Source organism: Coregonus lavaretus (genome assembly GCF_964263955.1).
Source record: "Coregonus lavaretus genome assembly, chromosome: 9".
NCBI classification, from domain to species: domain Eukaryota; kingdom Metazoa; phylum Chordata; class Actinopteri; order Salmoniformes; family Salmonidae; genus Coregonus; species Coregonus lavaretus.
The window spans coordinates 27,167,070-27,239,158 of record NC_139996.1 but is presented as its reverse complement, the minus strand read 5'-3'; the positions used below and the strand labels follow the sequence as shown (position 1 = coordinate 27,239,158).

Genomic DNA, 72,089 nt, shown 5'->3' with positions numbered 1-72,089 from the left:
CTAAGAGTATTAGTATATTAGTGATTGACTGACCAGGTCTCTCCAAATTTCCTAGCAATGCTATTCCTAGGCTCAAGTTTAGATTAATGTCATGCTTTTTCAGTCATTCTTCAACCTGAGACCAGAAACAGGCTACCTGAGGGCAATACCAGATCAAATGGCCTATTGAGTCTGTATCCTCGCAACAACATCTGCAGAGCTGCAATGGTTGTATGCTCCAAATATTCAACATTTTGTTGGTGACAAGAATTGTGTACATTAATTTTAGCTGAAAAGCACAAATTGTTGAATCTTGTGTTGTTTTATATATCAACTCATACACCCTGTGCCATGGAATTGGTACATTTTGCAATCTGTATGGCGCAGCTGTCAACATCCTGGTCCTGAAATGAAACTGGCATACTTTCCTATTTATGCTATTTTGTTCCTCCGCCAGTTTTGATCCTTTATATTGCGAGACAGACCAGTACCCTACCTCCTCCTGCTGCCACCTGCCACCTCCATTTTTGGTGTAGTGCTGTAATCAATTGGTTTTAATCTTGGATTGAGCAGACCTTCCCATACATTTCCGATAGCTCCATGATAAACATAACTCTACCATTCCAATTTACAATATAATTTAAAAACAAAATACCCTTCTCAAACATCTTTTCCATAAATCAACCAGTACATTTGAGTTCAACCATAATATTTGTTGTAATATTTGTTCTATCTTTTCTGAGGGATGAAGTTGAAATTGTAACCAGATATGCATTGCTTGTTTGAAAAAGAGAGATACTTTGAACAAGGTTTCATTTTCAATTCATTGAAAATGAGAAATGGCAATCTGTACAAAGACAAAAAGGCAATTTTTAAACAAGGGATGAGCTTTTCTTAGTAATCTACTTGAGAACCATTTTGGGTTCAAGTAAAACTTTTGTATAAGTGAAGCTTTTAGGGAGTGGTTTAGTGCTTTGATATTTAACTTTTTACTGCAGTGGGCTGAATCAGGGTGCGTGTGTGTGTGTTTGTGTGTGTGTGTGAGTGAGTAGCACGGGATGCTACAGGTAAGCATGTGAGAATGATGTCTGATGGTTGCTTTGGTTGTCCAATACAGTAGAACAGTGGTTTTCAAACTTCTCCACGGGGACCCCAGATGTTTCACAATTTTGTTGTAGTCCTCAATTAGCTCACCGGATTCACCTATTCAAGGGTTTGATGATTAGTTGACAAGTTGAATCAGGTGTGCTAGCTGTGGAAGACCTAGGAAAACAGATGAGTTTACTCTCAGAGAAATGTGTGCCATTAATGGATCAATGAAGAGCCAGTGTAATGACTACATAGGCTTTGCCATTTTCTAGTATGCCAGAGACCCGAGTTCAAACCCTGTTGGTCACACCTGAGGGAGTAGAGCAAACAACCAGACACTGTAGCTCCAGACGACCAGTTGCCCACTCCTGGACCTGATCTGGCCAATATCTGTCTAACACCTGTGCTGAGGGCTTCAACAACTCTGGTCTAGTCCAGTAGATGGCAGCAAAACATCTGTTTTAGAACGTGAACTAATTCTACATGTTGGGAAACAGTCAGTGCAGCTCTGTCAAATAAATGTATGTGAGTGTGTGTGTCAGGGTTGTTGTGTTTATGAGGAGAGGTATACACTTTCATTTGATTGATTGGTGAGATCACTGTAACCCTGTAACCCTTCCCCAACCAGTCAGCTGTGTTGTACTATACTGGATAGGGTTCTACCAAGAACTGTTTTCATCTGAAGAACCCTTTTTGGAAGATGAGGGTTCTTTCTAAGGCAAAGGGTTCTACCTAGGCCCCTTTTCATCCTAAGAACCGTTTTTTAAAGAAAGGCTTCTTTGATGATTCTTTGGAAGGCAAGAAGGATTCTTTGGAAGGCAAGAATTAGTGTTTACCAGTGTTTAAACTTTAACATCAGGAGTTTAAGTAATCTGATACATTTAAAAAGATAGGAGTGAGAATGTTTTAAACTGTACTTACAGTATATGTATTTGTGCATGTATGTGGTATTCCCTTAATTATTTTAAATGTACAGTACAGACATACTCTTATCTTTGCCGTGATGTCTGTCTTTCAGACGAGGCTGAGTGAACCAGCAGTGTATTGTATGGTACGCGATAAATTGGCCAGTGTTACCTAGTGATTTTCAGTGTAACATTTCTAGTGTTGATTCAAGAGTTAAATTGACTCAGTGGTGCTCTTAGATGTTAAGTCAACTATTTAGGGTACTTTGAGTGGTTCTGGACTGATTCCGACTGACATTGTGGTGTACAAAGAGCTCTGTGAATGTCGTAGGGTCCAGTGCCTTATAGTGCCAGAAAGCCTCATCTGTCTGCTCTCTGCTTCCACTCTCTCAGCGGAGCTGACTTGAAGTGTCAGGTTTCAGACTCCACATTTACATAGGGAGTGACGTGGCCTATCAAGAAAAATAATCGGTTTGCTCTCCCTTTGAGCGACAGAGCCCAGCCTTGGAGACAGCATGTGAAAGGGGACCATCTAGAGAATCTAGCATGTGTGGTTTCATCTTGCTGTGATATTCTCAGATGGATTTAGAGGTCTCAACATTTAAAAAAATACTAAATAATTTTGGTTGATTTTCAGAATAGTTTGTTTCAATATCTGTGTTACACAAAGATAAGTAAGATACTAAACTAATCCAATCTGTTAGTAGTTACAGTGCATTCAGAAAGTATTCAGACCCCTTGACTTTTTCCATATTTTGTTACGTTACAGCCTTATTCTAAAATTGATTAAATTAATTGTTTTCCTCATCAATTTACACACAATACTCCATTATGACAAAGCGAAAACAGGTTTTTAGAAATTTTTGCAAACTTATTTAAAATTAAAACAATAAATACCTTATAAGTATTCAGACCCTTTGTTATGAGACTCGAAATTGAGCTCAGGTGCATCCTCTTTCCATTGATCATCCTTGAGATGTTTCTACAACTTGATTGGAGTCCACCTGTGGTTAATGCAATTGATTGGACATGATTTGGAAAAGCAGACACCTGTCTATATAAGGTCCCACAGTTGACAGTGCATGTCACAGCAAAAACCAAGCCATGAGGTCGAAGGATTGTCCATAGAACTCTGAGACAGGATTGTGTCGAGGCACAGCTCTGGGGAAGGGTACCAAAAAATGTCTGCAGCATTTAAGGTCCCCAAGAACACATTGGCCTCCTTCATTCTTAAATGGAAGAAGTTAGGAACCATCAAGACTCTTCCAAGAGCTGACCGCCAGGCCAAACCGAGCAATCGGTGGAGAAAGGCCTTGGTCACTGCGCCTCCCGAGTGGTTCGAATCCAGGCTCTGTCGTAGCCGGCCGCGACCGGGAGACCCATGGGGCGGCGCACAATTGGTCCAGGGTAGGGGAGGGAATGGCCGGCAAGGATGTAGCTCAGTTGGTAGAGCTTGGCGTTTGCAATGCCAGGGTTGTGGGTTCGATTCCCATGGGGGGCCAGTATGAAATTTAAAATAAATAAATAATAATAATAATAATGTATGCACTCACTAACTGTAAGTCGCTCTGGATAAGAGCGTCTGCTAAATGACTAAAATGTAAATGTAGGTGACCAAGAACACGATGGTCACTCTAACAGAGCTCCAGAGTTCCTCTGTGGAGATGGGAGAATCTTCCAGAAGGACAACCATCTTTGCAGCACTCCACCAATCAGGCCTTTATGGTAGAGTGGCCAGACAAAGCAAAAACAGGTAAAAGGCACATGACAGCCTGCTTGGAGTTCGCCAAAAGGCACCTAAAGGACTCTCAGACCATGAGAAACAAGATTCTCTGGTCTGATGAAACCAAGATTGAACTCTTTGGCCTGAATGCCAAGCGTCACGTCTGGAGGAAACCTGGCACCATCCCTACATGTTTTTCAGCGGCAGGGACTGGGACACTAGTCAGGATCGAGGGAAAGATGAATGGAGCAAAGTACAGAGAGATCCTTGATGAAAACCTGCTCCAGATCGCTCAGGACCTCAGACTGGGGGTGAAGGTTCACCTTCCAACGGGACAACCACCCTAAGTACACAGCCAAGACAACGCAAGAGTGGCTTCGGGACAAGTATCTGAATGTCCTTGAGTGGCCCAGCCAGAGCCCGGACTTGAACCTGATCGAACATCTCTGGAGAAACCTGAAAATAGCTGTGCAGCGATGCTCCCCATCCAACCTGACAGAGCATGAGAGGATCTGCAGAGAAGAATGGGAGAAACTCCCCAATTACAGGGGTGCCAAGCTTGTAGCGTCATACCCAAGAAGACTCAAGGTTGCAATCACTGCCAAAGGTGCTTCAACAATGTACTGAGTAAAGGGTCTGAGTACTTATGTAAATGTAATATGCTTTGTCATTATGTGGCATTGTGTGTAGATTGATGAGGGGATAAAACGATTTAATCCATTTTAGAATAAGGCTGTAACGTAACAATGCACTGTAGATTTATTGCACCCGTTACTGAGATGGTTGTTCCAGTTTATAAGATTTAGGGGAAGGGATGAGCAACAGGCAGCCCGCGGGACCAGCAAATCAATTTACCAAAAAAAAAAAAAACTAAAAAATAGTCAATAGTAGAATGAATACTATTGGTGCAACTTAGACATTTGGTTGTGCATCAGCATTTTTTCTCTTGTTATGTCAGTCACTGACAGTCACTCAATAATTAACCCATGTCAATATATTTTTTTGGGATTGGTAAGTGAGTCTAGCCAGCTATCTAAACTTTTAGTAATCATGGACAAATTACTGACCAGTGGGCCCCCATTGATTTTGTTAGTCACTATCATTCAGATACAGTATCATATTAAAAACTGCAAACATTTCTATCCACCCGATGGCAAAATGTGTAGAATTGCAGGAAATTTGCTGTAAAACTGCACATTTTTCTCTACCCCCAAAAGGCTAGGATCGGCTCTGACTGCATGTGTGGGTATGGATGTGGGTATGCAGACCTATGAGCCACTGCGGTCCCTCATGATGAGTTCAGATTTTTTGTGGCCCCCACCCCCATCAAAGTTTTCCATCCCTGATTTAGGTAGTCTCTGTAATCAATCTTCCCTACCCTGACAGTCATTCTGAATGTAGGTTGCGGGTGATTCAAAATTCCAAGTGTTGGATATCCTCACTTTGGCTAGATTCCAATAGGAATTACACATCACTTTGCAAGCCAGCATAATGTGACTTGCAGGCCTGATTTGGCCTGTAAACCAGGAGTTTCAGACCACTATGTTAGGGTATAAATAGGCCCTCAAACAAAGGCCTTATGGTATACAGTATGTAACCTATTGTTGTAAAGTGTTTCATTTTGAAGATATCATAAGATAAAAGGGTTCTTGGAAGAACCGTTCATAGAGGGTTCAAGGTAGAACCCTTCAAAGATAAAAGGGCTCTCAGTAGAACCCTTCATAGAGGGTTCTAGGAATAATCTTTAGATAATAAAAGGGTTCTTGGTAGAACCATTTATAGAGGGTTCTAGGAAGAAACTGTCATAGAGGGTTCTAGGTTGAACCATTTACAGAGGGTTCTATAAAGAACCCTTCATAGAGGGTTCTCAGTAGAACCCTCTGTAAAGGGTTCTACCTCGTACCAAAAAGGGTTCCCCTATGGGGACAAGCCAAAGAACTCTATATCTTTTTTTTATCACTCTTAGAAAAAAAGTTCCAAAAGGGTGCTTCGGCTGTCCCCATAGGAGAACCCATTTTGGTTCCAGGTAGAAAGAAGCCTTTTAGGTTCCATGTAGAACCCTCTGTGGAAAGGGTGCTACATGGAACCCGAAAGGGTTCTACCTGAACAAAAAAGGGTTCTTTAAAGGATTCTCCTATGGGACCTTTTTTTCTATGAGTGTACCACAGTGTTGCGTGCGTGCGTGCGTGCGTGCGTGCGTGCGTGCGTGACATTACCATCATGCTTTATGCATGAGGACCAGCAGTCCTCCGGTCAGGATAGGAGAGTGTCCCAACCCAGGTCTGGCCAACACTGATCTTCTTCTTCCAGCACACCATTTACACTCCGGTTCAACTCATTCTGGTCTAAATGGAAGATTATGGTTAGTTTGTTTAGTTGAATCAGGTGTGTTAGAGCTGGGCTGAAAGGAAAACCTGCACCATCACACCATCTTACTTGCACAACTTGCGCTCATGTCCAGCTCCGTGCAATCAAACTTGTGATGTTTTTTATGGTTTCCGTGCAGTGACAGACTGGTTCTCTGCTGAGTCCTTCTCTGAGGAGTTGTAAAACAACAGGAGAGCAGGCTGAGCAACAGTGGGCAACGCAACCAGTCAATTCGTCATCCCTTTTCCCCATCATGATGGTAGGAACACTGCCTTGGACGTCAATAGCTAGGTCTATGCCAGGGGGTGTTACCCAACCCTGTTTTTATGTTATTGTCCAGCGCTGCCTGACACTATCCTTACTGAGAAAGCAGGGGCACTTCCTGAATCAACAGTAGCAGCAGCCAATCACAACATTCCATTTCCAACATGAAGTTAAACTGTGTGGGACCGCAGCCCTGGTTAGATGCCCATGGCTGTATCTCATTCCAGAGAGTTGGTCCCTTCATTTATCCTAGCTCCTTTACAGATCTGACACACTGGAGAGGTGGAAACAATAGTGGAAGGGGTATTTGAAGGGGGGCATGAGGCAGTCATAGCACCATCATAGCGCTAGCATCTGTTGAAGACCCTTGTCTGCCTAAGATATATATATATATTTGTTTTTCCATAAGACTACATTACGTGAAATAAACATGAATATATATTTATATATGATTGTTCCAGTTATCATGTCATATATGTTTGTGCCAGTCATTATGTAATGTTATTTTCAATGTCAAGTTGACATCATTATTGAGTTTAGTTGACATGACCTGTACCATGTTAGGATACCTTTAGGGTCAGAGCTACATGATAACCTACATTGATTGACATACTGATACTTACTTGCATTATGTGAAAATTGGATTATAAACTGCAAGATTTATATCAAGTGACAGATGGGGATTTAAATGCGGTGAAGTTAGAAGCTATTGCCTACACAATCCAGTTCTGATTCCTGTTATTTTTTAACAGTGGAAGTAAAAAACTTTTTCGTAATGAGATGCAGCCCAGAGTCTGTAATTTCTAGTCGAAGAGAGAAGTTGCTGATTTTCCATGCTTTGTTTTTATTTAAAAAACAATAACTTTATTATTTGTGATGATATCATGTTCCTGATAAAAATACAGTCACTGGGCCTCAGCTTATTACCTTTCCCAGAACTATTTGACGTATAAGATAAATGCTTTGAAGATATCCAGCACATTTCTTTCATTCTGTCATTATCCCAGCTGGAATGGGTTAAACCTGTTAAACTCTGAGAGGTTGTTTTGGACCAGATGCTTCATTTGAACGCTACAGCCCTTGTCTTTTTGGAAATCAAACTATCTTACTGCTGGGAATGTCATAAGAATCTGGAACAGTGACTCACTACCCAAACCAGATGCAGCTGGTTTCAAGTGTCCAAGAGATGTCATGTGATCACTTACTGCTCTCTAGTGTATGAACTGGGAATCAGTTAGGGGGTATATTTACATCAATGGATAGGTAGAGACTTCAGCTTTCTCCTCATATGTATATCATTCCTGTAAGACGAAAATTACGTTGCACAAGCCCTGTGCTTTTAAAATGGCTGTGTTCCTATGGGAATTTGCACATGATTAGAACATACCATTAGGTAAAAGATCTGACTTATTATTATACATTATTTTTGGAACAGTAATTGGTGACATATTTTATGTAAAACTTAGACTTTCAAATCTCTTATCCCCCCACCCATGTTAACATTACCTAAACATGACCTAAAACAGGTTCATTATAAAGAGCACCTTTCCAGGTGACAGTATCTGAGGCGTGTGCATTGCATACCTCTGCTACATTGCTAACACATTGGGTTAATCTGTGTTGATTGTCAAAATAGTATAATAGTGCATAACTCTGATTTGAACTTGGCCTGTAAATTACAACATTACAATTTCTGTTTTTTACTCCTCCCGGATTCCCAATTTCTCGACCAATAACATTTAGAGTATGTGTGTGAGGTATGTGTGTGACGTGTGTCTGAGGTGTGTGTGGAGTTACAGTAAGTGTTTGAGGCCAGGGGACACATTCCTGCCCAGATTTCTGTGTGATTAGATCCCCCCTTTTACGCACGGAGAGCAACCCTTCCTCCCTCTCTCCCTTCCTCCTTCCTCCCCACCCCATGTTAGTGTCCCAAGAGACACAGAGAAAACAGAGAACTGGAAATGATGGAGATAATTTCTCCTCTCTCTTGCTCTCTCTCTCACTCTCTCAACCCTCCCTCTAAACCCACTCTTTCCCTCTCTCTCCCTCTTGCTCATTAAACTTTATTTTACTCTCTCTCTCTCTCCCTCTCTCTCAAACCCTCTCTAGATCTTTCTTTCTCTCTATGTCTCGCTCTCTCTCATCTCTCTTTTACTCTCTCTCTCTTCACTTCCTGTGTTCCAAACACAGACCTGTGTCTAAACAAAACATTGCCCCTGAACATCAAATATATAACTATTTCACAAAAGTGTTCCCAGAACATATACAGCCATAACAAGCTAAATGAATGGGAGGTAATGATGTTGTTAAGGGGTGGAGAAGTGTATGTTTGATTGTGCTTGCGTGCATCCGTGCGTATGTGCTTGCGTGCATACCTGCGTGCATGTGTTTGTGCATACGTTTTGGCATCTCTGGTGAAATTATATCAGAGTGATCACTCCACTTTCTCAGATTGGGATTCTAGACTGTTTCCTCAGACTGTGACCAGAAAGGCTGTGACCAGTAGGGCTGTGACCAGAAAGGCTGTGACCAGCAGGGCTGTGACCAGAAAGGCTGTGACCAGTAGGGCTGTGACCAGAAAGGCTGTGACCAGAAAGGCTGTGACCAGTAGGGCTGTGACCAGAAAGACTGTGACCAGTAGGGCTGTGACCAGAAAGGCTGTGACCAGTAGGGCTGTGACCAGAAAGGCTGTGACCAGTAGGGCTGTGACCATTAGGGCTGTGACCAGTGCTGCTGTATTAGTGTCCCTGGGACCACCAGAGCTGTATGACCAGAGTTCTGGCACCATGTTATTGTCCCTCCAGCGGTTCTGTAATCAGACACTGATCTGATCCCTCCAGTCCCCGTGTTCTGGGAGTCGCAGTACTCAATTATCCTGTAATGACATTAACCGTTTCTCTCATACGAGTCAATGAGACATGCATCGATGAGATAGGGACTAGCCTAATGGTGACAGACACTCATGTATTGTAGTCACACACACGCACACACACACACACACACACACACACACACACACACACACACACACACACACACACACACACACACACACACACACACACACACACACACAGAAGTATGGATATGAGCTAGTGGGCCAGGGAACACCCTACTTTTCAAAATGTTTCACACACAGAGAGATGAGACAGAGAACAGGGAGGCAGTGACAACCTCTGACAGATTACCACACAATCAGCAAATACACAAAGTATCTGTGTGTGTGTGTGTGTGTGTGTGTGTGTGTGTGTGTGTGTGTGTGTGTGTGTGTGTGTGTGTGTGTGTGTGTGTGTGTGTGTGTGTGTGTGTGTGTGTGTGTGTGTGTGTGTGTGTGTGTGTGTGTGTGTGTGTGTGTGTGTGTGTGTGTGTGTGTGTGTGTGTGTGTGTGTGTGTGTGTGTGTGCGTGCGTGCGTGTGTGTGTTATGTTTTCAACCTGTAGTCTCCTGCCCTGCTACCCTACCAGGGGACTCTTCGGTAGAGGGATGGATGTTGAGTAAGGGGGGGATGCAGGAGAGGTGAGGGTGAGTAAGAGATGAGTCAACTGCCCTCCGCTATAAAGAAGCCCTTATGGAGCCTGGGAGTGACACACACACAGACCCTAAGAGGTAAGAGACACTCTCCAATCTCCTCTGCACTTTCTTTTATCACTCTCTCCATCTTACCACTATCATTCTCTATAACACTTTCACTCTTTCTCTGTCTATTATGCTTTCTCTCTCTCTCTCTCTCTCTCTCTCTCTCTCTCTCTCTCTCTCTCTGATGTAGTTAAACTTTATCTTGTCTGCAATGCATGGTTTGGTTTGATTGTCTTTCATGAAGTGACGTGCCAGTTATTTTAAATTAACTTTTTACTTTAAAAATGTTTCTTTAAACTTAAGAGAGAACCTTTGAAAGGAAGCATGTGGAATATTCAGCAAGCCAAGTAGATCAGGTAGACTTGATCGACTGGTTTCTGGCTGTTTTCAGTAGGATGGGTGTAGTACAGTGAGTCTTATCTGTAGTCTATTTATCAGAGGGCAGGCTGTTCTCTCTAAGTGGGGATTTCACCGCTGACCCTCTGCCAATATTGATCTGTCTAAAACAAACATGAATCTCCAACCAAAACATGACATTGAAGTTTAGACTTTAAATATTATCAGATTTATATGTGAACATTTTTCAAGTGGATAAGTGTACGTGTGCTCCACTACAGACCACAACAGAACAACCTGCTTATGTATATATTCTCTCTTACAGGAGTACCCGTGCTATTCTTTATGCAAACACAGAGGAACCACCAGGTTCTAGACACAAACCTACACACATATTGACACAGGTACACACGTTCAGGCACATACGCCCGTTCATCCAGACAACAAATATGGACTGCTCCATGGCCCTCCTGGTGTCCTCTCTGCTGGCACTGTTCAGCGTGGGGGCGGGAGCTTCACTCTCATTGCATGTAGTGAGGACCAAGGTCAAAGACCTGGCTCAAACCATGGTGATCAGGATCAAAAAGGTAATATATCTATCTATCTATCTATCTATCTATCTATCTATCTATCTATCTATCTATCTATCTATCTATCTATCTATCTATCTATCTATCTATCTATCTATCTATCTATCTATCTATCTATCTATCTATCTATCTATCTATCTATCTATCTATCTATCAGTCATCCAGTCAGTCAATCATTAGTGTACTGATTTATGCAGTCTTTAGCTTGTTGATAATTAAACTATAAAAAACAGTGTGTACATGAATCGTATTTAATCACATTTCTCTCTTCCTCCAGCTGGATATATCTCCTAACCTAATCGAGGGTGTGGACTCATTTCTCCCTGCGGCTGCAGTAGATCAGCCTATAGAAGGCCTGCCTTCCATAGTGGAGACCATGGGGTTCTACCAGGACCTACTGCTCTTCCTAGACTCGGCAGACCTCAAACAGCTGGTGGAAGATGCCTCCACTATGAGGGGTCTGCTGGAGAACTGGATGATGTCACACTGCTCAGGCCGCCAGCAGAAACAGACAGGAGAGGGAGGGCTGTCGGAGGCTCTGAAAGACACTACCAGGAAGTATGGTCTGAGCGTGGGTCCAGTGGCGCTAAACAGACTCAAGGGCTACCTCGGTCGGTTACTGCTGAACCTGGATCAGCTGAATTACTGTTACTAAGGTTGATCATCACTGAGCAACTGAACTCAGATCAGTTTGTGCCATGCTGAACAACTGTTACTGACAATGACTGTCACTGAGTAACTGAACTATGATCAACTCGTGATCTGCTGAAAACCTAGAATGAGTTGAAGCAAGACTGGACAGTGGGGTCATGGTGTCTGAAGATTCTCCAAGATTTAGATAATCCTTTCTGACCACTGTCAACTAAGTTATTAAGACATTTTATATTGTATTATTTAGACAAGGACTGTAGCTTTATTTATATTTATTTCTATGAAGAGAAAAATAAGCAGCTTTATTTTGTAGCATTATACACCCGTCAGTCAATGGCACAGGAGGAAGTTTTTACTTAGCATTAAATCAGCTGTAATGAAGAATGTACACACACACACATGTTGAAAAATGCTGCCTGCTCCAGTGAGGACTAGACTGCCTGTGTGTAGTGATGTCATCATACTCACAGAGAGGTTTTCCTGAAAGCTAAGACAGCCTCTGCCAGGAAACCAGATGTTTTGATGTTAGAGCAGTGACAGAGAGTGAAGGTGTGGGAGAGAGGGGGTGCAAGATGGGTTCTCAATGACATTCCAAGATGGGTTCTCAATGACAACGTTACAGTGCATTCAGATAGAAATGCATTGTATAGAACACATATGATTGTCTGTCCGGAAGAGCAGGGAGTCATGTCAGCTCTATTTCATTACATTTCTATCTACAACGTTCTGAATATGATGCCTCACTGAACACATCCCAACTCATTATCTTCTTGACAGTATTAGCATTTATGTCAGCAGCATACCACCATGCATCTCACTGCTGGCTTGCCAATTAAGCTAAGCAGGGTTGGTTCTGGTAGGTCCCTGGATGAGAGACCAGATGCAGCTGGAAGTGGTGTTGGAGGGCCAGTAGGAGGTACTCTTTCCTCTGGTCTGAAAAAAGATCCCAATGCCCCAGGGCAGTGATTGGGGACATTGCCATGTATAGGGTGCTGTCTATTGGATGGGATGTTAAATGGGTGTCCTGACTCTCTGTGGTCAGTAAAAGATCCTCATAGCACTTATTGTAAGAGTAGGGGTGTTAACCCTGGGGTCCTGGCTAAATTCCCAATCTGGCCATCTAATCATCCCCAGCTTCCAATTGGCTCATTCCTCTCCCCTATAATTATTCCCCAGGTCGTTGCTGTAAATGAGAATGTGTGCTGAGTCAACTCACCTGGTAAAAAATGTATACTGTACTATATTTTTGGTACATTGGAGTAACATTTTATGTAACTATTTAATGTTGGATGATATGCAAAACTCTATTTAATAAAATGGTTTCCTTTTCTATTATTCTGTCTTTATCAGTCTTTCTTCATCAAGGGAATCCTTTGATACACATAGGGCCCAACATAGGACCCAAACCTACACGCTTCTCAGTAGTTGGTATTCAGACTTACCTTATGCAGCTGAGTAACTGGCTTTGCAGGCGTGTTCCCTTGAGCGCGCTAAATACATTTTATTCAACAGCTGAAAAACATCATGTAGTTTTCAGTCAATAGGGTTTTCAGTACATTTATCTAAAGTCATCCCTTTAAATTTGGTGTACCTTTAATTAGAATTTTGTCTACAAACTCACTAGAATATATGGAGAGAATTATCCAGAATATTAAGGATCAATGAAAGAAAGCCATGTAAATTCACATATTTTCTTCTCCTTTTCAGCACCAATTGGTAGATTTAAAAATACTGTGATCTTGTATATTATTTAGGGTAAGGAAAGTATTTATGAATAATAATTTTAAAAAAGGTTTGGAGAGCCTTTATGCACAAAATATATTGGTGAATGAAAAAATCCATCCTGAAAGTTGCCATATTCCATGAAATATTGGAAGGTGAGAAAAGTGTACAATAGGGGTTGAACAGTAGTCCTATAAATGTACCCTAATAATCCTCACTAATCATGGAACTGTGATGACAACGGTCCAGACTAAAGTGAACTGTGCGCCAGGCTCCAGGTTTAAACTGCTAGGTATGGGCCCTTATCCACAAAGCGTCTCAGAGTAGAAAATTGGTCGTAAGTACTGAGAATAGGGACATTTCACTCCTACTCTTATGGGTAAAAATAAAAAGCTTTGCATGAAGCCTCTTCAGTCATAAGTGTCCCACCTAGTCGACAGATGCAGTATTTAGGAGACCTCATGAGCTATCCTAACCAGTTAAGAGTTATCAGTAGGTATCTTGATAATAGAAAAATGCAGGGAGTAAGTGGTTCCCTTATTGATGTCACTTGTTAAATCCACTTCAATCAGTGTAGATGAAGGGGAGGAGACAGGGTAAAGAAGGATATTTAAGCTTTGAGACAATTGAGACATGGATTGTGTATGTGTGCAATTAATAAGGTGAATGGGCAAGACAAAATATTTAAGTGCCTTTGAACAGGGTATGGTAGTAGGTGTCAGGCGCACCAGTTTGAGTGTGTCAAGAATTGCAATGCTGCTGGGTTTTTCACGCTCAACAGTTTTCCGTGTGTATCAAGAATAGTCCACCACCCAAAGGACATTCAGCCAACTTGACACAACTGTGAAAAGCATTGCAGTCAACATGGGCCAGCATCCCTGTGGAACGCTTTCGACACCTGGTAGAGTCCATGCCCCAACGGATTTAGGCTGTTCTGAGAGAAATGGGCGTGCAACTAAATATTAGGAAGGTGTTCCTATTGTTTTGTACACTCAGTGTATTAGGCAATAATTAAGACTAGGCAAAGTGATCTTGTAATGTGAAAATTCAACTAAACGTTTTTACCTTTGCCACATTTGATGTACAGTCACATTCACCCATCATTTGCAACTTGGTCAATTAGCGCCATCACTATATTTCCTTTGCAGTACCTCAAACTTTCATGATTACCAGCTGAGATAAACTTTTATAAGTTGATTTTACTCCTGGCTCAGAGATTGTCTGGGCAGTGTCTAACATCATCCTAAAACCTACTCTGAGCTGGGTGTTTTTTTGTCTTAAAACAGCTTTTAACAGGATTCCTAGGACCTTTTCTGAGATGCTTTGTGGAAACGGGCCCTGGTCTGCGTTCCATAATGGTTCAGATAGGCTATATGTCCCAAATTATTTCACAACTTGTAATACGTTAGCCTAATATGATCCACTATTGCTAGCTATCCTTAGGAACAACCACACAAACATGGCAAAGGAAAGAAATGTAAACTAACAATGTAATGGAATGATGCAGTTACAGTTATAAATGTATGTGGGTATAACTGACGGTGGCTACCGATAGTGGCTACTATTTAACACGATACAAATTGTAAAACGTACAGTGAAAAGTCTGGGCATATAAAAACTCAGCAAAAAAAGAAATGTCCTCTCACTGTCAACTGCATTTATTTTCAGCAAACTTAACGTGTAAATATTTGTATGAACATAACAAGATTCAACAACTGAAACATAAACTGAACAAGTTCCACAGACATGTGACTAACAGAAATTGAATAATGTGTCCCTGAACAAAGGGGGGGTCAAAATCAAAAGTAACAGTCAGTATCTGGTATGACCACCAGCTGCATTATGTCCTGCAGTGCATCTCCTCCTCATGGACTGCACCAGATTTGCCAGTTCTTGCTGTGAGATGTTACCCCACTCTTCCACCAAGGCACCTGCAAGTTCCCAGACATTTCTGGGGGGAATGGCCCTAGCCTTCACCCTCCGATCCAACAGGTCCCAGACGTGCTCAATGGGATTGAGATCCGGGCTCTTCGCTGGCCATGGCAGAACACTGACATTCCTGTCTTGCAGGAAATCATGCACAGAACGAGCAGTATGGCTGGTGGCATTGTCATGCTGGAGGGTCATGTCAGGATGAGCCTGCAGGAAGGGTACCACATGATTGAGGAGGATGTCTTCCCTGTAACGCACAGTGTTGAGATTGCCTGCAATGACAACAAGCTCAGTCCGATGATGCTGTGACACACCACCCCAGACCATGACGGACCCTCCACCTCCAAATCGATCCCGCTCCAGAGTACAGGCCTCGGTGTAACGCTCATTCCTTCGACGATAAACGTGAATCCGACCATCACCCCTGGTGAGACAAAACCACGACTCATCAGTGAAGAGCACTTTTTGCCAGTCCTGTCTGGTCCAGCAACGGTGGGTTTGTGCCCACAGGCGATGGTGTTGCCAGTGATGTCTGGTGAGGACCTGCCTTACAACAGGCCTACAAGCCCTCAGTCCAGCCTCTCTCAGCCTATTGTGGACAGTCTGAGCACTGATGGAGGGATTGTGCGTTCCTGGTGTAACTCGGGCAGTTGTTGTTGCCATCCTGTACCTGTCCCGCAGGTGTGATGTTCGGATGTACCGATCCTGTGCAGGTGTTGTTACACGTGTACACGTGGTCTGTCACTGCGAGGACGATCAGCTGTCCGTCCTGTCTCCCTGTAGCGCTGTCTTAGGCGTCTCACAGTACGGACATTGCAATTTATTGCCCTGGCTACATCTGCAGTCCTCATGCCTCCTTGCAGCATGCCTAAGGCACGTTCACGCAGATGAGCAGGGACCCTGGGCATCTTTCTTTAATTGTTTATGGTTCATTGAACAAGCACGGGAAACAGTGTTTAAACCCTTTACAATAAAGATCTGTGAAGTTATTTAGATTTTTACGAATTATCTTTGAAAGACAGGGTCCTGATAAAGGGACATTTCTTTTTTTGCTGAGTTTATATATAATTAAAGCTGCACTGCGTAACTTTTGAAGTTTTTTTAGGGGATAGATCAGCTTTAATATTGCAGATAGATTGCAGTGGGTAAGTTTGTGTGTACAAGTGTTTTTGTAGACCCTTCTTGCTAGAATACATATATGTTCTAGATAGAACTCAATTTCCCAGAAACCCCTCTATCATAGGTACGTCAACATTTGCTCTGAGACTTTGTGGCTGTGGTATCTAGTGACAACCCAACAGATTCGGGAAATTTGAGACTGTGGATGCCGATGCGATTACAGTGATGGACAAGATTGATTATAACTCGATTCCATTTTAGAACCAATGTCTTCAGAACAGATACTAAAAATGTTATACACCGGCTATATTTCTAATTTTTATATTGTAATAAAAAATATAAACGTTGTCAGACAGAAAGGTAACTAACGTAAGCAATGTTAAGATAGCAATATGAAGATAGCTTTAGTACATTAGCTATCACACTTATGTAAAAAAGCAGTGTAAAATAATGATTTTTAATTATCATAGCTCTGCATTCACGGAAAATAACCTTGACAAGTCCTTTGCCCTTCTCTGACTCCTATCCACCTCATTTTCGAACGTTGCTATGGGCACAGCCAAACGGAAGTGATGGATTCGACTTCTGCTTTACCTTCCTACTGCAATGTGCAGGTGGAAAACTTGCCAGAGTAAAATATTTGAAATAGTAGGGTACCAGGGGGTAACTAGCACCCTGGGGTAACTGCCCCTGTAATTCACATTAAGACCACAAGATGTCACCAAACACTTCCCTGCTGCCACTGCTCTTGCCCAACAAAAAATGTCCTCTGTGTCATCCCAACTTTTTGAGATATTTCAACAAAACGATTTAGTGGTACATTTTTCAAATTGTTGAAAATTTGAAAGTTGTAGATATATTACAATGAAGTTAGATCTATAATTGATTTTTAAATATACAAGTAGGAAAGCCTTAAGATAAATAATTCACTTCTTTAGAGAGAAAAATTTAGAAGATTTTTGAGTAAAGTAGTAATATGTTGGCTGAGTTTGTTGGGGGCAACTGAGTAACTGGCTTATGGTTATGAATGTGTTTCTACCTGTCATTTAGACAATGACTAGCTCAGTTAGCACTAGTTTATGCTAACTTGCTAGCTAGCAACTTCACTAGCAGTAAATGCTAGCCAGCTAGCTAGTTAGCATAAGTTGCTACCAGATCGTCTGAGGTAAAATACATTAAAAAGATAACGTAACTTAATTGTAGTTGTAAATGTTTCCACTAGTGACTGATAACTTTACAGTTAATTTTACTTTATAGCCTTTTAGCTATTTTACACAGCATTTTATGTCATATAGCTAGATAGCTAGCTAAGTTTTTAAGAGAGAGCTTTTCAATTGGCATCTCTCCCCCTGTTTTCAGTCACAGGTGGGGACTGGATTAGGTGTGAGCAGTGCAGGAGTTGGCCTCATGAGTTGTGCTCCAATTTTACTGGGGATAGCTCTATTTGTGACCTATGTACAAATTAGAATCGTGCAATAGCAGAGCATAAGAGAGTTTTATTTTTATTTATTTTATTTCACCTTTATTTAACCAGGTAAGCCAGTTGAGAACAAGTTCTCATTTACAACTGCGACCTGGCCAAGATAAAGCAAAGCAGTGCGATAAAAACAACAACACAGAGTTACATATGGGGTAAAAAAAACATAAGGTCATAAAATACAACAGAAAATATATATACAGTGTGTGCAAATGTAGCAAGTTATGGAGGTAAGGCAATAAATAGGCTATAGTGCAAAATAATTACAATTAGTATTAACACTGGAATGCTAGATGTGCAAGAGATTATGTGCAAATAGAGATACTGGGGTGCAAAAGAGCAAAATAAATAACAATATAGGGATGAGGTAGTTGGGTGGGCTAATTTCAGATGGGCTGTGTACATGTACATTAATGTTACACTGAGTTAATTAGTTATGTTATTTAATGTTATTAGTTATATTCCATTCCAATACCAGTTACCCCAGTACTTTAAAAAAACGCCCCTTTTCTAAAAACAACATTTCGTGCAATAACTAGTGTAAACTGTAGCCATTTATTTACCTTTATAGTTTATTTACCTTTATAGTTGACATTCATCCACATACAGTTGAAGTCGGAAGTTTACATACAATTAGGTTGGAGTCATTAAAACTTGTTTTTCAAACACTCCACAAATGTCTTGTTAGCAAACTATAGTTTTGGCATGTCGGTTAGGACATCTACTTTGTGCATGACACAAGTCATTTTTCCAACAATTGTTTACAGACAGATTATTTCACTTATAATTCACTGTATCACAATTCCAGTGGGTCAAAAGTTTACATACACTAAGTTGACTGTGCCTTTAAACAGCTTGGAAAATTCCAGAAAATGATGTCATGGCTTTAGAAGCTTCTGATAGGCTAATTGACATCATTTGAGTCAATTGGAGGTGTACTTGTGGATGTATATCAGGGCCTACCTTCAAACTCAGTGCCTCTTTGCTTGACATCATGGGAAAATCAAAAGAAATCAGCCAAGACCTCAGAAGTAAAATTGTAGACCTCCACAAGTCTGGTTCATCCTTGGGAGCAATTTCCAAATGCCTGAAGGTACCACGTTCATCTGTACAAACAATGGTACGCAAGTATAAACACCATGGGAACACGCAGCCGTCATACCGCTCAGGAAGGAGACGCGTTCTGTCTCCTAGAGATGAACGTACTTTGGTGCAAAAAGTGAAAATCAATCCCAGAACAACAGCAAAGGACCTTGTGAAGATGCTGGAGGAAACAGGTACACAAGTATCTATATCCACAGTAAAACGAGTCCTATATCGACATAACCTGAAAGGCCGCTCAGCAAGGAAGAAGCCACCGCTCCAAAACCACCATAAAAAAGCCAGACTACGGTTTGCAACTGCACATGGGGACAAAGATCTTACTTTTTGGAGAAATGTCCTCTGGTCTGATGAAACAAAAATAGAACTGTTGGCCATAATGACCATCGTTATATTTGGAGGAAAAAGGGGGAACACCATCCCAACCGTGAAGCACGGGGGTGGCAGCATCATGCTGTGGGGGTGCTTTGCTGCAGGAGGGACTGGTGCACTTCACAAAATAGATGGCATCATGAGGAAGGAAATTTAGGTGGATATATTGAAGCAACATCTCAAGACATCAGTCAGGAAGTTAAAGCTTGGTCGCAAATGGGTCTTCCAAATGGACTATGACCCCAAGCATACTTCCAAAGTTGTGGGAAAATGGCATAAGGACAACAAAGTCAAGGTATTGGAGTGGCCATCACAAAGCCCTGACCTCAATCCTATAGAAAATTTGTGGGCAGAACTGAAAAAGCATGTGCGAGCAAGAAGGCCTACAAACCTGACTCAGTTACACCAGCTCTGTCAGGAGGAATGGGCCAAAATCCACCCAACTTATTGTGGGAAGCTTGTGGAAGGCTACCCGAAATGTTTGACCCAAGTTAAACAATTTAAAGGCAATGCTATCAAATACTAATTGAGTGTATGTAAACTTCTGACCCACTGGGAATGTTATGAATGAAATAAAAGTTGAAATAAATCATTCTCTCTACTATTATTGTGACATTTCACATTCTTAAAATAAAGTGGTGATCGTAACTGACCTAAGACAGGGAATTTTTACTAGGAATTGTGAAAAACTGAGTTGAAATGTATTTGGCTAAGGTGTATGTGAACTTCTGACTTCAACTGTACCAATTTTTTTCTCCAAACGTTGCTTTTTTGTGTCAGCAATTAGACATTGTTCTTAGGGGGTGGGGGGTTAGTTACCCCCAGTACCATAAATGTATAATATAAAAGTGATTTATTTTATTCAAGTTCGCTAACATTAGCTAGACATAATAGGCTAGTTCTGTTGTGATAATCACGTTATTGTGTTGTGTTAGAGGTCATCCACCAAGCGAATAATTATAATGATAAACTATAGGCTACATAACTATTAAACGTTGGTGAGCATCCACATTTGAGGAACGTTTATCGTTTATAGTTCTGCATATAATAAGGAGTTCTATGAATAAGGTGGTAACACAAGACCATTCACGAGGTCTCTAAGGCACAGATACTGGTTCAGACCATTCAGTGTTTTCAGCAGGGGCGCAACTTTCACTGGGGATGGGTGGGCATGACCAAAAATGGCATCGGTGTACTTTAGGGCCATGCGGACGCCTTAGAGCGGTCGGGTAGGCAGTTTGGAGGTTTCAGACAACTGGAATTAGGACTGCGCGGACACCACAGAGCGGGCAGACAGGCTGAGTGAAGGCACATTTTCTGAAAGGCTGGCTGGACGAGCACAGGAGAGTTGAACAGAGGCAGCTGCTGTCAGTGTTTATGTGTTGCGCTCTTTCTCCGAGTTGTAAAAGCAAGCAGAGCAGAAACTGGCTACTCTTTAGTTGACTGATGTAGCTGGCAAGGTAACTGCTGTTTAACTTAAGAGAAAAAAAACGAAACTAGTGTTTATTCACAGAGCTGAGCTAGTAGTGATACTGACATGTAACGTTAGCTAATGTTTCATCCCCTCTAACTAGTAGCTACCACAGTCAGTTTAGCTCTAGCCTGTAGCTATCTGTCAGATAGCCTGTAGCTATTATTACTATCTAACAGGTGTTTGTATGGAAATGTTTTGTATCCGTTTCAACAGAAGTAAATGATCTTAGCTAGCTTTCGCCAGTTGACGTACCTTTCGAGAGAGAGATCTGGCCAAAAGTAATTATTATTTTTGCCTCATTCACACTAGACCTGAATCAAACGATGAAACCAGCGGCGAAACGATTGAAGACCAATATTTCTGACGTTTTTTTGTGCAATGTGAGGTTTTATTAGAGTCAGTATAGCAATGTAATGTTATTGATTTGTCAGTTTCCCTAGCTAATTCCCTACTTTTAACACTGACACAGTAATAAACCACTGTCATGGTGCACCGTCAGTACACAACACTATGATCATCATGTCTTAGCAGGATCAGATGGTGACAGGTGTCCAAGTAGGGTCAGACAGCCAGGGAAGACCTGTCTACAGAGCTCAGGTGAATTTTGCTGTATATTAACAATATCAGTGAATTACACATCAGTGAAGTTCCATCTTGAGTTGATGTGTAGATCCACAGTAGCTACAGTACAGCATCTTAAACTTAAAGCTACAGTCTGAGATCTGGGAATAATGGTCATTTCAATTATTGAACCATTGATTCTATTCTTGGATAATATCATGTATAAATGTACACCAAGGTCATTCTTTGTCATGCCTCATCTTAGGAGGATCAGATGGTGACAGGGGTCTCAGCAGAGTCAGACAACCAGGGAAGACCAGTCTGTGACTGAGCTGAGGTGAATTTTTGCAGACACAACACTTTACTCTCTCTGTGCAGCAAACACTGGACAAGCCAGATGCTTCAAAGATTGAAACTATTTTAAGTCAGTCTGACAAACCTCCAAAGTTGATTTCCAAACTGTAACAAGGGTTGATAGAGGCTTTTCCCGATGACACAAAGCATGTAAAACAAAAATGTGAGGAAGACCTGGCAGAAACTATTGATGATGATCTCAGACATAAATTACTTCAGTTTAAAACCATCCATAGTACATACTACACTGAACAAAAATATAAACGCAACATGTAAAGTGTTGGTCCCATGTTTCATGAGCTGAAATAAAAGATCACTGAAATGTTTCATATGCACAAAAAACATATTTCTCTCAAATGTTGTGCACAAAGTTGTTTACCAGCCTCACAACCGCAGGCCACGTGTATGGCGTCGTGTGGGCGAGCGGTTTGCTTATGTCAGCGTTGTGAACAGAGTGCCCCATGATGGCGGTGGGGTTATGGTATGGGCAGGCATAAGCTACAGACAACTAATATAATTGCATTTTATCGATGGCAGTTTAAATGCACAAAAATTCCATGATGAGATCCTGAGGCCCATTGTGTGACCCATTTTTTTTAAAGGTATCTGTGACCAACAGATGCATATCTGTATTCCCAGTCATGTGAAATCCATAGATTAGGGCCTAATGAATTTGCATATGTTATGGTCTTGTGAAGGCTAGCTGAATTCTGGCAGAGTATGTATTTTATCTCAGCATGTCTACAGATTCTCCCTTCTCCCTGTTTTTGTTTGCTTGTAATGTTGATACTTGTAATGTTGATACTGGAGACAGTTATCAAACAAAAACTGTGTAACCAAGCATCTAATAAATGCATTGCCATTAATTAGAAGGTTGGTTATCCTCCCACAATTCACAATGGATGGCAGAATGTCAAGTTATGTATCACTAGATTTGATTTATTACAAGATTAAGGGTATACTGGGCAACTTTCATAAGGTATGGATGCCTTATATGGAATATAGTATGACAAAAGTAGTCTGTATTGAAAACATGCCCACGTCAGGGGAGATACCTATTCAGGCAATCCCTAGCTGCTGGGCTGCTCAGTCCTGGCCCTGGGGGTCTATGGTCCTGTGGGATGTCATTCTGGCCTTGGCATAAACAGCCAAAACCAATAATGAATGTTTCACTAAGATACTAAAGCTGAGTGGGGTGTGTTGGGTTGGGGCGCTGCAGGGTGGTGGACCCCTAGGGGCAGGATGGGGCGACCCAGCTTTATTGTGTGCAAGTAAAAAGAGCTCTACAATACTATTAGGCCTATGATATTAATTATATGGAGGATGTGCTGTTTCTGTGTATTTGTTTTTTTGCTGTTGTTTTTTAAACTTGTGTTTCCCTTGGGAAGTGGGGAAAATGTTTTTTGGGGAGAGAGTTAAGGTATTGACTATACTGGTGGGGGTCGGGCGTGCAGGTGGCTCGGGCTGGCTGTGCAGTCTGGCTGAAATTTTATATAGAGGATGTCTTAATAAAGACAATCAAAAGTCTTTGTAATAGAGTTTTTAAAGAGTTGTTAGATTTGTTCGGCTATTGGTTAATGGTGCAACACAATATTGATTATTGAATTACCTTTGATATATTTCAATCTTATCCATCACTTAAACATATTTTACAATGATCTCTTACCTAGCTTGATGACTGGTTCACTTTTTGTTGTTCTAAATAGAGACGGCTAGAAGGGCCATGGGTCATATTGGATTGTGTAGAAATGCAGGAAATTAGCTTTAGATGCCCCCCCCCCCCCCCCCAATATCTGGGGGAGGACCCCCCACTTCTAAAACCAAAGTTGTGCCCCTGGCTTTCAGGGTGTGTTCATTGTCATATTGACAACTGCAAATAATACTTCAATGTAGGTTACATGTAGGCCTAATGAAAAATAATATAGTAAGTATTTAAATGTTGCAATTCAACAACAAACGCTGTTTAGCCTGCAAGTCTATTACAGCATGTTATTGCCTCATTGCTCAAGTGGTTTTCAAGTGATTTCAATTTTTCTAATGGTTGTCAATTCCTTTGGGTCTTCTTTTTCACTGTGCTCATCCCTTTGTCTGTCCTGTGCAACTATTTTCAATTCATCAGTTCAACAATGTTATCATAACCGGCCAAAAGTGATCACACCAATGTGCACTTTCTCTCCTCAACATTCCCTGACATGCATGTTCTACACTGTAGGCCTGTTTTATATTCAGCAATCAACAAGAGCAAGCCTGCTTCTTTCCCAGAATAGGCTATTAGGTCTAGTATAAACAATTATAAAAAGAAATGTCCTGTAGCTTTTCCTATAGCTTTCCTGGGATTTCACGAGAAGAGGAATGGCCTATTGCGGAGAGGCTTGCATAGCCTATAGCCCAGGCAACCCTGTTCCTGGAGTGCCGCAGTACTAGGGTTGGGTTGCCTACCCCTGCTGTAGCCTGCTGAGCACAGGAACAGCGAAGCGAGAGTGATGTGTAGCCGAAGTAAGAAGCTAAATATTAGCTAGATATTAGGCCAGTCATTAACTAAATATTAGGACTATAGGCTAAATATTTACCTGTCAAATTGCAAAAAAAAAGGTTTTCAAGTTATGAAATGGCAGATCTGTAGTGTGTTCATCCAGGCTGTGCTCTGTGGTCCCCTCTGTGGTCCCGGGGCACGCAAAGCTCCACTATTGATTAGGCCTAGGCCTACGTTTTCAGAAAATAACATTATTATACCTGGGCTACAACAACACGGTGCAATGAGGAATGTATTATTGTTATCAAGTGAGTACACTATTATTGTCCATTGGCTGTAAACTGCAGTGATGTAGGCTAATTTGAATAACCGCTCAAATGTCCTGTTTTGTTTCATGATGAAATAACAGGCCTTCAGCCTAGGCCTGATTATGCAACCATTTGGATAAGTTTGGGTCTATTCTCGACAGTTTAGAACAAGAAAGGTACATTATCAGGCCACTCATATGATGTATTTTGTCAGGATGTATGTAGCCCAGTGTTAAGATTGGCCTACTATAGGAAAATATGGGGTTCTCCTTTCCAACTCCCTGCTCGTTCTTAATGCTGTAGCCTATTTTGACTGGCTGACTTAGTGCAAATTGAGAAATTATGTGACTAAACTCACAAAAAGAAGAAGAAGCCAAGATCAATGACATAAAGAATGATGGAAAAAAAACTTTGGAGTACTTTAAATGAAATTATGGGCAGAAAGACAAATTCAACTCCATCTTTCATCTAATCAGATGGTTTATTTATCACAAAACCATTTGATGTTGCCAATTATTTAAATGATTACTTAATTGTCAAAGTGGGCAAACTTAGGCAGGAAATGCCAATAACGAACATTGAGCCATCGTACTAAAAAACAAATAATAACAGAAAAGCATTACAAGTTAGAATTTTGTAAAGTTAGTGTGGCAGAGGTGGAAAAATTATAGACAATAATGACAAACCTACTGGCATTGACAATTTAGATGGAAAACTACTGAGGATGGTAGCTGACTCTATAGCCACTCCTATCGGTCATATCTTTAATTTGAGCCTAGAGGAAAGTCTTTGTCCTCAGGCCTGGAGGGAAGCTAAAGTCTTTCCGCTACCCAGGAGTGGTAAAGCGGCCTTTACTGGTTCTAACAGCAGACCTATCAGCTTGCTGCCAGCTCTCAGCAAACATTTACATTTTAGTCATTTAGCAGACGCTCTTATCCAGAGCGACTTACAGTTAGTGAATACATATTTTTTATACTGGCCCCCCGTGGGAATCGAACCCACAACCCTGGCGTTGCAAACGCCATGCTCTATCAACTGAGCTACATCCCTGCCGGCCATTCCCTCCCCTACCCTGGGCCAATTGTGCGCCGCCCATGAGTGTCCCGGTCGCGGCCGGCTGCGACAGAGCCTGGATTCGAACCAGGATCTCTAGTGGCACAGTTAGCACTGCGATGCAGTGCCTTAGACCACTGCGCCACTCAGGAGTATAACTGTTGGATAACTTTTCCAAACTGTTGGAAAAAATTGTTTGACCAAATACAACGCTATTTCTCTGTAAACAAATTAACAACAGACTTTCAGGGCACTCAACATGTACTGCACTGACACAAATGACTGATGATTGGTTGAAAGAAATTGATAACAAGAAGATTGTGGGAGCTGTAGTGTTCAGTGCAGCCTTTGATATTATTGACCATAACCTGTTATGGATTTTCAACCTCTGCCATATCGTGGATTCAGAGCTATGTGCATTTGGAAAGTATTCAGACCCATTGACTTTTTCCACATTTTGTTACGTAACAGCCTTATTCTAAAACGTATTAAATTATTTTTTTTCCTCATCAATCTACACACAGTACCCTATAATGACAAAGCGAAAAACAGGTTTTTTGACATTTTAGCAAACATATTAAAAATAAAAAACAGAAATACCTTATTTACATAAGTATTCAGACCCTTTGGTATGAGATTCGAAATTGAGCTCAGGAGCATCCTGTTTCCATTGATCATCCTTGAGATGTTTCTACAACTTGATTGGAGTCCACCTGTGGTAAATTCAATTGATTGGACATGATGTGGTCCTCTGTAGCTCAATTGGTAGAGCATGGCGCTTGTAACGCCAGGGTAGTGGGTTCGATCCCCGGGACCACCCATACGTAAAAATGCATGCACACATGACTGTAAGTCGCTTTGGATAAAAGCATCTGCTAAATGGCATATTATTATTAGCAAAAGCACACGCCTGTCTATTTAAAGTCCCATAGTTGACAGTGCATGTCAGAGCAAAAACCAACCCATGATGTCGAAGGAATTGTCGGTAGAGCTCCGAGACAGGATTGTGTCCAGACACAGATCTAGGGAAGGGTACCAAAACATTTCTGCAATATTGATGGCCCCAAGAACACAGTGGCCTCCATCATTCTTAAATGGAAGAAGTTTGGAACCACCAAGACTCTTCCTAGGCCAAACTGAGCAATCGGGGGAGAAGGGCCTTGGTCAGGGAGGTGACCAAGAACCAGACGGTCACTCTGACAGAGCTCCAGAGTTCCTCTGTGGAGATGGGAGAACCTTCCAGAAGGACAACCATCTTGGCAGCACTCCACCAATTAGGCCTTTATGGTAGTGGCCAGATTTTGGAATGGGTGGCCAGTAATAAACTGGTCCTGAACATCTCTAAAACTAAGAGCATTGTATTTGGTACAAATCATTCCCTAAGTTCTAGACCTCAGCTGAATCTGGTAGTGAATGTTGTGGCTGTTGAACAAGTTGAGGAGACAAAATTACTTGGTGTTACCTTAGATTGCAAACTGTCATGGTCAAAACATATAGATTCAATGGTTGTAAAGATTGGGAGAGGTCTGTCCGTAATAAAGAGATGCTCTGCTTTTTTGACACCACACTCTAAAAAGCAAGTCCTGCAGCTTCCAGTTTTGTCTTATCTTGATTATTGTCCAGTCGTGTGGTCAAGTGCTGCAAGGAAAGACCTAGTTAAGCTGTAGCTGGCCCAGAACAGAGCGGCACGCCTTGCTCTTCATTGTAATCATTGGGCTAATATAAATATTACGCATGCCAGTCTCTCTTGGCTATGAGTTGAGGAGAGACTGACTGCATCACGTCTTTTTATAAGAAACATTATTGTGTGGAAAATCCCAAATTGTTTGCATAGTCAACTTACACACATCTCTGACACACACTTACCCCACCAGACATGCCACCAGGGGTCATTTCATAGTCCCCAAATCCAGAATAAATTCAAAAAAGTGCACAGTATTATATAGAGCCATTATTGCATGGAACTCCGTTCCATCTCATATTACTCAAATGAACAGCAAACCTGGTTTCAAAAAACAGATAAAGCAACACCTCACGGCACAACGCCTATCCCCTATTTGACCTAGATAGTTTGTGTGTATGTATTGATAAGTAGGCTACGTGTGCCTTTTTTAAATTAATGTATTTCTGTCCTTGAGCTGTTCTTGTCTATTAATGTTCTGTATTATGTGTTGTCCAGTGTAGGTCAGTTGGTAGAGCATGGTGTTTACAATGCCAGGGTTGTGGGTTCGTATTCCCACGGGGGGGCAGTATGAAAAATGTATGCACTCACTAGCTGTAAGTCGCTCTGGATAAGAGTGTCTGCTAAATGACTGAAATGTAAATGTTTCATGTGGACCCCAGGAAGAGTAGCTGCTGCTTTTGCAACAGCTAATGGGGATCCTAATAAAATACCAAACAAAGCTGTAATTTCATGTTTTTTTCTAATTATCATTACGGGCTAATTTGCAAGAGTTGTCCTTTGAAGAAAGAGGAGAGGTGCTGGAACTGGCCGCTTCCAGTCTTCCTGGAGTGATTGACATGGAGGACCGGAGAGAGCTATCCCAGGGTCTCCAGACATCCTAGACAACCTTGCTGGTGCACCTGCCTGAATTACAGGGAGACACCTGCACCTTACAACACACAACTGCTGCCATTTCACCACTGCAATATTACATTTCTAACACATTCCATGACTACAATATACTTTATTCTTCATTTGGATCCCAATTTGGAAAAATACTCCATTTGGTAATATCTTTGTAAGTAGTTTTGTGAATTTTTCCTTGGTCTGGGTGATATCAGTTCAGTACTTGGTTTTCCTTACACTGTGCTTTTGTTATTTTGAGGAAGGTCAGAGACTACCTTGTATTCTTGTTTATCTTCCTAATAAAACTTTATTTGACCTGATCTGTATAATTGGACAGACTTCTTTCGTACTCTTTTTACACCAAGGTAGTCCATCTGACTTACTGGAAATCTACCCACCTTTAGTTCTGCTAATTTGAAGCGTAAACCATCAATAGCATAGATATCCAGGAAAGGATAACAGTTTAGGAAATCATTCTAAAACCATTACAATGACTATATGCTAGATAAAGAGTGCACAAGTATTGTTTCTCACACAAGTTTTTTGTTGCCCACACAAACGTCCCTTATTTATATGTTTGGTTGTAGGCTCACCACTTTTAACAACAATTCTGAGTACTCTGTAGGTTTTCACACTTCCCGGGAACCACCAAGTCTGACAACAGGGAAAGCTCCAGTTCTTCCCAGTGTCACACCCTGGCTCTGGGACTCATTATGTTGAGCCAGGGTGTGTTCATTTCTATGTGTGTATTTCTGTGTTGGTGTTCATTCTAGTTTGTTGTATTCTATGTTTGCCTGAGTGACTCCCAATCAGAGGCAACAAGTGTCAGCTGTTGGCTGGTTGTCTCTGATTGGGAGCCATATTTAACTGTATGTTTTCCCTTTGTGGTGGTGGGTTTTTGTTCCGTGTTCGGTCATTGATACCGTGGACGTCACGAGTCGTGTTTTGTTTTGTATTTTGAACCTTTAACTAATTAAAGTCATGTTTGTTCATCACGCTGCGCCTTGGTCTACTCCTTACCTCGATCGTGACACCCAGATCAAAGGTGTGCTAACTGCATCCTGTGATGCATGGCGACATCTCCTCAAAGTTGTAGCAGCTCGGCCGTTGTTGTTGGTGGCACTTCGGGGAGTCTTCGGTCATCTGATCTCAGGATCATTCTCCTTGGTTGGCCCAATTGAGAGCCTAGACTTCTCAACACTGCTCTCTGACGTTCTGGGACATAGGTATAGTCCTTTGCAGTTTTCAATACGTAGACATTTCAGCTTTGAGACTTGTAGAGTCTCTTTTTAGCTGAAAGATATTTGGTGAGTATCAGTGAAAAACTGTAGTGTTGACATCTGACAATATGACAGCGATAGTGTAATGAGTTCTAAGAAATCGTAATGTTTTGGTTTTACATCATACAAATCTTTTTCACAATCGTGAGAACAAATAATACGTACATCTTGTTGCCCTAAGTTTAGGATGGAGTTAGTATTTTTTTAACCATTTGGATGAGGTTATTAGGCAGATTGAATGTGTCCAATCATTCAATATAATGTCATGTTACAGTCTAATACACTCAATACATGTGTATCTTTTGGGCTAGGTCTAATTTGTTATTTGGTAGCTAAAACTTTATTCTTGGCCAGCTAGGGGAAACAATGAGTACTTTGATCAAGTCTGTGCTTACTGTACCTTACTGTACCTATCATTCTGCTCCAATACTCGATAATGGTAGGGCTGGAAACACAGGCTTGCCAGGCGTTGATATCGATTCATTCCTGTCATGACTGAAAAATATTTGATTATGTTCAAATATATTTTCTAGAGCTTAGACGTCAAGTAATGAAGTCCAGTTAAGATATAACAGTTCACATGAGAAGAGGAGATAAAACTAGCCAGTTTTATAATGTTTTGTTGTACAACAGCTGACTAAAGACGGGGCATTCAGATCTAGAACACAAGATGTGCCGTTGAGTGTTTCCACCAGTGGAGGCTCCTCAGAGGAGGAAGGGGAGGACCATCCTCCTCAGTGAATTTAATAACAAATAAAAATGGTAAAACATTGAAAAATGTATCCTTTTTAGATACAACTATACCTAATATATTCACGTCACCAAATAATTGATTAAAACACACTGTTTTGCAATGAAGGTCTACAGTAGCCTCAACAGCACTCTGTAGGGTAGCACCATGGTGTAGCCGGATGACAGCTAGCTTCCGTCCTCCTCTTGGTACATTGACTTCAATACAAAACCTAGGAGGGTCTTGGTTCTCACCCCCTTCCATAGACTTACACAGTAATCATGACAACTTCCGGAGGACGTCCTCCAACCTATCAGAGCTTTTGCAGCATGAACTGACATGTTGTCCACCCAATCAAAGGATCAGAGAATTAATCTAGTACTGAAAGCATAAGCTATAGCGAGCTAGCACTGCAGTGTATAAAATGTGGTGGGTAGTTGACTCAAAGAGAGTGAGAAGACAATAGTTGAACAGTTTTGAACAAATTCATTTCGGAAGGAGAAGCAAGAGAGATTTTTTTTCATTTTTTTTTTCTCACTTACTTAGCTAGCAAATGCAGCATGATCAGGGGTGTATTCATTCCGCCGATTCTGTTGAAAAACGTTTCTTAAACAGAAGCAAACTAAACAGGGATAGAAATACCTGAATTTGTCCAATAGAAACTCTCGTTTGCAACTGTTGGACTAATGATTACACCCTAGATAAGCTAGATGCAGGCAAGCTTGGCTCCCGAGTGGCGCAGTGGTCTAAGGCACTGCATCGCAGTGCTAGCTGTGCCACTAGAGATCCTGGTTCGAGTCCAGGCTCTGTCGCAGCCGGCCGCAACCGGGAGACCCATGGGCGGCGCAAAATTGGTCCAGCGTCGTCCAAGGTAGGGGACGGTTTGGCCGGCAGGGATGTGGGTTCGTTTCCCATGGGGGGCCAGTACGAGAAAAAAAAATAACGTATGCATTCACTAACTGTAAGTCGCTCTGGATAAGAGCGTCTGCTAAATGACGAGTGTGCAAGGCAGTTTTGAATGTGTCACGGTCTGTTCATGTGTCATCTCAAAAAAATTTATTGACCTGTGTGCACCTACTTTGTAAACGTTCATTCATAGGCTAGGTTGTAGCAAACCTATGATGAGTATAGGGAAAATTTGAGTATCATGTAGTAGCTAAAACCTATCGATGTTACATTGAACTGGGTGAATGGAATATGAATGACAGTCATCCAACATGCTGTAATAGAAATAAGGCCATGCTCATGAAAAATAATCGTCCTCCCTCATCATAAACGGCACTGACCGCCACTGGTTTCCACAGTAACGCTGCCTCTTTACAATTCCATGATGAAACAAAGTTGCCACTTGTTGTAGCAAATGAGTGTCATGAAATAAATGCACCAGAAACAGGGTACACTTGTCCTAAATATCAGCAAGCCAGGCTAGCTATGTAAAGCAAAATAATTAGCTACCTCTCTGCTTGGCTAGCTAGCTGCTTAGCTGAACACAGAATGTTAGCGCACTGTTGTTTGAATGGCTACATTGATCTGTCTCGTCACAAGAATCTTGAATACTCCAGCCAACGACATGAGACGTTATAAATCAAGTATTCAAGATACGTCACTTTCAAAATATAGAAATCATCACTGTATGACGCATTTTGCATCACACAGGAAGATTTCTATATTTTGAAAGTTACATACACTACATGACCAAAAGTATGTGGACACCTGCTCGTCGAACATCTCATTCCAAAATCATGGGCATTAATATGGAGTTGGTCCCCCCTTTGCTGCTATAACAGCCTCCACTCTTCTGGGAAGGCTTTCCACTAGATGTTGGAAAATTGCTGCGAGGACTTGCTTCCATTCAGGTTGGGCACTGATGTTGGGCGACTACACCAGGCTCGCAGGTTCCAATTCATTCCAAAGGTGTTCGATGGGGTTGAGGTCAGGGCTGTGTGCAGGCCAGTCAAGTCCTTCCACACCGATCTCGACAAACCAATTCTGTATGGAGCTCGCTTTGTGCACGGGGGCATTGTCATGCTGAAACAGGAAAGGGCCTTCCCCAAACTGTTGCCACAAAGTTGGAAGCACAGAATTTGTCTACAACATCATTGTATGCTGTAGCGTTAAGATTTCCATTCACTGGAACTAATGGACCTAGCCCGAACCATGAAAAACAGCCTTGAGGCAGGTAGCGTTCTCCTGGCATCCGCCAAACCCAGATTCGTCCCTCGGACTGCCAGATGGTGAAGAATGATTAATCACTCCAAAGAATGTGTTTCCACTGCTCCAGGTCCAATGGCGGCGAGCTTTACACCACTCCAGCCGACGCTTGGCATTGCGCATGGTGATCTTAGGCTTGTGTGCAGCTGCTCTGCCATGGAAACCCATTTCATGAAGCTCTTGACAAACAGTTATTGTGCTGACTTTGCTTCCAGAGGCAGTTTGGAACTCAGTGTTGCAACAGAGGACAGATGATTTTTACGCGCTACAGCACTTGGCGGACCAGTTCTGTGAGCTTGTGTGGTCTACCACTTTGCGGCTGAGCCGTTGATGCTCCTAAACATTTCCACTTCACAATAACAGCACTTAAAGTTGACTGGGGCAGCTCTAGCAAGGCAGACATTTTACAAACTGACTTGTTGGAAAGGTGGCATTCTATGACAGTGCCACATTGAAAGTCACTGAGCTCTTCAGTAAGGCCATTCTGTTGCCAATGTTTGTGTATGGATATTGCATGGCGGTGTGCTCGATTTTATACACCTGTCAGCAACGGGTATGGCTGAAATAGCCAAATCCACTAATTTGAAGGGGTGTCCACATACTTATGTATATATAGTGCATCTTGAAAACTTGATTGCTGACAAGCAAAACATTTTAGGACTATGTCAACAATGAAACAAATACAGTTTTTAGGTGGAGTTTCCCTTTAAGTTCAAGAATACAGAGAAAAGTGCATGAAAAGGATATCACCTTCCATTTACAGGCGCTTCATGTGGGTTGGAATTTCCCCTTGACTAGGCCAGTGAGTGGGTGAGAGGAACAGGGTCAGCAAACATTACCAAATATGCTATCAACAATTATGTGGGTGTGACAGTGTTTCTACAATCCAACATTTCCCAAACTCTACAAACTGGTCAGAGGTAGAACATTACCTTGATCACAGATGACCATTTATTGAACACACCAATACCTTTACACAGAGTACATCAACATGTCCAGAAATGGGTGGGAGAGGTACATGGGGTGAAGATGTACATGTATAGCAAACATTACACATGAACATAGTGTGGGTCTGTTTCCAAAATGTGTCCATACTTATATCACAGATGACCATTTAACATATATGAAATAGACAGACCAAACAAACTGTCTCCGTCTTTGTAAGTTCTTTAATAAAAATGTCAGTCATTTTCATTTCTCAAAGCTCTGATGTTCTTTACATTATTATTCACCAATAGTTAACATGAACATAAAGCACAGTACAGAGTAAAACAGCAGCATCTGTTCTGAACACCTTTGTCGGACAAACCAAACCCACACATTCTGTTTTTTTAAACACTGTGCTTCAAACCTCTGTCAAGAGTTAATTCAGGAAGTTCGGACGCCACCTCTTAGCTTTATTTTACCACTGTGATGGCACACCACACGTTGTGTATAACATGAGGACACAGACATACACTGACAGTGTAATATGCTGGACTCTACACAGTTCATGGGTGAATGTTATGCCAACATTTCCACCATCTTATCTTTGTTTTAAAATGTGAATGATGTTGAAACCAACATAAGGAAATGAAATCTCTCTGACAAATGCGTACACACACACTTAACTGTTGAACCACTTGTTATTCTTGATGGTTGCAGTCTTGTTGCCGCCCATCAGTTTCCTCTTGTATTGTTCAACCAGATTGTCAAAGCGGTCATCCTCTCGGCTCCTAAACCGCCTCTTGGCCCCTTTAGCACTCTGGAAAAGACAGTTGAATGTATTACATGATCTTGGGGCCACGACATGCAGACATGGGTAATGTTTGTGTGTGTACCTGTGTTCTGGGCTGTGTAGGTTTCTCCAGTGACGTTCCTCCCTGTCGCTCTCTCCTGCTGGGCCGGATCTTGGGCTTCTTAGGCTGAGCAAGCTGGTGCTGCGGCTTCCCCTTATCACGCGCCCTGCAGGACCAACGTTATACCATGTAGTATGGATTACAATGTAATAGGTACACTGTACACACACACAAGGTAAATCATTCAAGAAAAACAAAACAATGACAACCTGTGAATAGTCTTCTCAATAAAACTCTCTCATAATTTAGCAAGAAGACCGTCAATATTGATCAGATGCTGTAGGTTGCCAAACCAAACGTGTGTACATGCAATTCAACATAAAATATTGATGACTAGGATGTTTGAGACCAGATGTAATATTGTTCAGAGATAAAATCAATGCAGTTACTGACATCAGCTACTGAGAGCCAAAGACAACATCCTGAAACATAACCTGTCATTCACCCTCTCAAACACAGCTGCATTCTGTCGAGGACAAGGTTGAGGACATGCATACACACACAGAGAGAGATCAACAAAGACACACCTTGGTGTTTCCGTAGATGTCAGGGTTATTGTTGAGGTGTCGTAGTGTCTTCAGAGCGTGTTCATGATCTTGGAACTGAACAAAGCCGTAACCTAGCGACCGGCCTAACACCTGACCCCGCTCTGGCTTCTTATCATACATCAACCTGCACTGGACAGAGAGAGAGCGAGAGAGAGGGGGGGTATACAGATAGAGATGGTGAGAAAAAGGGGAAGATAAGCAAATGGTAAACAATGAGAATTGGGGAAAGAGGTTGTAAAGAGAAATTAAAGGCCATTCAACATGGACAGAACAGCTTTATAGGACAATACAGTGCCTTCAGAAAGTATTCACACCCCTTGACTTTTTCCACATTTTGTTGTGTTACAAAGTGGGATTAAAATGAATTGAATGTCATTTTTTTGTCAACAATCTACACAAAATACTGAAATGTCAAAGTGGAAGAAAAATTCTAACATTTGTATTTAAAAAAACAGTAAAATACAGTATGTTGATGAGATAAGTATTCAACCCCCTGAGTCAATACATGTTAGAATCACCTTTGGCAGCGATTACAGCTGTGAGTCTTTCTGGGTAAGTCTCTAAGAGCTTTCCACACCTGGATTGTGCAACATTGGCCCATTATTATTTTCAAAATTCTGTCAAATTGGTTGTTGATCATTGCTAGACATCCATTTTCAAGACTTGCCATAGATTTTTAAGCAGATTTAAATCAGAACTGTAACTCGGCCACTCAGAAACATTCACAGTCTTTTTAGGTAAGCAACTGCAGTGTAGATTTGGCCTTGTGTTTTAGGTTACTGTCCTGCTGAAAGGTGAATTAATCTGCCAGTGTCTAGTGGAAAGCAGACTGAACCAGGTTTTCCTCTAGGATTTTGCCTGTGCTTAGCTCCATTCCATTTATTTTTTATCCTGAAAAACTCCCCAGTCCTTAACAATTACAAGCATAGCCATAACATGATTCAGCCACCATTATGCTTGAAAATATTAATGTGTTGTATTGGATTTGCCCCCAAACATAACACTTTGTATTCAGGACAAAAATGTAATTGCTTTGCCACATCTTTTTGCAGTATTACTTTAGTACCTTGTTGCAAACAGGCTGCATGTTTTGGAATATTTTTGTTCTGTACAGGGTTCCATCTTTCACTCTGTCAATTAGGTTAGCATTGTGGAGTCACTACAATGTTGTTGATCTCTCCTCAGTTTTCTCCTATCACAGCCATTAAACTCTGTAACTGTTTTAAAGTCACTATTGGCCTCATGGTCAAAACCCTGTGCGGTTTCGTTCCTCTCCAGCAACTGAGGTAGGAAGGCCACCTGTATCTTTGTAGTGACTGGGTGTATTGATACACCATCCAAAGTGTAATAACTTAAACATGCTCAAAGGGATATTCAATGTCTGCTTTATTTTTACCCATCTAACAATAGGTGCTCTTCTTTGTGAGGCATTAGAAAACCTACCTGGTCTTTCTGGTTGAATCTGTGTTTAGAATTCACTGGTCGACTGAGGGAACTTACATATCATTTTATGTGTGGGGTACAGAGATGAGGTAGTCGTTCAAAAATCATGTTAAACACTATTATTGCACACAGAGTGAGTCCATGCAGCTTATTATGTGACTTGTTAAGCAAATTTTTACTCCTGAACTAATTTAGGCTTGCCATAACAAAGGGGTTGAATACTTATTGACTCAAGACATTTCAGCTTTTCATTTTTAATTAATTTGTAAAAATAAACAATTACACTGACATTATGGGTGGGTCAATTTAAAAAATGTTCAATTCAGGCTGCAACACAACAAAATGTGGCACTTGAAAGTGACTTTGAAGAAGAGGAGGAGAAGAAACCATTAGCACAAAAAGTCAAGGGGGTGTGAATACTTTCTGAAGGCACTGTAGTGCTACCTGGTGGTCACTAACCGATCACCCAGAGAGATGAGGACCTATTGCCAGATTTGACTCAGATGGAAACAGCTATGGAAATGTGGTAGGAGTGTCTTACCTCGGTAATGAGGACCCCCTTGCCAGCTCCTGCAGCTTTCAGGCAGAGTTGTTGTAGTTGTTTGCTGTCTACAGACTTGGGCAGGTTGTGGACACACAAGCGGTTCTTGGACACAAACACATTCATGTCCCGTAGCTTGGTCCGCATCAGGTCCTCAAAAGAAGGAGAGGGTTAACACATACACACACTCTGGCCTTCCTAAAAAAACAAAAACAAAAAAAAAAAAAACACTGAGAACACAAGCCCTCAGTTACCAACACACTATTGTGATTGTAAGACAACGCTATGATTGGTTGGAAAACAGGAAGTACTTACTCTGGTCCTCTTGGCCATGTCTGCTGCTGGAACGTCCTCAGCTGCCTTAGTTCCTGCCCGTATCACTGAGAGAAAGAGAGGTATGAGATAGGGGAGTGGAGAGGAAAAGGGAGGAGAAAGGGGCTGTAACTTACATCCCTCTCTAGCCAGGTAGATGTTCCTGGTCCCTGTGTGTTTTGACCTTCTTGTCCTTCAGTTTGACGGCATCCTCTCTGCTTACCGCCGCTACGATGTTCAGCTTCCTACCATCCACACGGATACCCCACCTCTAAGACAGACACAAACATGTTACCCCCAAACATACATTACAGCAACACAGGGCTCATCAGAAGAGATATACCTGTAGAATGCATGAGTAATTTATCGTATTCCGTCTCACCTCTGACTCGTCCTTCGCGGCAATAATGCATTTCTCTGCTGCTACTTTAGACTTGAACTGAGCAAAGGCAATACCTGACCAGACAACAGAACACAGTCAACAACCATTACCAACCAACACAACCATGATTCAATGTTAACATGTAGACATCTATCCCACTTCATCGCATTGTTTAAGTTTGGGGGGGGGACAGAGCTATAGAGAGAATGAGGTTGTATTGGAGCCAGGACAATACATTTAGAGTGTTCAGTGTCTGGGTGTAGACAGATCTTGATGTACTTCAGTTCTCCATACTGCAGTAATACCTCCTCCAAGCACTCCTGTTCCGTATCAAACGACAGGTTCCTGATAAAGATGGTTTTGATGGGATGGGCTTCCTCTTGGCTGCACGAGAGATAGATATATACACTGCTCAAAAAAATAAAAGGGAACACTAAAATAAAACATCCTAGATCTGAATGAATGAAATAATCTTATTAAATACTTTTTTCTTTACATAGTTCAATGTGCTGACAACAAAATCACAAACAAATTATCAATGGAATTCAAATTTATCAACCCATGGAGGTCTGGATTTGGAGTCACACTCAAAATTAAAGTGGAAAACCACACTACAGGCTGATCTAACTTTGATGTAATGTCCTTAAAAACAAGTCAAAATGAGGCTCAGTAGTGTGTGTGGCCTCCACGTGCCTGTATGACCTCCCTACAACGACTGGGCATGCTCCTGATGAGGTGGCGGATGGTCTCCTGAGGGATCTACTCCCAGACCTGGACTAAAGCATCCACCAACTCCTGGAAAGTCTGTGGTGTAACGTGGCGATGGTGGATGGAGTGAGACATGATGTCCCAGATGTGCTCAATTGGATTCAGGTCTGGGGAACGGGTGGGCCAGTCCATAGCATCAATGCCTTCCTCTTGCAGGAACTGCTGACACACTCCAGCCACATGAGGTCTAGCATTGTCTTGCATTAGGAGGAACCCAGGGCCAACCGCACCAGTATATGGTCTCACAAGGGGTCTGAGGATCTCATCTCGGTACCTAATGGCAGTCAGGCTACCTCTGGCGAGCACATGGAGGAGCTCAAAGAAATGCCACCCCACACCATGACTGACCCACCGCCAAACCGGTCATGCTGGAGGATGTTGCAGGCAGCAGAACGTTCTCCACGGCGTCTCCAGACTCTGTCACATGTGCTCAGTGTGAACCTGCTTTCATCAGTGAAGAGCACAGGGCGCCAGTGACGAATTTGCCAATCTTGGTGTTCTCTGGCAAATGCCAAACGTCCTGCACGGTGTTGGGCTGTAAGCACAACCCCCACCTGTGGACGTCGGGCCCTCATACCACCCTCATGGAGTCTGTTTCTGACCGTTTGAGCAGACACATGCACATTTGTGGCCTGCTGGAGGTCATTTTGCAGGGCTCTGGCAGTGCTCCTCCTGCTCCTCCTTGCACAAAGGCGGAGGTAGCAGTCCTGCTGCTGGGTTGTTACCCTCCTACGGCCTCCTCCACGTCTCCTGATGTACTGGCCTGTCTCCTGGTAGCGCCTCCATGCTCTGGACACTACGCTGACAGACACAGCAAACCTTCTTGCCACAGCTCGCATTGATGTGCCATCCTGGATGAGCTGTACTACCTGAGCCACTTGTGTGGGTTGTAGACGCCGTCTCATGCTACCACTAGAGTGAAAGCACGGCCAGCATTCAAAAGTGACCAAAACATCAGCCAGGAAGCATAGGAACTGAGAAGTGGTCTGTGGTCACCACCTGCAAAACCAGTCCTTTATTGGTGGTGTCTTGCTTTTATTTATTTTTATTTCACCTTTATTTAACCAGGTAAGCCAGTTGAGAAAGTTCTCATTTACAACTGCGACCTGGCCAAGATAAAGCAAAGCAGTGCGATAAAAACAACAACACAGAGTTACATATGGGGTAAAACAAAACAAAGTCAAAAATACAACAGAAATAAATATATATACAGTGTGTGCAAATGTAGCAAGTTATGGAGGTAAGGCAATAAATAGGCCATAGTGCAAAATAATTACAATTAGTATTAACACTGGAATGATAGATGTGCAAGAGATGATGTGCAAATAGAGATACTGGGGTACAAATGAGCAAAATAAATAACAATATAGGGATGAGGTAGTTGGGCGGGCTAATTTCAGATGGGCTGTGTACAGGTGCAGTGATCGGTAAGGTGCTCTGACAACTGATGCTTAAAGTTAGTGAGGGAGATAAGAGTCTCCAGCTTCAGAGATTTTTGCAATTTGTTCCAGTCATTGGCAGCAGAGAACTGGAAGGAATGGCGGCCAAAGGAGGTGTTGGCTTTGGGGATGACCAGTGAGATATACCTGCTGGAGCGGATACTACGGGTGGGTGTTGCTATGGTGACCAATGAGCTAAGATAAGGCGGGGATTTGCCTAGCAGTGATTTATAGATGGCCTGGAGCCAGTGGGTTTGGCGACGAATATGTAGTGAGGACCAGCCAACAAGAGCGTACAGGTCACAGTGGTGGGTAGTATATGGGGCTTTGGAGACAAAACGGATGGCACTGTGATAGACTACATCCAATTTGCTGAGTAGAGTGTTGGAGGCAATTTTGTAAATGACATCGCCGAAGTCAAGGATCGGTAGGATAGTCAGTTTTACGAGGGCATGTTTGGCAGCATGAGTGAAGGAGGCTTTGTTGCGAAATAGGAAACCGATTCTAGATTTAACTTTGGATTGGAGATTCTTAATGTGAGTCTGGAAGGAGAGTTTACAGTCTAACCAGACACCTAGATATTTGTAGTTCTCCACATACTCTAGGTCAGACCCGTCGAGAGTAGTGATTCTAGTCGGGTGGGCGGGTACAAGCAGCGTTCGGTTGAAGAGCATGCATTTAGTTTTACTAGTGTTTAAGAGCAGTTGGAGGCTACTGAAGGAGTGTTGTATGGCATTGAAGCTCGTTTGGAGGTTTGTTAACACAGTGTCCAATGAAGGGCCAGATGTATACAAAATGGTGTCATCTGCGTAGAGGTGGATCTGAGAGTCACCAGCAGCAAGAGCGACGTCATTGATATACACAGAGAAAAGAGTCAGCCCAAGAATTGAACCCTGTGGCACCACCATAGAGACTGCCATAGGTCCAGACAACAGGCCCTCCGATTTGACACATTGAACTCTATCAGAGAAGTAGTTGGTGAACCAGGCGAGGCAGTCATTTCAGAAGCCAAGGCTATTTAGTCTGCCAATAAGAATGCGGTGGTTGACAGAGTCGAAAGCCTTGGCCAGGTCAATGAAAACGGCTGCACAGTACTGTCTATTATCGATCGCGGTTATAATATCGTTTAGGACCTTGAGTGTGGCTGAAGTGCACCCATGACCAGCTCGGAAACCGGATTGCATAGCGGAGAAGGTACGGTGGGATTCGAAATGGTCGGTGATCGGTTTGTTAACTTGGCTTTCAAAAACTTTTGCTAACTGCCTATAATTTCCACCTGTTGTCTATTCCATTTGCACAACAGCATGTGACATTTATTGTCAATCAGTGTTGCTTCCTAAGTGGACAGTTTGATTTCACAGAAGTGTGATTGACTTGGAGTTACATTGTGTTGTTTAAGTGTTCCCTTTATTTTTTTGAGCAGTAGAGAGAGAGAGAGAGAGAGAGAGAGAGAGAGAGAGAGAGAGAGAGAGAGAGAGAGAGAGAGAGAGAGAGAGAGGGGTTCAAACAGAGGGCAACCTGGAACATACACACTGTGATATTACATCAAGAGAAAAGACAACCATTTCATACCAGAATCCTCACAGTCGTCATCATCATCATCTTCATCAGACCCAAGATCACTTTTGTTATCGTCATCTGCCTCCTGAGACTCTGCTTCTTCATTCTCAACATCATCACCCTCTCCTTCCTCACTCTCATCCTCTGACGGGCTGTCTGGCTGCTGAGCTGGCTTAGAGCGGACTCTGTAGAGAGACAGAAGGACTATTAAACACAACACTTCAACGATATCCTGGCTGCAATACTCCAGTCCTCAGAACCAAAGGACAAAGACAGGTCAAAGAAGACCAACTGTTTGGATCCTGATTGGTTGATAGCAGGGAGTTATTCACCACAATCCCCAGGTAATGCCTGTTAACAGTTCAATTTGAATTATCAATGCGCATCCACTGTCCTACAGCCCAGCCAGGCAATATATAAACTTAATCTCCCCTGGAAAAAAATTTAGACATTATTTCCTCATTCTACTAGGCTAGTATTTGGTTTGCAACAGTTGGGGTTTGTCTAAACCTTGCTGCCGGCTTTTCCGACATGTGCAACAATGTTACAGGTATTTTTGGCGATCTCCACCATTCCATAGGAGAGAATGAACATTACTGACAACATCTCTGAGCCAGACTAATTCATTTATCAGGATCATTTTAATGGATGTTTCAAAAGAAATGGCAATAGAAACAAAGGTAAAACAAACTAAAATGCATAGTCTGTTGTCATTTCAGCTGCTTGATTTCATTGTGTGTTAGCTTTAGTTGGCTAGCTAGCAAAGGAGAAGTAGCTAGCCTGCATGGCAACCTTTTTTGCTTAGAATGTTTGGAATGGACAAACAGCTTCTTTGGCTAGCAACTTCAGAATCTCAGAACTAACAACTGGCTTTTGCCCGGACTATATCGTCTGGTGGAAGGACGAAATTAAACTAATTTACTCATTTTCATTTATGAAAACATGTCATTCATCTTTTTAAAAATATGTTGGTAACCGTTTTCTAAAATGGGAATTATAGTGAAATAACTCCCTCCTATGGGCTGTTTCTCTGGCCCACCGCGTTGGGTCTTATAACAACCCTTAGTCGGCAGTTATTCACACGATAATCCCTGGGTTCTCATGCCTTATTGCTTAATTACATCTAGGTCAACGTCTACATCTTTACAGCCCATCTCAAACTGAGGACATGCAGAAATATAGATTACAGACAGCAAAAGTTTATACTTGTTCTTTGAATGTTCTAATGGTTTCTTCTCTTCTTCTACTTCTTCCTCCTCCGCCTCCTCTTCCTCTTCAGAGTCACTTTCAGGTGCCGCTTTCTCTGCTGCGACCTTTTCCTCTTTCTTAGCTCCTGGCTGAGTAGCGACAAACTTGTCTTTAGCCACAGCCCAATCCACAGCTACCTGCCTTCCTGTAAAGGACAGAGGATAGAATGACTTGATCACAGCAGAGGAAGCTACAGTAGACTATTGAGATGTGCCCCATCTTTATCAGAGATATTCACAGGGCAGAAAAAGGTCTCGCTCTCTCACACACACACTTAAGAAAGCTATTTTCTGATGAGTATTCCCTATAGGAATTTGGCCTCTAGGTACCCTCTCTCAGGTCAGAGGTCACCGTAAAGCAGGTCTCAGTAAATGGGATCTGGGCCCCTGAGCCATAAAACCGGCCATAGGTGTCCTTAAACGATTAAGATGTTTAAAATGTATAGTCTATTCAACCTCAAGGTCTCCGCCTTGATTTAATGTTTTGGCACCGGGTATGGAAGGGTGAAACAACAAACAGAAAAGGCAAGGGTATTTAGGTCAACCCTCCCCTCTGGAGGGTGAGAGATTTGCTGCAAACCTCTTAGAAGAACATACAGTTGAAGTCGGAAGTTTACATACACTTAGGTTGGAGACATTAAAACTCGTTTTTCAACCACTCCACACATTTCTTGTTAACAAACTATAGTTTTGGCAAGTCGGCTAGGACATCTACTTTGTGCATGACACAAGTAATTTTTCCAACAATTGTTTACAGACAGATTATTTCACTTATAATTCACTGTATCACAATTCCAGTGGGTCAGAAGTTTACATACACTAAGTTGACTGTGCCTTTAAACAGCTTGGGAAATTCCAGAAAAAAATGTAATGGCTTTAGAAGCTTCTGATAGGCTAATTGACATCATTTGAGTCAATTGGAGGTGTACCTGTGGATGTACAGTGGGGGAAAAAAGTATTTAGTCAGCCACCAATTCTGCAAGTTCTCCCACTTAAAAAGATGAGAGAGGCCTGTAATTTTCATCATAGGTACACGTCAACTATGACAGACGTTTTGAGAAAAAAATATCCAGAAAATCACACTGTAGGATTTTTAATGAATTTATTTGCAAATTATGGTGGAAAATAAGTATTTGGTCACCTACAAACAAGCAAGATTTCTGGCTCTCACAGACCTGTAACTTCTTCTTTAAGAGGCTCCTCTGTCCTCCACTTGTTACCTGTATTAAATGGCACCTGTTTGAACTTGTTATCAGTATAAAAGACACCTGTCCACAACCTCAAACAGTCACACTCCAAACTCCACTATGGCCAAGACCAAAGAGCTGTCAAAGGACACCAGAAACAAAATTGTAGACCTGCACCAGGCTGGGAAGACTGAATCTGAAATAGGTAAGCAGCTTGGTTTGAAGAAATCAACTGTGGGAGCAATTATTAGGAAATGGAAGACATACAAGACCACTGATAATCTCCCTCGATCTGGGGCGCCACGCAAGATCTCACCCCGTGGGGTCAAAATGATCACAAGAACGGTGAGCAAAAATCCCAGAACCACACGGGGGGGACCTAGTGAATGACCTGCAGAGAGCTGGGACCAAATTAACAAAGCCTACCATCAGCAACACACTACGCCGCCAGGGACTCAAATCCTGCAGTGCCAGACGTGTCCCTCTGCTTAAGCCAGTACATTTCCAGGCCCGTCTGAAGTTTGCTAGAGTGCATTTGGATGATCCAGAAGAGGATTGGGAGAATGTCATATGGTCAGATGAAACCAAAATAGAACTTTTTGGTAAAAACTCAACTCTTCGTGTTTGGAGGACAAAGAATGCTGAGTTGCATCCAAAGAACACCATACCTACTGTGAAGAATGGGGGTGGAAACATCATGCTTTGGGGCTGTTTTTCTACAAAGGGACCAGGACAACTGATCCGTGTAAAGGAAAGAATGAATGGGGCCATGTATCGTGAGATTTTGAGTGAAAACCTCCTTCCATCAGCAAGGGCATTGAAGATTAAACGTGGCTGGGTCTTTCAGCATGACAATGATCCCAAAAACACCACCCGGGCAACGAAGGAGTGGCTTCTTAAGAAGCATTTCAAGGTCCTGGAGTGGCCTAGCCAGTCTCCAGATCTCAACCCCATAGAAAATCTTTGGAGGAAGTTGAAAGTCTGTGTTGCCCAGCGACAGCCCCAAAACATCACTGCTCTAGAGGAGATCTGCATGGAGGAATGGGCCAAAATACCAGCAACAGTGTGTGAAAACCTTGTGAAGACTTACAGAAAACGTTTGACCTGTGTCATTGCCAACAAAGGGTATATAACAAAGTATTGAGAAACTTTTGTTATTGACCAAATACTTATTTTCCACCATAATTTGCAAATAAATTCATAAAAAATCCTACAATGTGATTTTCTGGATTTATTTTTCTAATTTTGTCTGTCATAGTTGACGTGAAAATTACAGGCCTCTCTCATCTTTTGAAGTGGGAGAACTTGCACAATTGGTGGCTGACTAAATACTTTTTTTCCCCACTGTACAATACATGTCTCAATTATCTCAAGGCTTAAACCCTTCTTTAACCTGTCCCCCTGTTCCCCCCCCCCCCCCCCCCTTCTTCTACACTGATTGAAGTGGATTTAACAAGTGACATCAATAAGGGATCACAGCTTTCACCTGGATTCACCTGGTCAAATCTGTGTCATGGAAAGAGCAGGTACACTCAGTATAATTATTGTGCAATTCATATCTATGGGCTACATTTAGGTTTTTCTTTCATTCTTTTTTATCTGCCATTGCTGCGTAGCCTAAGGTTTAGGGCCTAACTGTAGCGTGCCAAATATACATCAATTGCCAAACGCATCTGGGAACTTGGGCAGAAAAAGTTGACATCGATCCACTGAGGCAAAAAGGTCAGAGTTTCATTCAATAAGAGAAAAGCTGCAAATTGGAGAGTTGAAAATAAATAGAAGGGAGGGCCAGAACAGTATTCTAATGTTTGGGAACGATTTGGTGAAGTGGTAAAAAGAGGATGATAGCAGTGTGATGATTGCGAGACGCTATACAAATTCGACCTCTCACATAGCCTAATACACTGCTCAAAAAAATAAAGGGAACACTAAAATAACACATCCTAGATCTGAATAAATGAAATAATCTTATTAAATACTTTTTTCTTTACATAGTTGAATGTGCTGACAACAAAATCACACAAAAATGATCAATGGAAATCAAATGTATCAACCCATGGAGGTCTGGATTTGGAGTCACACTCAAAATTAAAGTGGAAAACCACACTACAGGCTGATCCAACTTTGATATAATGTCCTTAAAACAAGTCAAAATGAGGCTCAGTAGTGTGTGTGGCCTCCACGTGCCTGTATGACCTCCCTACAACGCCTGGGAATGCTCCTGATGAGGTGGCGGATGGTCTCCTGAGGGATCTCCTCCCAGACCTGGAATAAAGCATCCGCCAACTCCTGGACAGTCTGTGGTGCAACGTGGCGTTGGTGGATGGAGCGAGACATGATGTCCCAGATGTGCTCAATTGGATTCAGGTCTGGGGAACGGGTGGGCCAGTCCATAGCATCAATGCCTTCCTCTTGCAGGAACTGCTGACACACTCCAGCCACATGAGGTCTAGCATTGTCTTGCATTAGGAGGAACCCAGGGCCAACCGCACCAGCATATGGTCTCACAAGGGGTCTGAGGATCTCATCTCGGTACCTAATGGCAGTCAGGCTACCTCTGGCGAGCACATGGAGGGCTGTGCGGCCCCCCAAAGAAATGCCACCCCACACCATGACTGACCCACCGCCAAACCGGTCATGCTGGAGGATGTTGCAGGCAGCAGAACGTTCTCCACGGCGTCTCCAGACTCTGTCACGTGCTCAGTGTGAACCTGCTTTCATCTGTGAAGAGCACAGGGCGCCAGTGGCGAATTTGCCAATCTTGGTGTTCTCTGGCAAATGCCAAACGTCCTGCACGGTGTTGGGCTGTAAGCACAACCCCCACCTGTGGACGTCGGGCCCTCATACCACCATCATGGAGTCTGTTTCTGACCGTTTGAGCAGACACATGCACATTTGTGGCCTGCTGGAGGTCATTTTGCAGGGCTCTGGCAGTGCTCCTCCTGCTCCTCCTTGCACAAAGGCGGAGGTAGCAGTCCTGCTGCTGGGTTGTTGCCCTCCTACAGCCTCCTCCACGTCTCCTGATGTACTGGCCTGTCTCCTGGTAGCGCCTCCATGCTCTGGACACTACGCTGACAGACACAGCAAACCTTCTTGCCACAGCTCGCATTGATGTGCCATCTTGGATGAGCTGCACTACCTGAGCCACTTGTGTGGGTTGTAGACTCCGTCTCATGCTACCACTAGAGTGAAAGCACCGCCAGCATTCAAAAGTGACCAAAACATCTGCCAGGAAGCATAGGAACTGAGAAGTGGTCTGTGGTCACCACCTGCAAAACCAGTCCTTTATTGGGGGTGTCTTGCTAATTGCCTATAATTTCCACCTGTTGTCTATTCCATTTGCACAACAGCATGTGAAATGTATTGTCAATCAGTGTCGCTTCCTAAGTGGACAGTTTGATTTCACAGAAGTGTGATTGACTTGGAGTTACATTGTGTTGTTTAAGTGTTCCCTTAATTTTTTTGAGCAGTGTATAATATTAGCTCCCTTAGAATTAAGCATTAATTGCAGTAAAATGATACACCAAATGTAACACTTTTACTCGGGATCAGGAGTGGAGAAATATGATCTCTTTCTTTCAGTATCTAGGAGAGAATAAATGCACGGTTAGGGACCGTCTGTAAAGGTGCCATCTTTATCAGCGTCATAAAATATGCATCCAAGCCGAACTGAAATCTTATCAAAAACATGTTGGCCGTTTTAACAGCTATTCATTTCCTTAAAACTGGTCAAACTGGTGACACTTGGAAATGTTGCATGGAAAAGCTTTCCCCTTTATTTTTATTGCACTTTCTCCCTGGTCCCCAAACATATTTGCTGCGGGAGAGAAGCAGAGATGAAAGAGGAAAGAGAAACTATCGATTCGATCAATTTATGACATTCTGGTGAGCAAGGGTTTATTTAGTCTTCTAGGGCTACAAGTAATGACAGAAGAGAAGCTGCACGTATGTAATTATATACAAGTTGACTAACAAATAGCCTAAAATGTTGGAAATTATAAGCAAAAACATAGGCTTATCTAAAAAAGGCCAGTCAAAAACGAATTCGGTCATCTCTGACTGTACAGCGCATTTTCTATATTTGCGGGTTAGGGTTGGGTGCAGGCCTCAGTCAGGCGGTTCCGCGCATCACTAGTGTGTGTGTGTCATACCTTGAAACTGAGATTACTTATGATCAGTCTGGCTTTCCTTACGTTTTTCTTTAAGCCTCCTTGAGATTTATGTTATTTTTGTGGTACTGGTTCTTTTGGTGCTGTGGCTGTGTAGAAGACAAGATGACAATAAAATGTTTGATCCTCTAACTTCACCATAAAAAAATGTAAGGTAGGCATCTAGCTAAATAACAGCTAAGCATCCACATAAGTTTTCCATACCCGTTGTTCTCCTTTTCTTGTCGTTTCGATTTTTCTTGGCCACCGACACGTTGATCTTCTGTCCATTGTAGTATTTCACCTCTAACGGCGCGCTGTGCATCCTCCTCCATGGAGTAGGTGACATACCCAAACCCACGACATTTGTCTTCACCTGAAGGGCCCACATGTCAGACTGGCCTTTTCACACATATTCTTGAATATTATTACAAAGCATGACATGGTCTGGATTCTTGTAGTTTCATGACATGACGTTGAGATCAACACAATTTTACAAAGATGACAAATGTCATTCCCACGGGGGGTATGAAAAATATAAAAATTATGTATGCACTCACTAACTGTAAGTCGCTCTGGATAAGAGCGTCTGCTAAATGACTAAAATTTAATGTAAATGAAGTTAACAAGCTAGCTAACTAGTAGCGGTCTCACCTTTTTCCTTGACAACAAAGCAGTGTTTCACAGGTCCAATCTCAGAGAATATCTCCTCCAGGCGGTCGTTAGATGCATCTACTGGCAAACTCCGGACGAATATTGTAAGGGCTGACATGGTCATTGCTTATTATGTGCTAAAATCTTTAGCTAGTTTCTTCTGATCACTGTTGCTTTTTGTTAGCCAGTCAACCAATGGCAATGGAGCACACTGACAAGCTAGCTGGCTACTTTCTTTCCGACACTTTCAAAAGTATTGTCTCCCCAGCGAATTCTAAACTATCCAAAATAATCATCTTCATTTCCGACGGTCAAACAGATTCGGCAGATCTTGCATCGACACCAGCAAGTCTTCTTATTCCTTATGTTTGTCGTCAGCTGCCTATGGTCTTTACAATTACACACATTTAAAAGTGTCAACGCGCAAGCGCGTGCACACTGGGGAACACGTGAAAAACGTGCCCGCCTATGGAAATCATACACCCATCTAACTGATTCGTTCTACCGCCAGTCCTGTTTTGCAACATCTCTCGAAACAAGCACACGTTTTCCACAACCAGAGTCCCACAAAATCCAAGATTTGTTATTTTAATGTTTTCCAAAAATAGAATGCATCACAATAGCTCTAATACAAGTAGTACGGTGGACCAACAGTACTGGCGGATCATGACATTTTTATTTTAGGTTTGGCTAAAGCAAATTGACAGAATTGGATAAATCTTGGAAGCAAATCATGTAAAGATCTTGTCCATAGTACATTGTCAACTCGGCATCCTTTCCAGTGTAAATATTAGAAAATCAACTAATGGTAACATTGACAAATTAATCTAAATTCATGTCTTTATCCAGTTACAGTAAAATGGCACTTCTGTTGGAAAACATTGCATTGAAGTGTTGCAGTATGTCTTAACAAAACATTATTTTGAAAGAACGGCAAAGACAATCGGACCTTCACTTCAACGTCTTTAATACCGTGATGTATACAGAATACACACAGGGATGATAATGACAGAGTATTATAAACCTGTAGATTTAGGAGGTCCTAGAACATGGTTATTCAACCTGGGGTACGAGGTAATGCAGGATGACGGTGAAAATAAATATAAAGACTGCTACTTGATTGGTTAATAAATAACTGTGGGTAGATTATATGCAAAATATAAATTACGTTTCTACATAGACAGGAGATTAATCATGTCTGGAAAACTTCATAAACCACGTTCCAGCCAGTTTTTATGCGAGTAAAGTCATACTGTATTAAAACTATTTTTATGACAGCTGTGATGGAAACAGGAAGTTTCAGTACAATTTTATCAATGCCAACAGATAATTTGTTCGCTCGACACGGGATCTTTTTGTGTTGGTAAAATTAATTATGTAAGAAATGACAAGAAATGTAGCCTACTACAACAACACAATGTCATGAAGAATGTTATTGTTTAAGTGGTGTATTTTTTCAGGATTTATCAGCCAACAGAAACATGCTAATGCAGGGATTTCTAGTGGTGCTCATTTGAATTATGATAATGTACGAGAGCAGAGGAAGTTTTATCCGCGTTTGGCTTCCGTGTTTTAAGTGTTTGAAAATGAGGTGGACACTATTAGAGATTGTCACCATAGAATGGTGCTGTTGAGGTATTCAGAATTCTACGTAACCTACGTAATGCATTCACAGTGCAGAGGGTATTTCACATGACATTTCTGGTACGATTCAGAAACATCTAAACATTGACTCCTTTTGCCAAAAGTCTACTAAACAAGTACCTCATTATTTATTATAATAAAAAACTGTTAGGTCGCCTTTTAAGAGTTAATTGAACATTCTTCAAGTATATGTAAAAGTGTATACAACAAGTCCCCACTATACCTACAGTTCTCAAACTTGGAATTTGTAGGTAAGTGAAGTGCAAACTGTCACGTCCTGCAGTCACATCTTGGTCTTGAGGGGAGCCTGAGTGCTTAGGGGTGTAGGGGCAAGGGGCTATTTCTGGACCGGACCACAGCTGTGCCCTGTTGTCACTTGGCCTGGCTGGGGGCCATGCTGAAGGCCTAAGGGGTAGTGGATAGGGTTAGGAATTGTTTCTGGACCGGACCACAGCTGTGTGGGTCCTGCCTAGGGTCACATCTTGGCCTTGAGAGGGACCATACCGAGACTCTTTAGGAATGTCTCTAAGGTGGACAGGTACTCCTGGGGGTGTCGTCTCAGGTGGCCTGCATGTGTTGACTCCTCCCATTTCCTGTCTGTCACCTCCATCCCTCGTTTCCTCCAGTAGGCAATGATCTCCTCCATGCCTTCCGGGTCGCACAGTGCGTCGTTCTGGCAAAAGAAGACGAGCGCGGGTGCGGTGACAGGGTTGTTCCAGAAGACATCGATGCCGGTGTTGAAGTAGTCGACTGTGTGGTGTTTGAAGGCTCTGAAGTAGAGCATACTGGCCCGTTTCACCAGGCTCTCCAGCCGGGGGAACAGGTTCTTACCTAGACCTGAGAAGATAATCAATTACATTTACATTTTAGTCATTTAGCAGACGCTCTCAGTTAGTGAATACATGTTTTTTTTTTATACTGGCCCCCCGTGGGAATCGAACCCACAACCCTGGCGTTGCAAACGCCATGCTCTATCAACTGAGCTACATCCCTGCCGGCCATTCCCTCCCCTACCCTGGACGACGCTGGGCCAATTGTGCGCCGCCCATGAGTCTCCCGGTCGCTGCCGGCTGCGACAGAGCCTGGATTCGGACCAGGATCTCTAGTGGCACAGTTAGCACTGCGATGCAGTGCCTTAGACCACTGCGCCACTCAGGAGCCAATTACAAAATGTATACTGAACAAAAATATAAACGCAACATGTTTCATGACCTGAAATAAAAGACCCCAGAATTTTTCTATACGCACAAAAAGCTTATTTCTCTCAAATTGTGCACAAATTTGTTTATAAACCCTGTTAGTGAACATTTCTCATTTGCCAAGATAATCCATCCACCTGACAGGTGTGGCATATCAAAAAGCTGATTAAATAGCATGATCATTACACAGGTGCACCTTGTGCCGGGGACAATAAAAGGCCACTCTAAAATGTGCAGTTTTGTCACAACACAATGCCACATATGTCTCAAGTTGAGGGAGCGCGCAAATGGGCATGCTGACAGCAGGAATGTCCACAAGAGCTGTTGCCATAAGCCACCTCCAACGTCGTTTTAGAACATTTGGCAGTATGTCCAACCGGCCTCACAACCGCAGACCACACGTAACCACGCCAGCCCAGGATCTCCACATTCGGCTTCCATACCTGCGGGATCGTCAGACAAGCCACCCGGACAGTTGATGAAACTTAGGAGTATTTCTGTCTGTAATAAAGCCCTTTTTGGGGGAAAAACTCATTTGGAGGTCCTAATGAATTTCCTTATATGAACTGTAAAATCATTGAAATTGTTGCGTTTATATTTTTGTTCAGTATAAATGGCCTGATGATAAAGGACAACGTCAGCTCTTTGGTTAGCTTTATAACCTCTAACCAGGCTGTACTAGACAGTACTAGGCTGTCAGATGTGTTACACCTGGTCGGTATCCTCTAACGGTAACCCCTGTCCCCCAGACTCACCTGTAGCCATCCTCTCCAGTGAGCCCAGCACTAGGCTGTCATATATGTGGCCTCTGATCCTGTGAGTGAAGCCGTAGTACTTCTGTGTGTCGCGGGACACATGCACCAGCAGCTGGGTGAAGGTGTACCCTCCTATGGAGAAGGCGTGCACGAGCAGGGGGCGTGTCACAAAACGGTCACTCTGCAGGACATCTAGTACCCTCGCCCCGTAATCCAGGCCCCAGCGAGGCCAGAGGAACTGACTCACCTAGGGTAGAGGAGAGGGGATAGGAGAGGTATTTTAGAGAGAAAGGAGACCATAGAGAGGAGCATTCTAAACAGAATGTTTAAATTGTTACATATTTCCCACCCATGACGTTGCCCCTTCCTTACCTCACTCTCCACTATGAGCACATCGAAGCCTGTACGGAAATAGATCTCACAGTACTTGGCCACAGCCTGAGGTCGCGACCCCAACCAGGGCAGCATCAGCAGCAGGGGCTTGGTTGGGGCAGGGGTAAGGGCTGGGGATGGAGAGGTGCTGGCTGCATCGTTCAGGGCAGACAGATGACCAGGGGAGGGTTTAGGTGAGGCCGTCTCATTCAGGTACAAGGTGATGGTCTTGCTGATGCGGTGAGCAGTGATCCCACGGGCTAGCATGGTGACAACAGGGATCCAGAGTGCAGTGTTAGGGAGCCTGGAGGTGGTGCTGTAAGGCAGCTGTGGTGAAGGCTTTGGTCTGGAAGGGGAAGAAAAGGAGAAATTGAAAAATAATATTTTGCAGACAGATTTGCTGTATAAACATGTGACATTACAGATAGCTAGTACTTCTTTTGTATACTATTGTATTTTTACCAGTCATTAATTCATTGCAAACCATGGACAACCATACATGTTGTAGCAGTCGGAATCTAGCCCTTGATCATGACTATGCATAGTCACTTTACCCCTGCCTACATGTACAAATTACCTCGACTAACCTGTACCCCAGCACATTGACTCGGTACAGTTACCCCCTGTATATATCCTTGTTATTTTATTGTTACTTTTAATTTAATGTTTTACTTTATAGTTTATTTAGTAAATATTTTCTTAACTCTATTTCTTGAACTGCATTGTTGGTTAAGGGCTTATAATAATAAATAATATTGTAGCGACCCGCACAGACAGCTGTGTGTTATGTGTTAGGCTAGTAGATGGTTGTGTTGTACCTACCAGTACCCAGTGTTCGCGGGGTCCGACATGTCAATCAACCTGCTATCTGCTAATCACGGGAATGCCTGGAATGTTCTGATGCCGGGCATCCTGGCGGTTGGCGGAGTGGCGTGGAGGGGGGTTGGGCAGGGGGATGGAGCATTGGAAGTTAAGACCAGGTTTAGCCTTTGTTCTCTCTCTTTTTACGTCTGGGCTTCACAAGAGAAGGTCACGATTGGCTTGTGGGTTATCTTTCATTTATTTGGCGTGGGCTACGGCCAAACAGTAGCCTGTGTAAAGTTGGTTTAATAAACCGTCCATTCGTAAACGCAATCCTCTGTCTGGATAGTTGTTCTTTTATGATCTAGTCAGGTCATTACATTGGTGTCAGAAGTAAAAACGTTGATAAAAGTTAGCCAGCTAGCTAGCTGACTTCTGTGGCTAGCTACCGTAGGTGAGAACGGGGGTTGAAGATGCTTCGAGGGAATCCGAAAGTGAAGGTGGAGGTAGGGGACGATTATGGCCAAGGAGGTGCGTGTGCATGGACGTTGGGGGTTTTGGCTGAGGAGATCGCCAGGGCATCGGAGCCCAGAGGCCGCTTGAGGGAGGACGTTAGAGTGATGGCGGCTGAAGCGGGCATGAGTGCTTCGTCGACTGTGTTTCGCGCGGACCGAAGGGGTGACGTCGACGCGGCGGGACGGGACGAGGAATCTGGGGCTCAGGATGTAAACAAACATGGCGGCGCCCAGTTCCCGGCTGCGTCCGTATCCGTTAAGACCCCGAAGTATTCCGGTAAGGCGGATTGGGAAGCTTTTCATGCTCAGTTTGAACTGTTAGCTCATTTTAGGGGGTGTTCGGATGAAGATAGGGCACTGCAGTTGGCTTTATGCCTCACGGATGAAGCTCTGGCCTGTTTGATATTGATTAGCCCCGAGGACAGACGTGATTATGGTGCTTTAGTGGGAGCACTGAGGAGGCGCTATGGACAGTGTGTACAGCCCGGGCTACTGCGCTCCGAACTGAGTAATAGACGCAGGCAGCCTGGAGAGCCTCTACGGGTGCTAGCTAATGACATTGAGAGCCTCTCTCGGCAGGCATATGCTCACATGCCCCCCTCCGTGCAGAGCGAGCTAGCACGGGACCAGTTCATACAGGCGCTCTCTCCTACGGAGCTGCGCATTCAGACCCAGCTGGCTCATCCTGAGTCATTGCAGGTAGCCTTGGAGATGGCTTTGGAGAGGGAGCTGGTGTGGGCTGGGGCTTCAGCTGGGGCTTTGGTGGGGGTGCAGGGAGACAGACCCTCTGTGCGAGCTGGGGGGCAGAGCAGCCCGGAGCCGGAAAAGCCTGCATGGGTGGCTGAAATGACAGAACTCATTCGTGCTGTGTCGCTACAGGCGGCACGAAACACACGCCCTGGTCCCAGGGTCTGCTGGGGTTGTGGCCAGCCAGGCCATCTGCGGCGAGATTGCCCCATGTCCCCCAGAGCTCAGGGAAACGGCTCGGGGTCCGCATAGACCGGGTAGTGCGGACCCCTGGCTTTCTATCCCAACCAACATCTTCTTCAGGAGGAGCCCACCGGCACAGACGGGGAAGCAAGGCTCCACTTCCCCCAGAAGCAGACGAGGGCAAGCGGATGGAGCCTGTTGTTGTGGTGGGCCGGACCTGTGTTGGGGACTTTTGTCATGTCCCTGTCACTGTGGAGGGGGTGCCCTGCTCCGCCCTGGTGGACACTGGGTCCACAGTAACCCTGGTGAGGCCAGATATTGTGCCAGGTTGGACTCAGTGTGAGCCTACAACTGTGCAGCTCCGCACAGTCACAGGTGAGCTGGCACCCATGAAAGGGAAGGGAATAATGACTCTGACAGTAGGGGGCAGGACTGTGCGTCATCCTGTGTGGGTGGCGGCTGTGCAGGACCCTTGTATCCTGGGGTTGGACTTTCTTAGGAGCACAGGCTGCCAGTTAGACCTAAATAGGGGCACACTGAGCTTCCAGGGAGGGCCGGAGGTCACCATGGCCCCTAATGTCACATTCACTCAACCCAACAAACCCTTTACTCCAACAGTTAAAGCAGCAGAGACTCATGGCTGCCCCCCCTCCCCCACATCTGGGTGTGACTTTTCCCCAGCCCCCCTGTCACCTACGGCGTTGCGTTACATTCCCCCAGCTACCTCCACGACACAGTCCTCTGTGAGCCCGGGCCGCGCCCCCCTCAGCCCAGCTACCCCAGATGGGAGGGGAGAGGACACTGTCTGCAGTGAGGGAGATATGGGGGAGGAACTGTGTTGGTCTTGACCCCGAGCAGCAGGAACGGTTGAGGCAGTTGCTGTTTGAATTCAGAGACAGCTTTGCGCTGAGTGAGGAAGAGGTGGGTCAGACTCATCTGGTGCAGCATGAGATCAACACAGGTGATGCTCGACCTATCAAGATGCGTCCCCGCCGTATCCCGCTGGCACGCCAGGAGGCGGCAGAAAAGGCTGTGTTGGAGATGCAGCAGGCAGACTTCATTGAGCCCTCAGACAGCCCCTGGGCGGCGCCAGTCGTCATGGTTCCGAAGAAGGGGGGCAAGCTGAGGTTCTGTGCGGACTACAGGCAGCTGAATGAGGTAACCAGGAAGGACTCATACCCCATATCGATGAGTCGCTGGACCTGGTTAGGGGGTCCTCCTGGTTCTCCTCACTAGACCTCCGCAGTGGCTACTGGCAGGTGCCCCTCTCCCCAGAGGCCAGAGCCAAAACTGCGTTCTCCACTAACAGAGGACACTGGCAGTTCAAGGTCCTGTGCTTTGGCCTGTGCAACGCTCCAGCTACTTTTGAGCGTTTGATGGACAGGGTGCTGGATGGCATCCCCCGACAGCAGTGTCTGGTATACCTCGATGACATCCTGGCCCATGGCAGCTCCTTCCAGTCAGCCCTGGGGGCGCTACGGTGTGTGCTGGAGAGGGTGGCTGCCGCAGGTCTGAAGCTCCACCCCGAGAAGTGCCACTTCATGAGGAGAGAGGTGTCCTTCTTGGGCCACCGAGTGGGGAAGGAGGGGATCAGCACCATGGAGGACAAGGTAGCGGCTGTCAGAGACTGGCCCACCCCCACCGACCAGCGTCAGCTGAAGAGCTTCCTGGGCCTGGCCTCATACTACAGGAGGTTTGTGCGGGGCTTCTCAAGCGTTGCTGCTCCACTGAACCGCCTGCTGCCGAAGGACAAGGCTTTCACTTGGACAGTGGAGTGTGAGGAGGCGTTCAACACCCTCAAACGTGCACTGATCGAGGCCCCCGTGCTCGCCCCCCCTGACCTCACATTGCCCTTTATCCTGGACACAGACGCGAGCAATGTGGGCATGGGTGGGGTGCTGGCCCAGGTGGGGCCAGAGGGGGAGAGAGCGGTGGCGTACTTCAGCAAAACATTTGACAAACATGAGCGCCGCTACTGTGTCACCCGGCGGGAGCCCTTGGCTGTTGTGGCTTCCATCAAACACTTCAAGTACTACCTGGGTGGTCTGCCCTTTACTGTAAGGACTGACCACTCTGCTCTCCAGTGGCTCATGTCTTTCAGAGAGCCAAGTGGCACGCTGGTTGGAGGAGCTTCAGCCGTATGACTTCACGGTGGTGCACAGGGCAGGGGCACGCCACTCCAACGCCGACGCCATGTCCCGTCCGCCCTGTACTGCAGACGGCTGCCGCCACTGTGAACGGAGAGAGGGACGGGAGAGAGAGCTGTGTGCAGAGGAGGGGGTCTGTGCCACAGTGTGTTGGGCGAGCGGGCCTGTCTGCTGTGAGCTGCAGACTGTCGACGTGGCTGAATGGGGGCAGCAGCAGGGACGGGACACAGACCTACAGCCAGTGCTACAGTGGGTAGAGGCGCAGGTGAGGCCACCATGGGAAGAGGTGACAGCGCTCTCACTCGCGACCAAAGGGTTGTGGTCAAAGTTTGAGCGACTGCGGCTGGCTGATGGCGTGTTACAGCGGGCATGGAAGGAGTCAGCTACGGGGGAGGAGAGGTGGCAGGTGGTGGTCCCAAAAGCATTGCGGGAGGCTGTGCTCCAGAGTACTCATGGGGTGGTGGGGACTGGTCACTTTGGGGTCACAAAAACACTGCGCCGCCTCCGTCAGGGCTTTTACTGGGGGCAGCACAAGAGGGATGTGGAAGACTTTTGCCGCCGCTGTGACAACTGCACAACGAGAAAGGGCCCCCCAGGCCGCTCTCATGCTCAGCTCCAACAGTTCCCAGTGGGGGCTCCCATGGAGAGGGTGGGAGTGGATGTAGTTGGGCCGTTCCCCACCACAGACAGTGGAAACCGCTGGGTGCTCACGGCCATGGACTATTTCACAAAATGGCCCGAGGCCTATGCTCTGCCTGACCAGGAGGCAGAGACCATCGTCGACGCCCTGACAGCGGGGATGTTCAGCAGGTTTGGAGCTGCAGAGTCCATCCACAGCGACCAAGGCAGAAACTTTGAGTCCCGTGTGTTCGCCACCATGTGTGAGAGGCTGTGTATGCACAAGACCCGCACTACTCCTCTCCATCCTCAAAGTGATGGCCTTGTGGAGCGCTTCAACAAAACGCTTGGACAGCAGCTGGCCATCGTCTCTTCCAAACACCAGCGTGACTGGGACAAGCACCTGCCTATGGTCCTCATGGCATGCCGCTCCACTGTCCAAGACTCCACCTCCTGCACGCCTGCCCTCCTCATGCTGGGGAGAGAGATCCGTACCCCTGCGGAGATGGCGTTTGGTCGGCCCCTGGATAGCCCTCATGTTTCCCCGGGGCCGGAGTATGCCCGGAGACTCCAGGACCGCCTGGAGACAGCCCACACCTTCGCCAGAGAGCAGCTGCTGAATGCAGGTGTGAGGCAGAAGAGGAACTATGACGTGCACACCCGGGGAAGGCACTTTGTGGCTGGGGTGCTGGTCTGGGTCTACAGCCCGCTAAGGAAAAAAGGCAGATGCCCCAAGTTGGACAGTCACTGGGTGGGACCCTGCAGTGTCCAGTGTCCTGGAGAGGGTAGGGGAGGTTGTTTACCGGGTGCAGCTTCCTCCCAGGGGGAGAAAGGTGACACTGCACCGGGACAGGTTAGCCCCATATAGAGGGGCCTCTTCTCCCCAAACCCCAGGAACCCCCACAATTCCCCTCTCTGGCAATGACATTCTCCAGGCACCCACCCCCAGGTGCCGCAGACAAGGCTCCAGACAGCCCACTCCCCCTGTGTCACCGCATGGTTCCCCAGAGCCACGGACTGTATTACCCGTTCCCGCTTCCTTGTCCCCCATGTCCTTGCCTTCATCCCCTGGTTCCCAGAGGGGCACTCTGCGGCCACAGCCACGCAGGCAAAGGAGACCTCCGGGTCGCTTCAGAGACTTTGTTTGTTCCCTCGGGGACGAGGGACTTTGTGGTGGGGGGGCTGTGTAGCGACCCGCACAGACAGCTGTGTGTTATGTGTTAGGCTAGTAGATGGTTGTGTTGTACCTACCAGTACCCAGTGTTCGCGGGGTCCGACATGTCAATCAACCTGCTATCTGCCAATCACGGGAATGCCTGGAATGTTCTGATGCCGGGCATCCTGGCGGTTGGCGGAGTGGCGTGGAGGGGGGTTGGGCAGGGGGATGGAGCATTGGAAGTTAAGACCAGGTTTAGCCTTTGTTCTCTCTCTTTTTACGTCTGGGCTTCACAAGAGAAGGTCACGATTGGCTTGTGGGTTATCTTTCATTTATTTGGCGTGGGCTACGGCCAAACAGTAGCCTGTGTAAAGTTGGTTTAATAAACCATCCATTCGTAAACTCAATCCTCTGTCTGGACAGTTGTTCTTTTATGATCTAGTCAGGTCATTACAATATAATATGCCATTTAGCAGACGCTTTTATCCAAAGCGACTTACAGTCATGTGTGCATACATTTTTACGTATGGGTGGTCCCAGGGATCGAACCCACTACCCTGGCGTTACAAGCGCCATGCTCTACCAATTGAGCTACAGAGGACCACAGGGCTTGTAAGTAAGCATTTCACGGTAAGGTCTACACCTGTTGTATTTGGCGCATGTGACAAATAAAATTTGATTTGATTTGACTCAGTTTCATTACATTACACATAAGAGTCATTGGACGAAGGACGGGGGTATTTTGTTAAGAGTCCTGACCCTCAGTCTGAAAATTAACACGCATCGTTTGCGGTACGGGTTTGGAAGCAGAAGGACCTTATCTTTCATATCAGCGAGAAATAATAAAATAATGATTACATTGATACACCTTTTATAGGGTTAGGTTTCCCACACCGCCATATTTCCATGTTACAGCGGTTGTTTACAGAAAACTGACGGAAGACAGTGGACTAGCTACCTGTGCTAATTAGCTATCTGCATCTCCGAACACCTGTGTCTAAACGTAAGACTGACACCACAAACGTGTTGTCACCTGAAAAATACTGTCGGCTGCAATGGCGTTAAAACTGGTTAAAACAGTGTACTTACATTTGGGAAATTATTTTGATGTGATATGAAAGTAGAGGGATTTGTTTGTAGAACACTACCGTAATTGAGAATCGATTCATGTTTAGATGGAGTATTTGGCGGTTTTGTCTTCCAAAGCCAATTCGCCTTTAAACAGAACATGTAATGTCCTTGGACTACAAGGAGCAACGTTAGGCTCCTTTAGTCCATTATTGGGCTAGTCGTAGCCTACAACATTCTGCCTTCTTCCTACAGTTCAGCCATTAGCTTCACCCACAACTGACTCATGTGAACTACAATCCCGACGCTGTGTTAACGTTTAAAAAAGTAAATAATCATTGCTTGCAATATGGCTTTCCAAACATATGGCCCTTAACTTTCATCAACGAGAAAAAATATATACACTTACTGTACTGTAGCCGTTTTGCACAGATCCATATAGCTATGGGTGCCTCCATCCGACAAAACTACACTTCTTCCAGAGTTTGCTCCGAACACCTGTGTGTAAGCTTACTAGATAGCATAGCTTATTTTTTCTAACTAATATGAAAGATAAACTCCTTATGCATCCAAAAACGTAAGGCAAAGGACGCGTGTTAATGTTCAGATTTAGCATCGGGGCGCTAAACAAAACTCTCCCGTACAGAAGACGCCTTAGTCCAATTAATTGTGTTAGTCAATATCAAGGGCAAATCGTACCCCGGACTTTCAAGGACACTCAAGGATAATATCAATGAAAAAGCTGGTAGCTAGCCAAATTAACGAAAATGGATCATTCAAAATTTTTAAAAGGCATGTTAAATGGACAATGTGGGCGAGATTAATTAAATAACTCAAAACACTTTAATCTTATGATCAAGCGGTCAAAACTGGCAAAGCTAGCTAGTTATCTTACTATCGATAGTTAGCGGGCATGCTGCCTATGTTGCAAAATGTTATTTATCATATCCTGTATACAGCATTGACACATCAAAACATGGGAATGTTGCTATCATAACAACTTTCCTTACCTGTGAAAACTTGTCTTGTGCCAAAGCGCCCTGCCCCAACGTCCCCGAAGTACTCATCAGAGACGGTAGTACACATGTCACAAACACCCATACAAAAGGGGTTAGTTATATATCTTTGACAAGCCGGTGAAATCGTGTCTACTTCAATATGGGGGCGCTGATGATTAGCTATTTTAAACTACGAGCTACATAACCCATTATGCATGCCGTGGTTATATGAGCATTTTTTATCCTAACAAAGCCCCTTTTCTTTAGTTTCACTAGCCTGGCTGACGCGCTACCCACGTGACTACGTCAGGAAGATTTCGAAAGCTGGTGTCAGCCGGTCATAGCTAGAAGGGATCCAGCATTTCTCAACGTCAAGATGTTACTTTTTTGTAACAGGTTAGGAGAATGAACGTAGCAATTTTCTGTATAAATAGCCTCCAAAATATATGTAAACACACCTTAAATGTCTCAATTTTTGTTTTGAGTCCTATTTTATGATACAATATCAGTACTTGTTGCATTTACAACTTGTCAAAATCTTATCATCAACTGATTTCAGCCAGTGTATGGCTGTGGATTGACTAAATTGTTTGAATGGAATGTTGGCATATTGGCAGTGAATTTGAAAAATTCATGAAATCTCTAAAACTGTCTGGCTAGTGCAGATAAATTATTCAAATTCATTTTTTACACAACATCTTATCACATCACTGGCAAACCATGGTTGGCCAACTCCCCGACCAAAATGGCTGACCTTTATCCCATCATAATAATTATATGGTGCCTAGCTAAACACTAATCCTAACCTTAACCCCTACCCTAAATGTAGCTCTTACCAAACCTTTACCTTAACCATTTAAATGTTCAACTTCAATGGGGTGATGTCAGAGTTGGAGGTCCCAGGGATCCCTGATAGCAAGGACCACATTAAAATATGTAAGGTTTGCAGTGGCGACTCATCATTCAGGGCAGGTGGGGCAGAGCCTGTTTAGCAAATCATTAAAATTGTGTAATTATTATTTTTGCCTGTTTTGCATGTTATTTTTGCATTAATACATGCAGGGGCGCAACTTTGGTTTTAGAAAAACCCTGGACAACACCCTGTCGTTCTCTGCTAACATCAAAGCGGTGACCCGATCCTGTAGGTTCATGCTCTACAACATTCGCAGAGTACGACCCTACCTTACACAGGAAGCGGCACAGGTCCTAATCCAGGTACTTGTCATCTCCCGTCTGGATTACTGCAACTCGCTGTTGGCTGGGCTCCCTGTCTGTGCCATTAAACCCCTACAACTCATCCAGAACGCTGCAGCCCGTCTGGTGTTCAACCTTCCCAAGTTCTCTCACGTCACCCCGCTCCTCCGCACACTCCACTGGCTTCCAGTTGAAGCTCGCATCTGCTACAAGACCATGGTGCTTGCCTATGGAGCTGTGAGGGGAACGGCACCTCCTTACCTTCAGGCTCTGATCAGTCCCTACACCCAAATGAGGACATTGCGTTCTTCCACCTCTGGCCTTCTGGTCCCCCTACCTCTGCGGAAGCACAGTTCCCGCTCAGCCCAGTCAAAACTGTTCGCTGCTCTGGCACCCCAATGGTGGAACAAGCTCCCTCACGACGCCAGGACAGCGGATTCACTGACCACCTTCCGGAGACACTTGAAACCCTACCTCTTTAAGGAATACCTGGGATAGTATAAAAGTAATCCTTCTAGGGGTGCCCATGGGGCTGGGGATCCGAAATGTCCGGTGCGAGAGACGCAGGTTGAGGTTTCCAGGGTTAGAGTAGTGCAGAAGTTGTCATATGCTGAGGCAGTGAAGAAAGTAGAGGAAGATGGGTCAAGGGGGAGGGATCCTGAGAGGAATGGTGTGAGTAGTAGATACAGTGGGGGAAAAAAGTATTTAGTCAGCCACCAATTGTGCAAGTTCTCCCACTTAAAAAGATCAGAGAGGCCTGTAATTTTCATCATAGGTACACGTCAACTATGACAGAAAAATTGAGAATTTTTTTCTCCAGAATATCACATTGTAGGATTTTTAATGAATTTATTTGCAAATTATGGTGGAAAATAAGTATTTGGTCACCTACAAACAAGCAAGATTTCTGGCTCTCACAGACCTGTAACTTCTTCTTTAAGAGGCTCCTCTGTCCTCCACTCGTTACCTGTATTAATGGCACCTGTTTGAACTTGTTATCAGTATAAAAGACACCTGTCCACAACCTCAAACAGTCACACTCCAAACTCCACTATGGCCAAGACCAAAGAGCTGTCAAAGGACACCAGAAACAAAATTGTAGACCTGCACCAGGCTGGGAAGACTGAATCTGCAATAGGTAAGCAGCTTGGTTTGAAGAAATCCACTGTGGGAGCAATTATTAGGAAATGGAAGACATACAAGACCACTGATAATCTCCCTCGATCTGGGGCTCCACGCAAGATCTCACCCCGTGGGGTCAAAATGATCACAAGAACGGTGAGCAAAAATCCCAGAACCACACGGGGGGACCTAGTGAATGACCTGCAGAGAGCTGGGACCAAAGTAACAAAGCCTACCATCAGTAACACACTACGCCGCCAGGGAACCAAATCCTGCAGTGCCAGACGTGTCCCCCTGCTTAAGCCAGTACATGTCCAGGCCCGTCTGAAGTTTGCTAGAGTGCATTTGGATGATCCAGAAGAGGATTGGGAGAATGTCATATGGTCAGATAAAACCAAAATATAACCTTTTGGTAAAAACTCAACTCATCATGTTTGGAGGACAAAGAATGCTGAGTTGCATCCAAAGAACACCATACCTACTGTGAAGCATGGGGGTGGAAACATCATGCTTTGGGGCTGTTTTTCTGCAAAGGGACCAGGACGACTGATCCGTGTAAAGGAAAGAATGAATGGGGTCATGTATCGTGAGATTTTGAGTGAAAACCTCCTTCCATCAGCAAGGGCATTGAAGATGAAACGTGGCTGGGTCTTTCAGCATGACAATGATCCCAAACACACCGCCCGGGGAACGAAGGAGTGGCTTCGTAAGAAGCATTTCAAGGTCCTGGAGTGGCCTGGCCAGTCTCCAGATCTCAACCCAATAGAACATCTTTGGAGGGAGTTGAAAGTCCGTGTTGCCCAGCGACAGCCCCAAAACATCACTGCTCTAGAGGAGATCTGCATGGAGGAATGGGCCAAAATACCAGCAACAATGTGTGAAAACCTTGTGAAGACTTACAGAAAACGTTTGACCTGTGTCATTGCCAACAAAGGGTATATAACAAAGTATTGAGAAACTTTTGTTATTGACCAAATACTTATTTTCCACCATAATTTGCAAATAAATTCATAAAAAATCCTACAATGTGATTTTCTGGAAAAAAAAATCTCATTTTGTCTGTCATAGTTGACGTGTACCTATGATGAAAATTACAGGCCTCTCTCATCTTTCTAAGTGGGAGAACTTGCACAATTGGTGGCTGACTAAATACTTTTCCCCCCACTGTATGTACCAGTACAGAGGGATAAACCAACAAGTGATATATGTTTCAGTAAGATTAGATTTTTGGCATTTATAGCAATGGTTATATCAACTGTACTGCAGGGATGGAACGTAAGTCACAGAAAATAGAGGTTTTGGTGGCAGCTGCAGGGAGGTATTTGGGTGTGCGAGACTTGACATTAGAAGAGTTACTGGGTGTGTTAAGTGGTGGTGTCCCTTCCTTTCAGGCTGTTGGCCTGAAGTAGGAATACATAGATTTAAATAGTGGAGTATGGTAGTTATTATTTATTTATTATTTGTATATATTTTTTGTGAGTGTAGTATTAGATGGTAGGGTATTTGTTGTATTTTGTAATTTTTTTAAGCAAAGTATAAGGGAGTTACACTCCAGTCAAGTAGGTGGCGGTAATGCAACTTTTTTTTTTTTTTTTTTTAACCTTTATTTAACCAGGTAAACCAGTTGAGAACAAGTTCTCATTTACAACTGCGACCTGGCCAAGATAAAGCAAAGCAGTGCGATAAAAACAACAACACAGAGTTACATATGGGGTAAAACAAAACAAAGTCAAAAATACAACAGAAATAAATATATATACAGTGTGTGCAAATGTAGCAAGTTATGGAGGTAAGGCTATAGTGCAAAATAATTACAATTAGTATTAACACTGGAATGATAGATGTGCAAGAGATGATGTGCAAATAGAGATACTGGGGTACAAATGAGCAAAATAAATAACAATATAGGGATAAGGTAGTTGGGCGGGCTAATTTCAGATGGGCTGTGTACAGGTGCAGTGATCGGTAAGGTGCTCTGACAACTGATGCTTAAAGTTAGTGAGGGAGATAAGTGTCTCCAGCTTCAGAGATTTTTGCAATTTGTTCCAGTCATTGGCAGCAGAGAACTGGAAGGAATGGCGGCCAAAGGAGGTGTTGGCTTTGGGGATGACCAGTGAGATATACCTGCTGGAGCGCATACTACGGGTGGGTGTTGCTATGGTGACCAATGAGCTAAGATAAGGCGGGGATTTGCCTAGCAGTGATTTATAGATGGCCTGGAGCCAGTGGGTTTGGCGACGAATATGTAGTGAGGACCAGCCAACAAGAGCGTACAGGTCACAGTGGTGGGTAGCATATGGGGCTTTGGAGACAAAACGGATGGCACTGTGATAGACTACATCCAATTTGCTGAGTAGAGTGTTGGAGGCAATTTTGTAAATGACATCGCCGAAGTCAAGGATCGGTAGGATAGTCAGTTTTACGAGGGCATGTTTGGCAGCATGAGTGAAGGAGGATTTGTTGCGAAATAGGAAACCGATTCTAGATTTAACTTTGGATTGGAGATTCTTAATGTGAGTCTGGAAGGAGAGTTTACAGTCTAACCAGACACCTAGATATTTGTAGTTGTCCACATACTCTAGGTCAGACCCGTCGAGAGTAGTGATTCTAGTCGGGTGGGCAGGTGCAAGCAGCGTTCGGTTGAAGAGCATGCATTTAGTTTTACTAGTGTTTAAGAGCAGTTGGAGGCTACTGAAGGAGTGTTGTATGGCATTGAAGCTCGTTTGGAGGTTTGTTAACACAGTGTCCAATGAAGGGCCAGATGTATACAAAATGGTGTCGTCTGCGTAGAGGTGGATCTGAGAGTCACCAGCAGCAAGAGCGACGTCATTGATATACACAGAGAAAAGAGTCGGCCCAAGAATTGAACCCTGTGGCACCCCCATAGAGACTGCCATAGGTCCAGACAACAGGCCCTCCGATTTGACACATTGAACTCTATCTTAGAAGTAGTTGGTGAACCAGGCGAGGCAGTCATTTGAGAAACCAAGGCTATTTAGTCTGCCAATAAGAATGCGGTGGTTGACAGAGTCGAAAGCCTTGGCCAGGTCAATGAAAACGGCTGCACAGTACTGTCTATTATCGATCGCGGTTATAATATCGTTTAGGACCTTGAGCGTGGCTGAAGTGCACCCATGACCAGCTCGGAAACCGGATTGCATAGCCGAGAAGGTACGGTGGGATTCGAAATGGTCGGTGATCTGTTTGTTAACTTGGCTTTCAAAAACTTTTGAAAGGCAGGGCAGGATGGATATGGGTCTGTAACAGTTTGGATCTAGAGTGTCACCCCCTTTGAAGAGGGGGATGACCGTGGCAGCTTTCCAATCTCTGGGGATCTCAGACGTTACGAAAGAGAAGTAGAACAGGCTAGTAATAGGGGTTGCGACAATTTCGGCGGCTAGTTTTAGAAAGAAAGGGTCCAGATTGTCTAGCCCAGATGATTTGTAGGGGTCCAGATTTTGCAGCTCTTTCAGAACATCAGCTGTCTGGATTTGTGTGAAGGAGAAGCGGGGGGGGGGGCATGGGCAAGTTGCAGCGGAGGGTGCAGAGCTGGTGGCCGGGGTAGTGGTAGCCAGGTGGAAAGCATGGCCAGCCGTAGCAAAATGCTTGTTGAAATTCTCGATTATTGTAGATTTATCGGTGGTGATAGTGTTTCCTAGCCTCAGTGCAGTGGGCAGCTGGGAGGAAGTGCTCTTATTTTCCATGGACTTTACAGTGTCCCAAAGCTTTTTGGAGTTAGTGCTACAGGATGCAAATTTCTGTTTGAAAATGTTAGCCTTTGCTTTCCTAACTGCTTGTGTATATTGGTTCCTAACTTCCCTGAAAAGTTGCATATCGCGGGGGCTATGTGATGCTAATGCAGTACGCCACAGGATGTTTTTGTGCTGGTCAAGGGCAGTCAAGTCTGAGGAGAACCAGGGGCTATATCTGTTCTTAGTTCTGTATTTTTTGAATGGGGCATGTTTATTTAAGATTGAGAGGAAATTACTTTTAAAGAACAACCAGGCATCCTCTACTGACGGAATGAGATCTATATCCATCCAGGATACCTGGGCCAGGTCAATTAGGAAGGCCTGCTCGCTGAAGTGTTTTTGGGAGCGTTTGACAGTGATGAGGGGTGGTCGTTTGACCGCGGACCCGTTACGGACGCAGGCAATAAGGCAGTGATCGCTGAGATCCTGGTTGAAGACAGCGGAGGTGTATTTAGAGGGTAAGTTAGTCAGGATGATATCTATGAGGGTACCCATGTTTACGGATTTAGGGTTGTACCTGGTAGGTTCGTTGATAATTTGTGTGAGATTGAGGGCATCTAGTTTAGATTGTAGGATGGCCGGGGTGTTAAGCATATCCCAATTTAGGTCACCAAGCAGTACGAACTCTGAGGATAGATGGGGGGCAATCAATTCACATATGGTGTCCAGGGCACAGCTGGGGGCTGAGGGGGGTCTGTAGCAAGCGGCAACAGTGAGAGATTTATTTCTGGAAAGGTGGATTTTTAGAAGTAGAAGCTCAAACTGTTTGGGCACAGACCTGGATAGTATGATAGAGCTCTGCAGGCTATCTCTACAGTAGATTGCAACTCAACCCCCTTTGGCAGTTCTATCTAGACGGAAAATGTTATAGTTGGGGATGGAAATTTCAGAATTTTTGGTGGCCTTCCTAAGCCAGGATTCAGACACTGCTAGAACATCAGGGTTGGCGGAGTGTGCTAACACAGTGAATAACTCAAACTTAGGAAGGAGGCTTCTGATATTTACGTGCAGAAAACCAAGACTTTTACGGTTACAGAAGTCAACAAATGATAGCTCCTGGGGAGTAGGAGTGATACTGGGGGCTGCAGGGCCTGGGTTTGCCTCTACATCACCAGAGGAACAGAGGAGGACTAGAATAAGGATACGGCTAAAGGCTTTAAGAACTGGTCTTCTAGTGCGTTGGGTACATAGAATAAAGGGGGCAGTTCTCCGGGCTTTGTAGAAAAGATTCAGGGCATTATGTACAGAAAAGGATATGGAAGGATATGAGTACAGTTCAGGTAACCCTAAGCGTTGGGTAACAATGAAAGAGATAGCATCACTGGAGGCACCGATTGAGCCGGTCTCGGCGTGTATGGGGGGTGGAACAAAGGAACTATTTGAGGCAGTTTGAGAGGGACTAGGGGTTCTACAGTGAAATTGTATAATAAGAACTAACCCAAACAGCAATAGGCAAGGCATAATTGACATGGGAGAGAGGCATAAAGCAATCACAGGTGTTATTAGAGAGAGCTAAGACAACAACTGGTAATAGCGATAACGTTTGGGCTGAGGCTAAACAGAATAAACAGGACAGGGTACCGTGTAAAGGAACAGTCCAGCAGGCATTAGCTGTGCAGCTGAGTGATCATAAGGTCCAGTGAACAGCAATATGTGAGTCCGAGAGCAGTTCAAATTGGTGCTTCAGCACAGCTAGCAGGGAGCACAGTTATAGTTTGCGTGTGCTAGCGGGCCGGGGCTGGCAGATGGATCTATGTGGTCGTCGCAACGGGAAGCCTGTTGAAACCACATCAGACGATTTCGTCGGCAAACCAGTCGTGTTGGATCGGCGGGGCTCAGTGTCAACACTAGGAGGTCCCGTCCGGTTGACAGAGATGTAGATAGCCGGGAGATGGGCCTGAGGCTAGCTCAAGGCTAACTGGTGCTTGCTATAGGGCAATGGTAATTAGCCAACAACAGGTTGCAGCTAGCTAGCTGGTTGCGATGATCCGGCGCTAGGGTCCAGTGATTACGGCAGAAAGTCCAATAAGCTCTGGGTCGATAGCACGCTGTGCAGACTGGCCGACGAATTGTCCAGGCTAGAGCTAGAGCTGACTGGTGGATAGTGTAGGCCACGGACAATGGTGAAGACGCTAACAGTGACTAATAGCAAGAAGCCATTCAGTTGCAGCTACACTAGTTTCAGCTTAAGGTTCTTGATGAAAGTTATAAAGAAATAATAGAATCCTTTCCACGTTGGGTGAGGCGGGTTGCAGGAAAGTATATTTAGTTAAAGAATGAAAAGTAAAAATTGAGAAATATATACAAAATAGACAAAAAAACAAGAAACGGTATATTTACACAAGGACAATGAATAAAACTGCGACCGCACTGCTACGCCATCTTGGACTAAACCATTGGATGCCAACCGCCAATAAACCTCATAGAAGAAGAAGTCAATTCTTTGCTTTCTTGAGTAAGGCAGCTCCAAAATGCAGGTCGTTTCAGCCTAGCTCAGTGCTTTCTGTGGCGGTGTGGCAGCCAGCTGAAAATACGGAGCGTAGGGGTTGGTAATGTTCTCTAGTTGTGCTGTGATTGGCTCAGTGTTCTGTCACTCATGGGGACACTATGTTGCCGCAAAATCTACAGGTAGAGCTCGAAAATTCAAGAACCTTGGGTGCTGCCATAGACTTAGATTAGAAGTGCCCATCCAAGAAGGCTCAAGGTCATTGGCCCTAGATAAAATGACATCAAATCACGTTATATCTACCGTAGCTTTGATTGGACTGATCATGTCAACATCATACTTTCAAAATCTTAGCTAGCAAGCTAGACAAGCAGTCATCATCATGCATCAAGTGGGCAATCTACTGGCAAATCCTTTTCAATCCTTTTCATATGAAGCGATATTATAGATAAAACGTATCGGTGCTCATCGGCCATTGGAGATAAACATTACACAACAAGTTGTAAATTGCAAATTCAACAATGAGTGCTAAGGCGCCACTGCAGCCCCGGGTTCGATCCCAGGCTGTGTCACAGCCGGCTGTGACCGTAGACCCATGAGGCGGCGCACAATTGGCCCAGCGTCATCCGGATTAGGGGAGGGTTTGGCCGGCCGGGATATCCTTGTCTCATCGTGCTCTAGCGACTCCTTGTGGCGGGCTGGGTGCCTGCAAGCTGACTTCGGTCGTCAGTGCGACAGTGTTTCCTGCGACACATTGGTGCGGCTGGCTTCCGGGTTGAGCGAGCAGTGTGTCAAGAAGCAGTGCGGCTTGGCTCTCGACCTTCGCCGAGTCCATAGGGGAGTTGCAGCGATGAGACAAGATCGTAACTACCAAATGGACATCACGAAAAAGGGGGTAATGCCATGGGCCAGAAAAGTTTGAATACATTGGCCATGCTGTCAATCCTGCATGATTTCTGCCACGTTCAAAACAACTGGAAACTCGGAACTGGGAAATCTCAGACGTCAGTGAGTTCAAGACAACTGGGAACTCGGATAAAACTAGCTCTGACTGGGAAAATACGGAAAATTATTTTGAACGGTTATCCAACTCGGAATTCCAAGTTTGGATTTTGGGCGTATTTCTGGAGCCCACAAAAAGGACCGCCGCGCCACCTTCCTGTTCAAGTGAGCACAGCACAACAAGGTGAGTCCAAAAATGTCTTATATGCTGCTGCATAAATATTGTAATATGCCAGGGAGATATGTATACTGTAGCCAAGAAAGTAATACTAAGTGTATGTTGTATAGTAAGCTGTTAGTAGCCCATGTGCCTCACCCTAATAATTTGGTCCCTTTCCTCCCTCATAACTTAGCATACTGTTCTGGCTTGATGGCACACATGTAGCCTATAGCCTGTTTTAGATAAATGTAATCATTGAATATTGTAAGACCTTTCATTGTCTGCCTATATGCCCCCTTTATTTATCCTACGGTTCTGATTTGGTGTACAGGGAGAATACTGTAAGAACTGCCCATGTTCTGAATTCTGTCGCTGTACAAAAAGTGCTGAACAAATAGTTATATTGACTACTTCCGTCCTAGCTCACTCATTAATGTCTTAATCGAAATTACGGATTGCCTCTTATCCGCTCGTCGTTCCCTTCTGCCATAGTTTGTACATCTCAATTGTCAGTAGAAACCACATTTGTTTAAGCAAGTCAGCCAATTCAGCTATGTTTTTTAAAAAGGTAGTAAATGAGGCTGAATGAACTGTTTCACTGCCAGACAAGGCTCCGCTGATAGCCAGGTGTAGCAGTGCTAAGGATTCACTCCATGGTGCAGAAAAGAAAGCTCTGCTGTTGGGACAGCTTTATGTAGGCCCTAACAGTTTGTGGGCACCGTTTGTCACCGTTATAGTGCAATGAATGTATTGTTTAGTGTTGTGTTGTGTAGTGGCTTTGCTGGCATGCATCCCCCAATTATAATGTTTTTTGTCCCACCAAGATTTACATGCTAAAATCGGCACTCTGAAGGTTACACTTTTTGTCCTTCTTTTTACCCATCTTCATTCACTTTGACCACTTTTCCAACAACTGAGACAAAATGTTAGTGTATTAAATCTTTCTCCACTTCTCTGCTTTTCAAATCGGAACTCGGAACAAAAATATATTATACAGATCAAACGACACAGCTGTTTAAATACCCATATCAAAGACATTTCCTCTAATTTTTTATAAACAACTGAAATTTTGACCACTTTCCCAACAAGTTATTCAAAATGTTAGATGGTGTGACATCTTTATCTACTTCTCTGCTATTCAAATCTGTCGGCTGAACAAAAATATATTGTGCCGAAAGAAAGTTACAGCTGTTTTAGTAACTGCATTAACACATTTTTTCTCAACTTTTTCCAAGCAACTGCCATTTTGAGCATTCTCCCAACAAGTCAGACACAATTTTAGAGCATATGCAATCTTCCTCTACTTCTCTGCTTTTCAAATCTGAAAGCGGATTAGGAATAGCTTCTACCAATCAACAGGTAGAGCTGTTTTAGTAACCCATCAACTGCTTTCTTTATAGATGCAGATTCAATACTTACCAACAACAGCTGCAAATTCAATTAAAACTACATCATGTTTTGAAGTTCCGTGCTTTGTCTAACAACGCTATCATGATCTAGCAAAGACATTTGTGGGTCAGAGTGCAGTATTCATTTAGTTTCATAGCACAAATGTTTGTTAGCATGTTTCTCACACTGGCTTTAGCCATGGAGCAGGGTTGCCAATGCAACTGATGCCTAGCAGCACTTGCCTCAAAGGAAGACAAGGTCTTCATAGGTGACAAATTCCCATGATTTCTGAATCTGTTTCAGACCGAACAACTAGCGCTAAGATTTCAAATGTTTCCCCAGTCTGGATGAACTGGAATGATACAGAAAATATTTCTAAAGCTCACTAGCTTCATCCTCCTTCTCAGGATCGTGCTCCGTGCTCTAAATAACTCAACTGGCTAGTTTGCCTGTCTGTAATGAGAAGGGCGGGCTGTACATTGATCCTGCTGCTCTGATTGGATAGAGCGAAGCTGTCTCCGTTCACTCGTTTCATAAAT

At 43.9% G+C, this 72,089-nt stretch overlaps 2 protein-coding genes and 1 pseudogene across 4 annotated transcripts; 1 reads left to right on the top strand and 2 right to left on the bottom strand.

Annotated features, from left to right (window-relative positions):
- Positions 1-9,826: 9,826 nt before the first annotated feature.
- On the top strand, positions 9,827-12,814 carry LOC311135054 (leptin-like). The gene is made up of 3 exons (XM_084168919.1): positions 9,827-9,932; positions 10,564-10,825; positions 11,106-12,814. Exons 1-3 carry the CDS (start codon positions 9,895-9,897, stop codon positions 11,481-11,483), a joined length of 678 nt encoding a protein of 225 aa, XP_084025045.1. The 5' UTR covers positions 9,827-9,894; the 3' UTR covers positions 11,484-12,814.
- Positions 12,815-33,136: 20,322 nt separating this feature from the next.
- On the bottom strand, positions 33,137-47,953 carry LOC311135317 (RNA-binding protein 28-like; annotated as a pseudogene). Its single transcript, XR_014615406.1, has 10 exons — positions 47,854-47,953; positions 42,253-42,439; positions 41,059-41,231; positions 37,280-37,353; positions 37,035-37,168; positions 36,901-36,965; positions 36,586-36,738; positions 34,581-34,730; positions 34,036-34,159; positions 33,137-33,959 (listed from the first exon to the last, which is right to left on the bottom strand). The product of XR_014615406.1 is annotated as an RNA-binding protein 28-like (transcript).
- A 1,279-nt stretch (positions 47,954-49,232) lies between these two features.
- Positions 49,233-60,773, bottom strand: LOC311135053 (transmembrane protein 53-like). 2 transcript variants are annotated; one of them, XM_084168918.1, is made up of 4 exons: positions 60,498-60,773; positions 52,253-52,598; positions 51,881-52,127; positions 49,233-50,763 (listed from the first exon to the last, which is right to left on the bottom strand). In XM_084168918.1, the coding sequence occupies exons 2-4, from the start codon at positions 52,517-52,519 to the stop codon at positions 50,402-50,404; spliced, it is 876 nt and encodes a 291-aa protein (XP_084025044.1). In that variant the 5' UTR covers positions 52,520-52,598; positions 60,498-60,773; the 3' UTR covers positions 49,233-50,401. The 2 variants fall into 2 exon arrangements, with proteins under 2 accessions (XP_084025044.1, XP_084025043.1); XM_084168917.1 differs by lacking the exon at positions 60,498-60,773 and adding an exon at positions 59,897-60,434.
- Positions 60,774-72,089: the final 11,316 nt, after the last annotated feature.

What these genes read in the sequence shown, in the direction of transcription:
- LOC311135054 (XM_084168919.1), top strand. Translation starts at nt 9,895, where the DNA reads ATGGAGCCTGGGAGTGACACACACACAGACCCTAAGAG. An exon ending in ACACACACAGACCCTAAGAG is followed by an intron (nt 9,933 to 10,563) that starts GTAAGAGACACT and finishes TCTCTCTTACAG; the next exon opens with GAGTACCCGTGCTATTCTTT. An exon ending in TGGTGATCAGGATCAAAAAG is followed by an intron (nt 10,826 to 11,105) that starts GTAATATATCTA and finishes CTCTTCCTCCAG; the next exon opens with CTGGATATATCTCCTAACCT.
- LOC311135053 (XM_084168917.1), bottom strand. Translation starts at nt 59,925, where the DNA reads ATGGATCTGTGCAAAACGGCTACAGTACA. An exon ending in TGCAAAACGGCTACAGTACA is followed by an intron (nt 52,599 to 59,896) that starts GTAAGTGTATAT and finishes TTCCCCTTCCAG; the next exon opens with ACCAAAGCCTTCACCACAGC. An exon ending in ACTGGAGAGGATGGCTACAG is followed by an intron (nt 50,764 to 51,880) that starts GTGAGTCTGGGG and finishes TTATCTTCTCAG; the next exon opens with GTCTAGGTAAGAACCTGTTC.